The sequence below is a fragment of the Amblyomma mixtum genome, chromosome 2, assembly GCF_055824585.1.
Source record: "Amblyomma mixtum isolate Tamu chromosome 2, ASM5582458v1, whole genome shotgun sequence".
NCBI lineage: Eukaryota > Metazoa > Arthropoda > Arachnida > Ixodida > Ixodidae > Amblyomma > Amblyomma mixtum.
In genome coordinates, this window is record NC_143013.1 from 91,741,076 (window position 1) to 91,813,164 (window position 72,089).

Sequence of the window (72,089 nt, forward strand, 5' to 3'; positions counted from 1 at the left end):
CCCATGAAGTACTGATGATGATCATGATATGAGATTGATGTACGAGGGGGTACCCAAAAGAAACCGGACTTATTTTTGTTTGAACTTATTTGTTCACATTTTCAGCACAGACCTTCAATATCCTTCAAAGTACTCACCACTTACAATGATACGTTTGTCGAATCTTTCATTCCATTTTTCAAAACATTGTTTAAATTCATCTTTTGTAATGCTTGACAGTCTCTCCGTCGTTTTTTTCTTCACCTCAGCAACATCAGCGAAACGCTTTCCATTCACCTGTCTTTTCATTCTACGAAACAAAGAAAGTAGCACGTGGCAAGGTCTCGTGAGTATGACCGTTGAGGAACAGAGGTCATGCCATTTTTGGTCCGAATTTGTCGTAGAGACAGGGCTGTGTGAGCAGGTGCATTGCCATGGTGGAAAAACAAGTCACCCGTCTGCCACAAATCAGGCCGCTTCCACCGAACACTGTTGCCCAATCTTTTCAAAACATCCAAACAGAAAGCCTGGTTAACTGTCTGACCCTGCGGAACAAATTCTGAATGGACGACTCCTCTCACGTCGAAAAAACAAATCATCATTGTTTTGTGGTTCTGTTTTACCTGATGAGCTTTCTTGAGGCGAGGTGAATTTGAAGTTTTCCATTGGCATGACTGTTGCTTTGATTCAGGATTTAATTCAGGAACACTTGAGTTGTCCCCATAGCATCGTCCTTGAACGTCTTTCTGAATATTTCAAGAGTTTCCGTTCCACTTTTTCCGAGAAAAATCAGAATTTCACCGGCGCGCGCTGCTCACGAAAATCAGCCACTGCAAAAACGACACTCACACAAAACAGTCGTCACTCTAAAACTCTGCCTAAACTAGTCTGACCTCCTTCAGCGACGGCACTCGGCTTACTGACTCTGAAATGTTCGTTCTATGCACTCCTAGCGGCAAAACGCGGTACCACAGAAGCTGTGCCGATTCAAAAAATTAGTCCGGTTTCTTTTGGGTACCCCCTCGTATGCGTTCATTTATTTATTGAAGGTCTCAATTTTCACAGACTACTACAGAATTCGGGATTACAGGAAAAGTGGATTCTGAGAAAAAAATGCCAATGGATTGGCTCAGCTAGGCCAGGATATAGGTAGAGAAAGCAGTCGTCTACTGACATCTCGGCAGCGACACGCAGTCGTTGACGTTCAGCAGCTGGGCAGCGTCTCTTCGCGACACGTTCCAATCGGTCTTCGGGCGTCTGGGTCGCGTGCTTAGTCATTCTCGCCTCTTCTTCACGCTGACACAGGCCTTGTACCCTGCGATGACTTCTGGATTATGACTCAGCTCTACGCAGCCTGTACTTCTGCCGTAACGAGCACGGCCGCTCTCCTTCTTCCAAGGTGCGCGTCTCAGGAACGAGCTCATCGCTTCCGGCTTATATCCCAGCTGCGCGGTGCGACTCTGCGCATGCGTAGTGCGGGGGCTGTGGCTACGGCGCCATGGTTACCATCGTACTGGTTGCCATGGCAACGGCCCATGCGCAGTAGTGGCCTTTGGCAGGCACCGCTAAATGGGCTTCGGCTAGCCTATTGTAGCTTTCACTACAAAAGAAACTGGTGATCACTTATAAACACAGAACCACAAAAAGACAGGAGCTAAATGCAAGAACATTTAAGCACTGGTCAGATTCGCTGTAGGTACTAGAGGAACTTACCTTCCAGAGTCCAACTTACCTTTAGCGCACGCCCTTGAAACACATTGGTCGGATTCCTCCTACGTAATCGGGAAATAAATGTGTGAGGTCTGTCCGACGTATGCCTTCTGATGTACCTTTAGCGAAGCGAAATACTGAAAATTAAATTATATTTCGCCCGTCACGAAGAGCACCTTTCTGACAGCGAAGAGCAGCTTATCAAGCAAGCGTTGCGGTGGCCTGATAACTTTTTCGCAATGTTCAGCCTATACTTTTCCTAGCTAATTCGGCTGTTTTGGAAGACGTTTTCATTCGCGAGGCGATAAGAACGGGTCATAATACGGGCATGAAAGCTTTTTCTTCCGGCTCATACAAAGCAATAAGTTGTGAGAGTATACGCATTCGATACTAAACGCTCCAAGCTTTGGACACAACATTTAAGCCCCCTACATAGGCTGCAGGTGGAATTAGGGTGAGCTCCATCGCATCCGTTCTTTCTTCAGTTAACCTCGACGCTAATGGATTGTTCTCGAAAACACGATTATGGCATTCGCCGTAAGAGTGCACACCGCTCTCTGAGTCCGAACGAGCCGACGTTGGCACCTACACTCTGGCGTCTGTGAGCAACGCAAACACGCTGCGCATTAATTACGCCGGTGCCATGAATACAGCAGCATCCTGAGAGCTCATGAGCGGAGACGAGCGGAGCCGTCAACAACTCCCTGGTGTTATCCGTTCTCAAACCTTAGGACAATAGTGATCGCGTAGTGTTAACAGTCATTAAATAACCGTAATTAGTGTTAACGGTAATTAATGTTAACGATGTTCGCGCCTTATTCATAACAACTATTGCTTCGCGAAGTTCTGTGGATGCGTGAGTTTGCCCAACAAGAATTTCTCTTATGCCAAGAAATCAACTGACAGGAAGAACTTCGAAGTTAACTTGACTTCCACTTATTTCCTGGTAGTCTGAATCCTCCCGTTGAGTCGTTTATGAATGGTATTTCAGACGAAGCATGAAAGGGAGTTTAATAACCAATAATCTCAACACGTCGACTGTAAAGAGTACATCTATGTAAGAACTAGTGATCTAGACTTCACTTCAGCCGCACTTGCTGGTTTAGTCCTCATAGAATTATTGAACGGGTGACTAAAATATTATTTATTCAGCAACGTCCATGCACTGGAGTTTCCTGGTGAGTCGATCCTACTATCTCGCAAATGCATTTTTCTCTCGCATTGCCTCGCGAAGCGTCCAGCGCGGTAGCCGCACACCGAGGTCAATGGGCGGCAGATATATTCGACCGAATTTCCTTATCCTCTTAGCTGGTACATTTCGGTAGGTCGTTTTAACGCGAGTGCGTTAGTACCCCCCTTTCGAAAAAGAAATGTCAGACGTCGGTGTTGGCGGTGTCCGCTTGGACCGTTCTGAATTATACGGCGGGTACAAATACATCGGCACATTCCAGAAAGGATCTCTTTAGTGTCGTGTATTCCGCGAACTTAGTTTCAGCTGTGCGGCGTTGCAAGCGACCTTTCAAGAACCAGAACTTGTTTAAAGCTGCCCAGTCATGATGATTTATGGGACAAGTCGTTTAGTGAGGAGGTAATATGAATCACCAGGTAATTCCCTTCATGACAGTTCTGAGTTGAAAATGATTTACTTTGTTAGTACAGACTAGCGGTTTTTTTACTTGTTACGGACTTTTTAGTGCCTTGAGAGATATTTTGCTACATGTGCACAAAGCGCAGGCATTTTTAACATATGTTAAGAAATAAATCTGGATGAGTTTGCCGGCGGGTGCCTGAATCTCCACGTACTCTAAGCAATAGTTGGCAAAAAAACGACAACGAACTGACGAATTAATTTGTAGGTCGTAATATGAAATAAAAATATGAATTGACACAGCACAGATTCTTGAGCAACTCCGGAACGAATTGTAGCTGGATGCGAGTGAAAGTTGGGTATCTGAACCTATTGGCGGCGTTGTGAAGTTTGCGCAACCCAAATGATGATTTGATCATTCTTCAAACGCAGCAAGATTTGATAACAAAATACTGCGCAATAAACAGCTTAAAGCTTTTTAAAAGTGCATAATACTGTGTCAGTGTGTGGACCTTAATGTTCTAAATCCATCAGTTTATTTCACCTTTATTTAGCAGCTGCAAAAGTTTATCTGTTCAACTGTTGCGAGTAAGTTTACTACCCGTGGACCGACCGGGGCGAAGCCTGTTTTGGGAACTTAAAGAAGCTCATTGGCTTCGAGAAACTAAGGCAGGTCATTGAAAGCATGTTTTCTCTACCTCCGCTGTGTGTCCACAAAAAGAGGGCTGGGGGTTTGCCGACGCTTCGGCAAGAGCACTTGTCCAGACGAAGACAAGCCTCTTTATCGAAATATGGGCGAGCACCCTGCGGTTTTTCCTTTCTTGTTGACTCTGTGAATAACAAGAACTAGTGGCCAACCTCTCTCTCCTACTACCTTATGTGTTTTTCAATCTGTGAGAATTTCTGCTTTTCGTAAACTTGTATCAAATATAATATAACGATATTTCGAGCACCACGCTCTATGTTTTCAAAGCAGCATGTTTCACCTGCCATCAGGACAAATCAACCTCATAATATATAACTTTCGCTCAGAGAAAATTACACTTTCCTTACGGAGAGGTAGGTTCGGTATTTCAAATTCTGTTTTAAATATAGTAAGCAGATCGCTACAAGGATGATGTAGGGATAAGAATTAGACGTTAAAAGTAGCAGCTGTACACTAATTATCAGGTTCTGCAAAGTGAATAGTTCTAGTTTCGTTAAAGGACCTTTTTCCGACTTTAACACATCCAAACTTTTTTCCAGGCATCATACGGAAGTTGAAGCCTATAATTACCATTTTCATTGCCTAAGCATGGAAAACGCCTCACTTGGCGCTTCGAATGTAGGATGGTCCCGCGTGATCCACCAGTTTTTCATCGTATGCTTTGTGTATAACTTTTCGGCACACATTTTTCAATACACGTGCAATGCTCTTGAAAAAAAAATCACACTCAGAATATCAGCTGAGGGTTTTTGTGTAAAGGTCTCAAAGTTTTCATTTATAACATCTACAATGCCTGTGCCTAATAACTATTCGAGAGTCCATTTGAACCGATAGCATCTGGACTACAAGGATATTTTTTGTGACCTCATGACAGGAGGAGTTACCGTGTGTAGTAGTGATTACAAAGATGCCACAGAAAGGAGCGCACTTTCCTTTTTCTAGAAGAAGCGGCGCACTCTTCGGAGATGCCAGAAAACACAGAATGGAGCGTGCATCACGCGATGGGAAAGTAACAGCTGCCTGAGGTTCAACCGTGATGGACGACACCCCAACCATGGTGCGCGTTGGAAAAAGACCGCATTTGTGAAATGCCGTGCAGTTCCGCCTGCGTTTTATTTCAGTCGATACTTAGCCTCAGTGCTAAGATCAATTTAAAGTTGTATTATTTCTGAGAGGAAAATATGATTACTCCTTCAGACTGCGTCTCGGGAAACAGTCACCTTAATTAGTTCTTCATCACGGAATAAAATATTCCAAGATAAGGCCGGTTCTTATATTTTCCGCAGTTAGAAGCGTTTGTCAAGGATAACCAAATTTTACTGCCTTCTCCTTCAAGCCCTAAAGTTATATCACGATATCGCACTTGCACTGTTGTTAGGAATATAATTCATACAACTGAATCAGCGCGAAACGTTTCATGCGCAAGCCTTGCACGTCATGCAAGATTAGTATTTTTGAGATGTGAAAGACTCCGTAGCACAGGTGGTCGATAATCCGGAGGTTTCCGTTCCGTCCCAAGCAGTACACCCACTCTAGAAGCATAATGATGGCGAAAATTGGCTGGAACATCAGTCCTGCACTGGCATTTTTGCTAAGTGCTGCATCTTTCAACCTTGGCCGGCCGCTGACGCCATGGTTGGGCCAGTGCTCAGCCACTCTAACTATTGACAATGGTTCGGCGCTCACCATCGATGCACAGAACGTGGGGTAACAGTGGCTTTTCAGTTATTGACATAGCTAACCAAATGGGTCGGCTTTTCAATCAGTGGCAGCCCGCGGAATTTTGCATCGCAAAGAGGGCGGAAAAGCAGCTTTGAAATTGGAGGTCTCGACGGCGGTTTTTACCTTAAGACCTCTGGCTGCATATTTCATGTATATTTTTTCTCTCGTCGTAACTGTCAAGACATCTTCAGCCTTCAAGTAGGACTACAAAAAACTTGGAAACACTATATAGTTTCAGTTGTGAGTGGCGCTCTGTACGTTTTCTTGTCTTGTGTGTGTGTGTGTGGTTTTTGGCGCCTTTGCTTTTACAATTTTATTTTACTATTTAGTTTCAATGTGCTGCCTTGCTAATGATTTAGGCTGGATGACATAGCTTGGCAAGCTGCTGTGGCATCACTAAGGCGTCCATAAAGCGGTTCGTGGAGTCGTTTTCCAGTCATCTGAGGAGTCACATCGGAGCTAATCGTTGCACTCCCCTTGCAGGAGAACTGTTGCACTGCATTAAAGCCAATTCCCAGCTCAGCTCTTGCACGATGATCACGCAACCTCCCTCCCCCCCTAAAAAAAGAAAAAAAAATGGCGGGCGGTTTAGCATAGGTAGGCGCGAAATATTGTTTGAAAGCACAGTTTTGTGCAGGTGGACGCCCCGCCATGGGCCTGAAAGCCCCGTTCAGGTGTCCAAAGACCCAGGGAGCCAGTTATGCACGTGTTCAGCTTTTTCATCGTAAATGCTAATTTACCCAATGTACTCCGCCGGTCTATGCTCCAGTGCCACGTTTTTTGCAGCAATGTCTTCAACGCCAAAGCTCATTCCTTTAGTGCCGTGTTTCTGCCACAACGCTGTCCACATCAACGCATGCCGCGCACATTTTTCTGCGAATACAGACGCATAGTTCGAAGCCTGGATATTAGTTTGATTGCAGCATTAGTTGATGAAGAAGGCGATGAGCAATGCGCAGCGTGAGAATGTGGGGCAGTGTAACACGAGGCGTGATCGGCTGCGGTGATAGCCTAGCGAAGTGCAAAGCCTGCGACGCGCGTCTTTTCTTTCTCTCTTGCGGTGGTGGCTCAGCTGCAGCCAGTCGGCAGGCCCGTGCAGTTTTTCTTTTCATCCTTCTTTGTGTGTCTGTCGGTCGGTCGGTCGGTCGGTCGGTCGGTCGTTGCTGTTGCTGTTGCGGTTGTCGTTGCTGTTGCTAATCGTTCCTGTTGTCAAATTGTGCATGTTACCAGAATTCATAACATATGTAGCCTTTATTAATAGGGAACATGGGCCCTGTCAAGCCGCGCTTTTTCCGGCCTTTTGCCCATGTTCCCGACATTGTGTACACATGATGTCAAATAAATCGGTCTGTCTGTCTGTCTGTCTGTCTGTCTGTCTGTCTGTCTGTCTGTCTGTCTGTCGGTCGGTCGGTCGGTCGGTCGGTCGGTCGGTCGGTCGGTCGGTCGGTCGGTCGGTCGGTCGGTCGGTCGGTCGGTCGGTCGGTCGGTCGGTCGGTCGGTCGGTCGGTCGGTCGGTCGGTCGGTCGGTCGGTCGGTCGGTCGGTCGGTCGGTCGGTCGGTCGGTCGGTCGGTCGGTCGGTCGGTCGGTCGGTCGGTCGGGCAAGCGGTCGGGCGGGCCGGCGGGCAGGCGGGCAGGCGGGCAGGCGGGCAGGCAGTGTATATTAAATTTTTGTTGCCAGTAAGGTGTTGCAGGCCGGAGCACGACCGATAATTGAAAGTCGATGTGGGACAAAACTCTGTGCATAAGGCCTGAAGGCCGGAACCCGCTCCTTCCTGTAATGTGCAGTCGACTTAAGTGCATTGCAGACAGGGTTTTCATCTAATATTGCGAATTTTATTTGGGTATCCAATTTCAAGCTGACACGACGTGATAATCTTTTCGGAGCTGTTTGTACAGAAAGATTGGGCTTAATTCACCTCTATGTAAGGGAGTTAGTTGACCGTTTTTTTTCCGCGATTGACAGAGTTATCATCCAGCGTTTTCATCTAATATTTGCAATTTTATTTGGGTAACCAATTTCAAGCTGACACGATGTGACAATCGTTTCAGGCCTGTTTGTACAGAAGGATTGGGCTTAATTCACATCTATGTAAGGGAGTTAGTTGCCCGTTTCCTTTTTTGTGACTGTTATATTCGATTATCAGAGTTAGGTTTGGTTTATTTGGTTTAACGTCCCAAAGCCACTCAGGCTATCAGAGTATTTGAAGATTAATTTCATGACCCTGTTTGCAAAACCTAGTGGTTTTTGAAAAAATTTCATGAGCGCCCCTCTTTGCAAGGCTTTATGAAGGAAGTTAATGTGTCTGTGGTTTTTGAGGGTTCGATTTTCTAACGTCTGCTTTTTCTGTGTGTCGCGTAATAGCTTCTACAGAGATTTGACAACGATGCTCTTTCCGCCGCCATTGTATCGTTTTGTGTACTTTGGTCTAAAGTTCCATGATGCGTTAACGCGAATATACGAGATGCTGATTCCTCCACACCAAAACGTCTGTCTATAACTTACACAACGAAGTTTTATTTTTTAGTAAGTGACTCTATAGGAAAAGCAGCTTTGTACCTTTTTTTAACTGCCCCTTGTGCAATGCACCTGAAACCACTGAAGACTGGTTTATTAACTGCAAGGATGCGATCTTGTTTTGGGATGTGCTGAACAGGACGCTAAAGAAAGACTTGTTTTAAATTCCTACGGCAGTCGTTACCCTTCGGCCACTCAATCTGATTACGAACCATATGACACGTTTTTCCTGATTGGACTTCATGGCAGGAGAAAAACGCGCATGCTGAACCAACCGCTGAACCTCTTGTTTGAAGCGGAAGCCATTTAAGTCGAATTATGCCGAACTCAGGGACAATTATAAGAAAGAGACTTTCTACCACACTAGCTTCTGCACCTGATGTGGTGTCCATCTTTGCTGCCCTTATAGCTGTGTTGTTTTCTGTCAAGCCAGTGCATGCAGTCACTAGCTGCATGCAGTGCAGTCACTAGTTGCGGTTGATATTCCCTACTATAAATGTGGAAGATGCGCACTCTTCTTTCTATGGCTCCACTGCACTGCTGTAACATACGCAGCCTTCCAATGTTTTGATAATATCCGAGGAGCACCGACCGCCTGATGATGATGATAATTGGTTTTCAGGATGTGAACCCGTGGTAGCTCTCTCACCTCTCGGTGGACACCACAACAGCGCCGTGAGGGAAGCGGGAAGGATGGAGCGAAAGAATAGAGCGATATGCCGTCGAGGAGGGCTCCGGAATAATTTCGACCACCTGCCGGTCTTTAACATGCACAGAACTCCAACCGCCCAGTAACGCCTATTAGCGCTTCAGCTCCATCGAAACACGTATCGCCATCATTGAAAGCTGCCGCGACCGGGCTCGAACCCATGTACTCCGGCTCAGTAGCCGAGGGCCCTAACCACTGAGCCACCGAGGCAGGTCAGCTGAGCTACAATCTAAAACCGCTGCCATGTGCAGACAGAGGGGAGCTGGAAGAAATGTGACAGGAAAGACAAAAATTGGCGGGGCTTAGCTTTGGTTAAGCCAGGTAGGTTGCGAAAGCAGGTGTTTTATATTGCATATGCAGCGTCTCTAGTGGGAAGAGCGCGGCGCGCCGTGGCAAGAGGCCGCCGTTACCCGACGAGCCGAGTTTGTATCTCGTCTCTCGCGGCAGGTATGACGTCACGATATAACGTCACTTGCACCTCTAGCGGCAGAAGCGCAGCGCGCCGTGGCTAGCGGCCGCCGTTAGCCGACGAGCCGAGTTGGCTGCCCGTCACTCGCTCTTGGTATGACGTCCCCCTGTGACGTCACTAGGCATGGTATGACCTCAGGGGTCATTCTAAAGGTCAAACGTGGCAAGTGGCCGCCGCTACGTGAAAAGCCGTTCTTGGGAGTAGTATTGCTTGGGAGTAGTATTGGGAGTAGTATCGCAATAAAACCACGTCCATCGAAGCGATAATAACGCTCGCCTCAGCAGCAATACCCGCCCACTGTGGCAAGGAGCCTTCGCCACAATCGGCGAATGCCCTTAGATCCTAGCCTCCAATGGCCAGGAGACAACTATCACCGCAATGTTGACGGAGGCGAAGTGCTGAAGGAACCCATGTGCTGGTCAATGATCAATGATCCCCAGGTGGCCGAAATATTCCGGAGCCCCCCTACTACGGCACTCGTTTCTGTACACCATCTTACACTCCCTCCATTAATTATCTCGTATTTCAAGGTGTAGTCCAAGGTTCGACGGAACACCGTCTGGTCAGGGCGAAGCATGATTTATTCACAAATGAAAATTGGGTCACTGACCAAGTCGAAAGATGAAAAATGACGTTTCGGGTCCCACACGGGGCCCTTGTTCACAATAAGGCTGTCAGAGAAGAAGGGATGGTTATATACGCTTCAGAATCTTCTGCAATCTTTTCACGTAAATATGATGTAGCGTGCCCTGATTCTTGTTTAGCGTGTTGGCCGTTGTCTGGATGATTAGGGATTCTAGATGCAGTCTTGCAGATAGGATTCTTTCCGTCGCCAAGATTTCCACCTCATCCCAGCCTATCTCGTGGCCAGTGGACAGCACGTGCTCTGCAACTGCATTTTTTGCTGCGCGCTTGTTTCTGACGCCGCCCTGGTGCTCCTTCATGCGCCGCTGGAAGTTCCCGGTTTCCCCAATGTTGACGGAGGGGCAGTCGCTGCAACAACGCCAGGGAACTTGGCACGTGGTAGCGGGTCCTTCAGGTTGACCACATCGGCTCGCAGTTTGCTGGTTGGCACGTGTGCAATGTGCACTCCGTGTTTACGGAAAATCCTAGAAAGGGCCTCGCTGATCTGACGCACGTAGGGAATGGCAGCACGTTTTATCTTTTTTGTCAGCTGTTGTGCTCCTCGTGTATAGGTGACTTTCTTGGTGACTTTGCTAGTAAAATTTCTAGGATAGCCGTTTCGCTCAAGATCGTGCTGTATAAGCTTCATCTCGTTGCCAAGGCTGACCGGGTCGGAACAGATGTTTTTAGCACGGTTGACACGTGACGCAACAACTGAACGCTTGTGAGCCGTAGGATGAGCGGAATCAAAATCCAGGTATCTCCCCGTGTGCGTTGCTTTTCGGAAGACGCTGAAGGCTAAGCGATGCGCATCACGTTTGACGAGCACATCCAAGAAGGGGATCACTCCGTTCACTTCCTCTTCCAAAGTGAAATTTATGGACGGCTCTACGGTATTCAGGTGTTCAAGGAAGCTGTGAATATGCTGCTTCTTTAAAATGCAAAAGCAGTCATTAACATACCTCAGAAGCACCTTTGGACGATGTGTGAACGAGTTCAGGGCTTTCTGTTCAATAGACTCCATTGTTAGGTTGGCAGCCGTGACTGAAATTGACGCTCCCATTGCGGTTCCGAAGGTGTGCTTGTACACTGTGCCGTTGTAAGTAAAATACGTATTGGCTAAGCAGAAATGAAGCAATTCGCTGATCTCGCTGACGTTCAACGGCGTGCGATCGGGAAATGAGGGGTCGCTTTTTAGGAGCTCCTTGCAGGTTTCCACAGCAAGATCGACCGGGACACTTGTGAACAGGGAACATACATCAAGGTGTGTTTAAGGTGCCTACTAATAAATGAAATGTTACTGGCTCAAAAAATCCAGGGGGGCGCTTTGCTGACCTAAAGTGCTGTGAGGCGAAAACCTTGAGCACGGTGTAGCTGCTTGTGTAAGTGATGTGTGGTCAAGATATTAAGCTTTGCCTCTAAGAGTGGAACGCGAGAGCGTCTTGCAACGCTGGCAGGGAGTCCAATGAACGCCATCGCCCGTTCGGTTCTGCGCCTTGCTCGTCGGTAAATTGGTTTTTGAGGGGAGAAAATGAATCTGTCTCGCACATCTCGGTGGACACCTGAACCTCGCCGTAACGAGAAGGGAGGAAGATTGGAGTGAACGAAAAGACCGTATTCACTAGACGCGCCTTCGCTCCATCCAAATTAGCGAGCTGGCATGGCGGAGTGGTAGTGTGCTCGTCTCGCACTCCGGAGACACTGGTTCGATTCTCCAGCTCTACCAATTTCCTACTCGGTTTTATTTGTTTATCTGAACTGACTTGAAAGGTTAATTAGGCTAATTGGTTAAGTAAGCAATTAAATAAACTCAGTCCCACTTACTTGGAGCATCACTATACGATTTCTTTAATTGGTTGCATGGATACCAGCCAAAATGCAATTGGCCCCGTTTGAAATTCGCTCACTGTGATATCACGACCATTTCGACCAATTGAAAAACGTGACATTTCTGTCGACAACTCCTGCTTACAACGATGAGGCATTAAAGGCTTCCGCCTTAAGTCGCGGCGTAACGCCCGGACCTCTTTTTTTTCCTCTGTTCTTTCACTCCCTTCTTTATTCCTTCCCCTACGGCGCGGTTCGCGTGTCCACCGAGATGTGACACAGTTAATGCGCCAATTCCTGTCCTCAAAAACCAATTTTCGTCTTCGTTTTGGTTCCTGCAACCCAGTTTCGATGAGGTGGTCGCTCAAGGGCTTAGGCGCTACTCTGCATAGCCGGAGTACTCGGGTTGGATGGATGGATGGAAACAACTTTATTACACACACACACACACACAAAAAAAAAAATCTTCCAGGGTGGTCCCCTACTGGTCCAGGAGTCCACGGGCTAGTGCTTCACGTAAAGCCCGATCCACTAGCCATTTCTGGCCGGCGGGCTGAGCGGTCCGTAAAGCAGCCTCCCAGGAAGAATGGGTGGGATTGGGGATGGGGGATACTGCCTTTGGGGAAGGACATTCCCAAAGGTAATGTAAAAGTGTAGATTTGGGCACGCCACAGGTGTTACAATCAGGAGGAAAGGTGGGATGAAAGCATGAGAGGCGGTGGGTGAAATGCGCCTCCAAATCACGTGATACATGACGTCACACCACGTGACACGATGACGTCACGACAGTAGAGAAACGAGGGCCCACCTCGCGCCGTCGCTGTGGTTGTGCGCCTCAAATCACGTGATACATGACGTCACACCACGTGACACGATGACGTGACGACAGTGGAGAAACGGGGGCCCACCTCGCGCCGTCGCTGTGGTTGTGCGCAGAGCCGTATATTGTTGTGCGCCTCCAAATCACGTGATACATGACGTCACACCACGTGACACGATGACGTCACGACAGTGGAGAAACGGGGGCCCACCTCGCGCCGTCGCTGTGGTTGTGCGCCTCCAAATTACGCGACACGATGATGCTTCGCATTCTCCAGGCTTAACCAAGTTAAGCCTCAGCCATTTTTTTCATTCCCACCTCCCTCTCTCCCGTTACAGCGCGGTGCAAGTGTCCACCGGGATATGCGCGACAGATATTGCTCCTTTTCCTTTGCTCGAAAAGCAATTTTCGAAAGAAAGGCGCTCGTGTGCTGAGCGATATCATTACACGTTAATCCCCAGCTGGTCGACATCATTCCGCTGAGGTATTTGTTTGGGCTAGTCGGTAAATTGTTAAAACTGAAGGCACAGCGCACGAAGGAGAGGACTAAGGCAGAGACAGCGCTGTGTTTGTCTCTGCCTTAGTCCTGTCCTTCGTGCGGTGTGCCTTCAGTTTTGACATCATTCCGGCACTCTCCACTACCGCCCCTCTTTCTTCTGTCACTCCCTCCTTTATTCCTTTCTTTCAGCGCGGTTCAGGTGTCCACCGAGAAGTGAGAAATACTACACCTTTTCCTCTTCTGAAAAAAGAATACAATTTTCACGATTTTAAGGCAGGGTTCAGGCGGGAGACGAAAACATTTACCGGAAGTCGACCGCGGCGGCCGCGTTTCGATGGAGGCGAAACGCAAGAGGCGCCCGTGTCCTGTGCGATGTCAGTGCACGTTAAAGATCCCCAGGTGGCCGAAATTATTCGGAAGACCTCCACTACGGCACCTCTTTCTCTCTTTCTTTTTTCACTCCTACCTTCCTCCCTTTCCTAACGGCGTGGTTCAAGTGTCCGCCAAGATATGCGAGACAGATAGTGCTCCACACTGTAAACAAAAATATACCCAAAAGGGAGTAAAAAGGGTGGCGGCCACCCCCATTTGTGAAAACATTTACTCCATGAGTGGGGAGTAAAAAGGTGGACTGTCCTCCATTTCACTCCCATGAGGGAATAAGGGAGTCAAAATGAGGATTTACCAGAATTTACTCCAGTCTAGAAAGGGAGTTAATTGTGCCAAATACACCACCAGTGCCGAAATGGTGTAAAAAAACACCAATTTGCGCAATCCGCCCCGCCACCTAGCGTCTCGTCTGCTTCTGTTCAGTCGTCTGATAACGGCGGTGAGTGAAGACCGCTTGGTTACCATTGTCGCCGGATCTCTGCTGACTTCTGCTCCTTCATGGGCGCCTGCCGCGGTACAAGATATCGGCTTGTCACCGTTTTCCGCTACAGTACAGTACATAATTGAATTGCTCCTGTGAAGCCTCCAGTGCTCTAACCATACCTAACTTTCCTTGGTTTGTGTCGCCACCCCGTTACAGCCCCCGTTTAGGCCTAATTCTCACAGGCTTTTTTCAGTGTGGTCCTCGCAATGTGTTGCATGATCATGGAACTGTGATAGAACATAGTGTCAACGCTGAGATCTTGATTGAGCTCATGAGGCCACATTTTTCCTAAGCCATGTTTAAAATCCAAGCCTTAATGACGCGAATATGAAAGCAAGCACTGCCATTCCAAACTACCATCAGGTGTATTTTGATCTTTTCTGCTCTGGTTTTGGGTCAAATATAGCGTGGTGCATGACCGTGAAAACTACCCAGCGTCTCCTTTTCAGTTTTGAACTACTGATTATAAGGTTACATCCCTTTATCTACGAACATGGCCAACGAAACGAGCTCGTACAGCAAAAGGAGACGACAAGCAGACGACTCCTGCCGCGTACGCCGCTGCTGGGCTAGCAGACGGCGGAAAGAATGCGTGACGCGGGGTCTAGGGCAGCGCAGTTTCCCAAGTTGGGTTAGCGGCGGCCCGCAGAGCTACTGCCCGTTTCCGCCGCTGTCACTGCTGTAAGAGTGAGCCTGAATGAGGATAAATAAACATGACGCCATTTTTGGGCTTCATTTCTGTGGGTAGTGAAAAATTTCCTCCTTTTTCACTCCAAAATAACTCTCTTTATACTCCACAATAACTCCCTTATATAAGGGAGTAAATAAAAACACCATACGTATGGAGTAAAGAAAACCTCTTTTTGGGTGTGCGTTAGAGGACAAGCCATTTACTCCCTTTTGGGTGTTTTTTTGCTAACAGTGCACTTCCTTTCCTCAAAAACCAAGTTTACCAATTAATTTTTCTGAAGCCCTTTACGGTTTCATTTAATTTAGTTTTTTTTTCTAAACTTCTTGTACGCGACAGCGTATAAAGCTGGCCCAGTCGAAAAGCCGCCGACGTAGTAGTATTAGTCGGTATCGCAGGACGGAAATAATCGACGGTTGCGCTAAAATTGCCGCAGAGTGTTGCGGATAGTGTCATATGATTCGGCGTTTCGTGAAGCATAAACCCACTAGTTTAGAAGCTAGCTCATGGTAGCGATTCAAACCCTGTGACCTATAATCGGGGAAAATGCCGACCTATAATCGAGGGCTGCATAAAAAAGATGCCCAGGCTTAGCTTGGTTAAGCCAAGAGAGAGAGAGAAACGACTTTATTGCCATAGATTGGCGGGATTTAGGGCAGGTGGGCTTGGTGTGGCCCCCAGGTGGGGGCGACTTCCTGGGCCCACGAAATGAGTGCCAGTTGGATGCTCTTGTCTGGCCTTTTGAGGAGTTCGTTCCATCCGTCTTCGTAGGGAGCTGGCAGTAAGGTTCGAGGGGGCGGATTTCCCGCGCAACCCCAGAGGATGTGAGCCTGGGTGGCGATTTCTCCCTGGTAACAATTTTGGTAGACGGGGTCGTATTCCCCGTCTGTGATGAGTGAAAGTCTAGAATGGCTAAGGATAGACTGTGTCTGCAACCTGCGGAGCAAGGTGGCTTGCGCTCGATTCAAGTCGGGGTGTGGAGGCGGGAACTGGCGTCTCATATCTCTGTAGAGGTTGGTAATTTCGGCAAAGGTCTGGGGAGCCTCGGCAAGAGCGTCTGGGTCCGTGGGGCCGGCCGCCCGGTTGGTTAGTCCTCGGGCTAGTCGGTCGACCCCTTCGTTTCCAGAGTTTCCCGCGTGGGCGGGTACCCAGACCAGGTTGATCTTATGGTCGGGAGTGCAGCCGCGAAGGATGCGTGCAGCGGGGTGGCAGATAAAACCTGCCGAGTAATTTTGTATCGCTCTTTTGGAGTCGCTGAGGACTGTGCGCGTACGTGGGTCAGCGATGGCCAGCGCGATGGCGGTTTCTTCTGCCGCTGTCGGACAGTGAGCTACTACTGTGGCGGCGGCGACGAGAGTAGACTGTGGCGTGGTTGCACAAGCCACGTATGTGTTTGCACTTTGCCCTGCAGCATCTACGTATATTGCGTGTTCGTCGGCAAGGTATGTGGCATCTAGTGCTTGGGCTTTCAGCTGGCGGCGCGTATCATGGCGGCCAGGTAGCATGTTTTTGGGGATTGGTTTTATAACTAGGCGGCTATAGACCCCTATCGAAATGGGCGTCGTGGGGTGGACGTCGCCTATGGGGTTGATGTTGAGACGGTCAAGTATGAGCCGCCCGTGTTTAGTGCGGGAGAGGCGGTGGATTTGGGCGGTCTTGTGTGCCTCTATGAGTTCTGTGAGCGTGTTGTAGATGCCGAGTTGGAGGAGGTGCTGTGTGCTGGCGTACTGAGGTAGCCCCAGTGCCACTTTGTACGCTGAACGTATAATGCTGTTCACAGCTTCCTCGTCCTTCCGGCGGAGATGATAGTAGGGGTAGGAGTAAACTATCCTGCTGATGAGGAAAGCTTGCGTGAGCCGACAGAGGTCATCCTCCTTCAAACCTCTGCGGCGGGTGCTGATGCGGCGGATAAGGCCGTTGATCTGATTGGCTGTGGTGCGGAGGTACTGAATGGCCTCCGAGTTTTGCGTGTTGTTCTGTATTAACATACCCAGAACGCGGATAGTGTGGACCGGAGGTATGGGATGTGTGTCGACTTGAAGCACAATAGGTTCATGCGGGTCGGGGACGGGCAGGCGAGCTCGTCTGTCCCTGATGACTAGTAATTCTGACTTCGTGGAGGAGCATGTGAGCCCGTTCGCCTGTACAAAGGAGTGTACTTTATCGATTGCTGTTTGGAGGGAGTTTTGGATTTCCCCGTCAGAGCCAGAGTTGGTCCACAGGGTAATGTCGTCGGCATATATTGAGTGTTTAATGTGAGGTATCTTTTCCAGGAGCGGAGGGAGGCCTCTCATTGTAGTGTTGAAAAGGAACGGAGATAGGACTGCTCCTTGTGGTGTTCCTCGGGTGCCTAGTGTGATCTTCTCGCTGTGGAGGTCTGCAATGTGAAGTTCTGCTGTACGGTTATGAAGAAAGTCGGCGATGTAGTTGTAAGTGCGAGTGCCTACATTCATTTGTGAGAGGTTTGCCAGGATGGAAGCATGTGACACGTTGTCGAAAGCCTTGCTGACATCTAGGCTTAGGATGGTTCGTGTAGCTCGGATGGGTGTCGGATCGAGGATGTCGGGTTGGATTTGCCACATAATGTCTTGAGTGGAGAGGCTGGTTCTGAAGCCGTTCATAGTGGAGGGATAAAGGTCCTCTTGATCTACGTGAGTGTGGAGTCTATTGAGTATGACGTGCTCCATGACCTTTCCCAGGCAGGACGTGAGCGAGATGGGCCGAAGGTTGCCCAGCTCGAGTCGTTTGCCTGGCTTAGGTATGAAAATCCCTTTGGCATGCTTCCAAGTGTCTGGAAGGCGACCCTCATGCCAGTGTTGGTTGAAGAGGTCCGTGAGTGCCTCGACGGACTGATCTTCGAGGTTACGAAGCATCTTGTTGGTTATGTGGTCGTCGCCAGCGGCCGCGGTGGTTTTAATCTGGTTGAGGGCGGCGCGGACTTCTCCTGCCGTGATGTCGGAGTCCATGTTGGTGTTCTGAGCACCCGTGTATCCTGAAGGGATGGGAATTTCAGTGGAAGTATTGATGTATTTGTCTTTCAGGGTAGCGAGGAGTTCCTCATTTGTTCCCTGAAAAGCGTGTATGACACGGGTGAGGTTCTTGTGAGATGTGGATTTGGTGTGAGTTGGGTCCAGTAGATGTCTGAGCAAGAACCACGAGTTTTTGCATCCTAACTGGCCGTTATGACGGTCGCAGGTTTGATGCCATTGCTCCTGACTCAGTTTGACGGAGTAAGCTTCGATCTCTCGCTCGAGGCGAACGAGACGGAGCTTGAGGGGTCGATTGTGTTTTTGGCGGAGCCAGCGAGCCCTAAGACTGCGCTGGGCCTCCCACCTGTGTATGAGTTTGGCGTCGGGAAAGGGGCCATCCTCGTTCTGGGTAGTCGTGGAGGTGGCATTGGTGGTGTCTTCGAGAAGCGCGTTTGTCCATGCGTCCAGGTCGTCTATGGGGGCCGAAGTGCGTTTGGCGCGCACGTATCGTAAGGCGTCCCTGTTAGTGTGCCTGATTGTTCGGTTGGGGGCTTTGCTGTGTGTAGCCGTGAAGGTTGTGCTGAGAACATAGTGGTCGCTACCTATGTTCATGCCGAGGTTTTCCCAGCGTGTGTCTGGGATGTTGCGGGCGAGAGTGAAATCGGGGCAGCTGTCCTGTGTGACACTGTTTCCAATGCGAGTAGGCCTGTCGGGGTCAAGGAGTAGTGTCAGGCCCAGTGTTTGGGCTGTCTCCCAAACTTTGGCTCCCTTACGACCGCATGCTTTGCGGGGGTAGCCCCACTCGGTATGCGGCGCGTTGAAGTCAACTAAGATGAGTAGCATCCCTGTTTGTGCAGTCGCGCAGGCCTTACGAACGAGGGTTGCCACTCGTGTGCTTTTGTCGCTAGGGGGGCTGTAGACGTTTAGGATGTGGAGCGGGGCTTGTGAGCGACTGTTCGGTAGGACCTGTACGAAAGTGTGCGGAACCTCGGGGTAACTAAGGTCTATATGATTAGCTGCTAAATTTCGGTGGACCAGGATGGCGGTGTTGGGCCGGTGGTCTGGTGTCGTTTGTTCGTTATATGCGGCGTAGCTGGTAAGTTTCGTGTCCATGTATGTTTCCTGAAGTGCGATGATGTGGGGGGTGTGCGGCTGGGCCTGCAGGGTGTGCTCCAAGGCTCGCCGCTTCGCCTTGAAGCCCCTGCAGTTCCATTGCCAAACTGTGAAAGGGGAGCTAGCCATCGCGTTTCCCCTAGGGTTCGGGCCGCTGTGATAGCGCGACGGGTGATTTAAGAATGCCGCCTGCACGTGAGCGCGCGGTTGCACTCTCCGATGTGGCGACAATAATGGGTGCTGGCTAGTTAGGAAGGGTTGTCGACTTCAAGGGAGTTGCTGATGTCGGGGGATTCGTGAGGGTATCGAGCCTGGCATGAAGGGTTTGGATGTTGGCTGCCATTGTGGCGCAGCTTTCTACTAGACGGTCAATGGTGGGGGCGAGTCGAAGGAGGGCGCCCTCGAATTGGGCCATTCGCGCATCAGGCATCTATGTCTGCTTGTGAGGAGGGGTGAGGTGCTTTACGCTTCGTGCGCTTAGGCTGCTCAGTGTCCATGCGTGGATCACCTACAGGGTCGGATATGGGAGCGTGAGCCACTTGCTGCGGTTGCAATTTGGGGTTTGCCTGTGCTGATTCTAGGCTATGAATTTTAGCGTTTGCTTTGGCCAATTGTAGCTGTAGCCGTGAAGGTTGTGCTGAGAACATAGTGGTCGCTACCTATGTTCATGCCGAGGTTTTCCCAGCGTGTGTCTGGGAGAAGCGGTGACTTGTGCAGGAGTCTTCCATCCAACTTGTTTGGCTGCTTTGGTCTCCGGCCGGGCTTGAGAGCTGGCCCGAGAGCTGGGTGAGGCGGATGTGGAACGGCTGCGAGTGCGGCTGGAAGGGCTGTCGCTGCCGTCACTGCCAAGCGGGGGGAAGGAGCCGTCCCGCAGTAGGTTGTGGTCGCCGCGTTTGCGGTCTCGGGACCGGGAGAATGCGTTGCGTATTGCGCGGTCTTTTTGCGCGAGGTATTGCTTGGCGGCAGTCGATTTTCTCAGCAGCTTTTCCTCCGTGACGTATGGATGGATGGATGGATGGATGGATGGATAGGAGCGCCCCCTTTGAAACGGGGCGGTGGTAACCGCCACCATGCTCAGCCGTTCTTGTTTTTCTTTTCTTTTTTTACTTTTTCTGTTTCCTTTTTCTTTTTCCTTTTTTTGTTCTTTTTTATTTTGGGCCCAACTTTTCCTCCGCCTGTCGTGACGTCACGTCACGTGGTTTGGTGGCTGCCCGGCCGCGCCCAAGGGCTGAACTGAGTGATTGCAATATGCTACGCATAAAAAAAATTGGTGGGGGCTTTGCTTTGGTTAAGCCTGGTAGGTTGCGAAAGCAAAAGCGCAGCGCCTCCAACTGAAGGAACACAGTGCGCCGCGTCTACAGGTCACGCGTGGCTACCGGCCGCTGCTGCGCGACGACTGAAAGCGTCTTGGGACTGAGAGAAAGAGAACATAATCTACGGCTGGTATGACGTCACAGCGGCAGTAGTGCCACAGGTGCGCAGCGTGGCAAACAAACATCGTAACTGCAGCCGGGCTCTCTGAAGGAGCGAGTTGGTCGCCCATAATCTACAGCTGATATGACGTTACAGCGGCAGTAGCGCCACAGGTGCGCAGCGTGGCAAACAAACACCGTAACTGCAGCCGGGCTCTCTGAAGGAGCGAGTTGGTCGCCCATAATCTACAGCTGATATGACGTTACAGCGGCAGTAGCGCCATAGCTGGGGAGTTCCGTCGAGGCAGCGGTAGGCAGCGGACGTGTGGTCGATGGGCTCCGTCGACCACGGCCACTTCGTTCGAAAATCTTGCGGTGCGGAAACCGAAATCCTTCCGAATCGACAGAAGACGACGAGCGTTCACTGCGGATATCAAATTTTCCGAGGTGGGAGCCTTTATTGTTTTGTCTGTCATTTCTGGGACTTTTCCGCGGAGAGCGTCCGAGCCGAATGCTAGGCCTAGTGAGGTGCAGCCACCGACGGCGGCCCAGTCCCGCCCAACGGCTGAGGCACGATGATGGAAACCGTCGAAGGGACGGACATTAATCCAAGCGAGCTAAATGTGCCCGGGCAGTGGTACACTAGCAAGAAAAAAGGCAAAGCGGCTCAGAAGGAGGCTAATCCTAACCTTAGCCGCAACCAAGAGACGCGCATCGTGGAGCGGCAGCGTGCTGCCGAGAAGCTCGCGAGAAGGAAAATGGCGGCGAAGTCGATGGAAAGGCAAAACAGCAGGCTCTCCAGCGGCGCCGAAAAGATAATCATGAGACCCAGTTGCGGCGTCACGCGGCTGACGAAACACGGGAACGCGCACTTGGCGAACGCTATAATCCAGGCTGCCGGAGTCGACCAAGACGCAGCGGGAGAGGACATCACCTCCATAATTACACGCCAACAGTCCATTCTCGTGGCGACGAGAGACGCCGGGCGAAAAAGAAAATACGTAGAGCTGAAGCACCTCACTTTCGAAGGGGAGCGAATAGATATGACCACCTACGTCGCCATGCCGGAGGACTGCAGAAAGGGCGTAATCCACGACGTTCCCCTCTACTTCTCGGAGGCGGACATATTGCACTGTCTCGAGACGCACGGCAATCCCCCGGTGCCGGGGGTTCGAAGATTAGGCAAGGAATCGAAGACAGTCCTGATCATGTTTGAAGATAGGAAAGTCCCGAGGAGGGTGCGCATCACGCCATTGGCTCAACGGTGCGCGCTCTACCAGAAAAAATACGAAGTGTGCTACGCATGCGGAAGAATGGGCCACCGAGCCGATGTCTACCCGGACTCTAAAAACGTAAAGTGCCGCGGTTGTGGGGCAGAAAACCCGTCCGAAAACCATCAATGCGAGACCAAGTGTCAGCTGTGCGGCAAAGGACACCTGCTCGACGATAAGAAATGCAAGGAGCTCTTCCGCACGCCCTACGAGGTGAAGAAGAGGCGATGGGAGCACAGCGGCGGCAGTTCGCCAAAATACAGGGCCCAGAAAACATTGGAGGGGAATTCCACCCGCCAAGGTCACCCGAGAGACAAGCGCGGCAACAACTACGAGCGCTTGAATTCGTTTCAAAATAAGCTATGCACCATCTAGCCTAAACAGAAGTTTTGTTAAACTACGAGTGTTTCCATGCCGAAGATTTCCCGAGCCTGGAAGAGACCACGGGCAGGCACCCAGGACAGCACCATCGTCGGGGCAGCTCGCGCTCCAACAGCAGAGGGCGCTCCGGATCCAGAGGGCCCAAGTCACCTCCTAGAGGCCGTTCGAGCTCCCGTGGCAGAGGGCGATCCGGATCCAGGTCCGGAGCCAGGGCCAGTTCCAGCTCCAGGGACGCGAGGAACCCGTGGGCCCCCCGGAAGAGAAGCCCGAGCGGGGACCGTAAAATTGTAAGTTTCAGCAGCGCGGCCCCCCATGCGAAAGATGAGAAAGATAGAGAAATAGAAAATTTGAAAAAGGAAGTCGGTGAACTTAAGAAGATCATTAAAAATGGCTGAGGCTTAGCTAAGGTTAAGCCTAGTCAGATGCGAAGCATATTGATGGCTAGGCTTGGTAATACATGGCTTTCCTTGGTTGAATACTTGGTCATTTTAATACAACCACTAGAAGTGTAGCAAGGATTGCCGTGGCAGCTATATACGGGATCATCGGTGAATTCAATGCAGAGTGTACAACCGCTGCCCCAGCACCGGCTACAACAGCATTCTTGGCACCCATGGAAAGTACATTGGAAACACCCTTAGTTATTCCACCACCGCCACCATTCCCTATAGACTGTATTGATGTACCCCCAGCAGCAGCAGGCAGCGCCTCTGATGTGGAGCCTCCACGCCGCGGCCGACCGCGCGAGCCGGCAGCCCATCTCTCCTCTGCTGTGACGTCATGTTGTCACGTGGTCAGCCGCCGCGCCTCTGATGTGGAGCCTCCACCGCCGCGACCGACCGCGCGAGCCGGCAGCCCATCTCTCCTCTGCTGTGACGTCATGTTGTCACGTGGTGTTACGTGGTCACGTGGTTACGGTGGTAGCTCCACCGCCGCGCTCGACTGGCTGTAGTGTAGCTCTAGTAATATGCTTCGCATAAAAACTGACTCAGGACCTTGACCGACCTCAAACACAAACATGTGCGGGGTCCCTCCCGTCTCAGCAAGCGTTTCCTTCAGGACAGGCGGCTAAATCGGCTCCCCCACCTCCGGCATTAAACGTGGTCACACCAAACGCGCCGCCGGCGACGGAGGAGGAAAAGATGGTCACTGAGCCCATTAGACCTCCCACGCAGAAACGGAGGGGTGGCGAGACAGATCCGCTTGTGGCATTAGAACAAAGGTTAGACGCGAAGTACCAGGCGAGATTCGAGAGGATCGAGACTGACATGATCGAAATTATGGGTCTCCTAAATAAGATTCAGGAACTTACAGTTGCTGCCAGGAATGCAGCCTCTGGCGCTCTCACGGAGACGCAGCCAGTACTTCACCAATCCGAATATGGCCAGAACTCTATCAAAGAATGATTCGACTGTGTGGCAGTGGAACTGCCGAGGGTTCCCGCGTAAGCGAGCGCTCATGCAGCAGTACCTCGAGCAGGAAAATGAGAAACCTTTAGCCATAGCGCTGCAAGAAACGAGCAAGGGCGCGGTGAAGCTTAGCGGATATCAAGCGTTTGCTAGCGACCGCGGGGAAAAATCTCGGGGTACTACATTCGTCAAAAGGAACATAGCGGCAATCGCACACAAAATCAGTTCTCGTGACATTGAGGCGGTTCTCGTTGAAATTCTCACGGGTAGGAAGGTGGAGCCCAGTATTTTCCTCTTAAACATTTACAGCACCCCCAAGAAGCGTAAAGTTAGGTTCAGGGCGCTCTTTCGCAAAGCCATCAAACCCGCTGATAATTGTAGGGGACTTTAACGCGGCCGATCAAGAGTGGGGTACAGTAGGCCCGACCCGAAGGGAAGGCAGCTGTGGGAAGACTTTCACGAATTGGGCCTCACACTGCAAACAGACCCGAGCTGTCCGACCAGGGTGGGAACCAGCGCGAGCGTCGACACTACCCCAGATCTAACCTTCACCAAAAACGTTGCGAAACACCGACATCAACTTTGGGAGCGATCACTACGTCCTCGCAGTAACCCTTAAACGGGAAGCCAAAGTAAGAAGCAGTAGAAAACCCAGTGTAACTCAATGGGATAAATTCAGACCACTCAGAGAAAACTCCGACGTAGAGCAGAACATCCAGGATATCGACGAATGGGTGGAAGCCCTCATGCGCCAAGTTAAGGCCGCTACCACGACCCTACAGGAGGAAGACGCACCGGCAACCGCCGACAGCAAACTCTTGCACATGTGGGAAGCTAAACGAGGCATGGAAAAGCGTCTCCGCTCACAGAGATGGAACTGAAATTTGAGGCGAAGAATAGCCAGGCATAATAAGGAAAATGAGGAGTACGCAATTAAACTTTCTGAGCAAAACTGGTGTAGTAGATGTGATAAAATGGAAGGCAATATGAGCCTTTCCAAGACGTGCGGCCTGCTGCGACATCTCCTGGACCCTGATAGCTCAAAATCACAATCGGGCACTAGATTGGCGAAGGCCAGGCACGCGTTCGAGGGGACGGACGCGGAGCTCGTGGCAAAATTAGTGAAGACCTACATCGGCGACACAGAATCCCTCCCCCTCCCGCAGTACAAGGGCCTTCCTAACGAGACTCTCGATGCGCCCATAACCGAGGCGGAGGTTAGGGCCGAAATTTTGACTTTAAAGACGCGATCGGCCCCCGGCCCAGACGGGGTTACGAACAAATTATTAAGGAATCTGGACGACATGTTCATAACGGCGCTCACGAAATACATGCAGGAGTTATGGAGTGGCGGCCGTCTCCCTCAGCAATGGAAAACTGCAAACGTGGTGCTAATCCCTAAGCCGTGTAAACCGCCCGGATTAGAAAATCTCAGACCAATTTCCCTAACCTCGTGCGTAGGAAAACTTATGGAACGCGTCATCCAGGCTAGACTGACACGCTTCATGGAGCAGAACGACCTGTGGCCGCACGAGATGGTCGGGTTCCGGCCGGGCTTGTATACGCAGGACGTGATGCTTCGCTTGCAACATGACATCATAAATTCTAGATCCAAAGACGCGAAGGTGATTTTAGGTTTAGATCTAACCAAAGCCTTCGACAATGTAACGCATGCAGCCATCCTTGCGGGGCTTCAGGATATAGGTGTCGGCGAAAGGACGTATAATTACACCAAGGATTTCCTGTCACACAGGACGCTAAAACTAAAATTTGAGGACTTAGAATCCCCCACGGTTTACTTGCGAAGTAAGGGAACGCCGCAGGGATCGGTGCTCTACCCCTTCCTTTTTAACGTGGCAATGAGGGGCCTTCCCGCCGCACTCAGGAATATAGATGGCATAAAATTTAGCTTGTAATTTAGCATAAAACAGCTTGTAATATTAAGAGTAGAGCAGCCTGGGAGGCCCTTCTGCGAAGCGACGTCCCCGCCGACCTTAACGAGCTGTCCGCCTGGCGGCGGAAGCCGCGAAGAGACAATGTATCTTCGCCAGTCTTTAGTCGCGGAGGCCCCGTCCCCCGTCCCCTAGGCCTGCGTGCCAGGGACGGGGAGTAGGGGGCCTCCTACATCGGTGGAAATAAAAGTTGTTATCAATCAATCAGCGCCATAGCTGCGCGGTGCGGCGTAACTGCAGCCGAGCTATCTGAAGGAGCGAGTTGGTCGCCCATATCCCCTCCGGTAAAGGTCAAACGTAACTGGTTGGTTGGTTGGTTTATGGGGTTTAACGTCCCAAAGCGACTAAGGCTATGAGAGACGCCGTAGTGGAGGGCTCCGGAAATTTCGACCACCTGGGGTTCTTTAACGTGCACTGACATCGCACAGTACACGGGCCTCTAGAATTTCTCCTCCAAAGAAATTCTAGCCGCCGCGGCCGGGATCGAACCCGCGTCTTTTGGGTCAGCAGCCGAGCACCATAGCCGCTGAGCCACCGCGGCGGCGGTCAAACGTAACTGCGGCCGGGTGACGCGAAGGCTTGAAAGTGCGAGTAGTATTGCTTTCGCAATAAAAATTGGCTGTGGTTTAGCTCTGATTTAACCTGGAGGATTGCGAAAGCAACATCAGCGCGTCGGCATATATTGTTGCGTGAGCTACATTGCCCACAGTCTCGCCGTTTCGCGGGCTCTGGCACGACGATACTGCGCATGCGCGAGAGCAAGTGACGTCACTACGCAATGCTGGCGTGCCTCGCCGCGCGCGCTCGCCTTCCTTTCCTTAAAATAATTGGAGAGAGAAACGCTGACAACGCCAACGCCAGTGAACACAATGAACACGGATGGCCTATGGCTTCAGCACCGCGTTTCTGGCACAACCTTGTAATGCCTGCAGCTCACATCTCTCTCTCATCACTCCACGTACCTATAAGGACGATTCAGTCGTCGCCTTACCCAGCGAGTCATTATGCGCACTTCTTTTCCTTAAAATGATCGGAGTGTAAAACGTGGTCAACGCCAACGCCAATGAACGCAACGAACGCCGACAGCCTATGGCTTCAGCGCCGCGTTTCTGCCACAGCGATGTCAATGCCAACGCATGCAGCGCACACCTGTCAAATTGAGAATTGAAAATTGGTTTTTGAGACAGGAGATTGCGCAGTATCTGCCTCACTTTTGAATCGAAAAGCTTCACTAGGCTAGTCAACACCGGGTCTGGCCTATGCCCCTATGCTCCGTGATCACAATTAGCCACAGCTGCGCGTGCGCAGAACCGAGTGACGTCCCAGAAGAGGCGCAGGTGGTCGGAGCGTCCGCCGCCGTAACCACCGCCGCGACTCCGCCGCCTGACCTTTCGGCGCAGCTGGGCGCTACTGCGCATGTGTGCCGCCTTCTCCCCACCGCTACTACTGCGCGCTGGCCTCTTCGCCATCGTTTGACCTTTCGTTGCAGCCGCGTGTTTACCACAGTTACTACGCATGCGGAAGGAGGGCTATATAACGCGCTTGCCTACACCGTTACCGTGGTGCTCCCAGTGCATTGTGCGCGAACTGCGACAGCCATGACGTCAAACAAAGCATAACTGCAGCTTTTCGCCTGTATATCCAGGCTTAACCAGAGCTAAGCCACTACCAGTTTTTTCGCGGACACTTGAACCATGCCATATGGAAGGAATAAAGGAGGGTGTCAAAGAAGAAAGTAAGAGGTGCAGTAGTGGGGAGTGGAGGGCTGCGGAATAACTTCCAGCACCTGGGATTCACATCATGCGTGGTTTGGGTGTCTGTCAAGGTTACTGAGAATTTCCTCAAAAAACAATTTTCGATTTGTCCAACCGGCAAGGCGTCGCACCGAACGGGCGGTGGGGTTCCGTGAACCCCCTGGCAGCGCTGAAACACGCTGTCGCGTTGCACTCTTAAAAGCGAAGCTTAGCGTCTTCCAAATTTTATTCCAGGCCTTGCCCAGGTGATTCAGTGTGCGAACATAGCTGGTACCCATCTTCAGAGCTAGGAAACGTCTCGAAGGATAAGAATACCTTAAAAAGCTTATGCAGAAAGCGGAACATGGCGATGGACACCAACAGCGTTGAAGTTAAGCTCCGTGGCTTTGCTTAAAGTTATCATCTCTGAACGCAGTGACTCTGCCCTCCTGGTCGGCCCCGCGCCAACGTGCAGCGTGCTGGGCCGGTCGGTGCTCGCCGCCCTCGCAGTCACTCGTCATCTTTTAAGGTGGAATTGTAAGCAGGAGCTGTCGGCCGGAATGTCACGCTTTTCAATTGGTCGAAATGGTCATGACGTCACAGTGGGCGAATTTCAAACTAGGCCAATTGTACTTTGGCTAGTAACCATGCGACCAATTAAAGGAATGGTATGCTGATGCTCCAAGTAAGTTAGACGGAGTTTAGTTAATTGGTTAATTAACCAATTAGCCTAATTAACCATTGTAGTCTAACCAGATAAATAAAAAACTTCGGGGGAACTTTGACGGTCTGAAGTGCGTAGAGGCGAAAGCATTTTACGCACCACTTTGCTTATGTGACACTGGTGACGTCACACATAATTGGTTGGTTTATTGGGGTTTGGCGTCACAAAGCAACTCAGGCTATGAGGGACGCCGTAGTGAAAAGCTCCGGAAATTTCGACCACCTGGGATTCTTTAACGTCCACGGACATCGCACAGCACACGGGCTTCTAGGATTTCGCCTTCACCGAAATTCAGCCGCCGGGGCCGGGATCGACTCCGCGTCTTTCGGGTCGGCAGCCGAGCGCCGTAAACACTGAGCCACCGCGGCGGGGCGGATGACGAAGTAATGACAAATTACTAATTAGTGACTAATTACTGATTAATGCCTAAATACTAATTAACAGCTAATTAAGGACGCTTAACCTTCGCCTTTAGGAGTGGAACGCGACAGCGTGTTGTAGCGCTCCCAGGCAGTCCACGGAACGCCACCACCCGTTCGGCGCGCGATGCCTTGCCCTTTGAACGCGACGCTTTTTGAGGAAAGGAAATGGGGCAGTAATTCTCTGTCATCTCGGTGGACACCCGAACCGCACCGTACAGGAACAGAGAAAAGCCAGCACCCCTTCGGCCCGATGCCTTGCCCTTTGAATGCAACGCTTTTTGAGGAAAGAAAATTGCGCAGTAATTATCTGTCATCTCGGTGGACACCCGAACCGCACCCTAATGGAAGGGAGAATCGCCACCACCCCTTCGGCGCGATGACTTACAGTTTGAAAGCAAAGCTTTTTGAGGGAAGGAAATTGCGCAGTATTTCTCTGTCATCTCGGTGGACACCCGAACCGCACCGTACAAGAGGGGAGGAACGCCACCAACCGTTCGGCGCGATGCCTTGCTTTGAATGCAACGCTTTGTGCGGAAAGGAAATGGCGCAGTAATTATCGGTCATCTCGGTGGACAACCGAACCGCACCCTAATGGAAGGAAGAAACGCCACCACCCATTCGGCGCGATGCCTTACAGTTTAAACGCAACGCTTTTTGAGAAAACGAAATTGCGCAGTAATTCTCTGTCATCTCGGTGGACACCCACACCGCACCGTACAAGAAGGGAGGAACGCCACCAACCGTTCGGCGCGATGCCGTGCCCTTTGAACGCAACGCTTTGTGAGGAAAAGAAATGGCGCAGTAATTCTCGGTCATCTCGGCGGACACCAGAACCGCACCGTAAAGGAAGGGAGGAACGCCACCACCCGTTCGGCGCGATGCCTTGCCCTTTGAACGCAACGCTTTTGACAGGAAATTATCTGTCATCTCGGTGGACACCCGAACCGCACCTTACAGGAAGGAAGTGAGAGTTAGAGAAGAAAGAGGGGCCGTAATGAAGAAACTGAAAATTGTATTTGAGGAAAGGAAATTATGCAGTTACTGTCTCGCATATCTCGGTGGACACCCGTCAAAACGCGTACACATCTGCCGACCCGGACGGAGATACGCCTGCCGACACGGACTGAGACACGGCTGCCGACACAGATTGCTAACGACAGCATGAGGCATTAAAGGCTTTCGCCTTAATAAAACCGAGTAGGAAATTGGTCGAGTTGGGGAATCGAACCATGGTCTCCGGAGTGCGAGACGAGCACGGTAACCACTTCGCCATGCCAGGGCGATGGTTTCGAATGAACAAAGGCGCGTCTAGTGAATACGGTGTCTTCGTTCACTCCCATCTTCCTCCCTTCCTTTACGATTACAAACAGGCTCTTTCCCAAACCTACATATACTAAACAAAATGCACCCTACGATATACACGAACAAATGTCCCTGGTGCGACGAAAAACTTACACTATACCACATCACATGGGCCTGCCAAAACATAGACGTGGTCCCCAAAATACAAAACCCGAGTGCGGAGCAGTGGGAGACTCTGCTGTCCAGCGACCGCTGCGAAGACCAACAAGGTCTGGTACAGCGAGCTCAACGGGCGGCAGTGGCCAGCGGAGCCCTGGACTGAGGGCAACCGACCACTGATTAGAGGCGGACGACTTCGACAGAGAAGGCTCCTGGGGGTAGAACCAAGATGTCTCTGAAGATGCCCCCAAACCGCAGGAAAAACCATTAGTGTAAATAAAGTTTTCCCTTCCCTTCCCTTTACGATTGATTTCAGGTGTCCAGTGAGGTATGCGAGACAGGTACATTTCCTTTCCTCAAAAAAAAACAATTTACCGATGAGCAAGGCGTAGGGCCGAACGGGCGATGGCGTTCTGTGGACTCCCTGGCAGCGTTGCAAGATGCTGTCGCGTTCCACTCTTAGAGGCGAAGCTGAACACATAGTGACACAAGCAGCAACACCGCGCTTTAGGCTTTCGCCTGACCGCACTTCAGGCCAAAAAAGTGCCCCCCTGAATTTTCTTTTTTCACGTTCCGTTCGATGTCTTTACGCAACCATTTCTAAATAGTACCAGCTTCGGTAGCTGGTGGTCGCTTCGGTGTGTGTTCCAAGTCGGTGGTTGGTTGGTAAACATTTATTAAAACAGTCAAGGGGCCGAAGGCCCAGATCTAGGGGTCGGCCAAGACTCCTTGGAATCTGGCAGCCTCTAGAGCGAGACCGATGAGCGTTCATTGGTCGCCTACGGTAGAGCTGCGTAGACGAGCCTCCCAGGTATGTTGTGTGGGTGTTGGCATGTGTTGTCGTGGACACGTCCAGACCATATGGAGGAGGTCTGCTGGGATATTGCAGTGTTTACACATCGGCATATACCGTTCAGGAAATATATTATGGAACCTTTTGGGATTGGGGAAAGTGTCCGTCTGGAGTTGGCGCCATGTGACGGCCTCTGTCTTTGTAAGTTCTTGGTGCGGACCTGGATAGAGTTGGCGAGAAAGAGGATAGTGCTGGAGCAGATCGCGTGAAGTGATTATTGTCTCCTTCCTGACCAAGGCGAGCATGTTGGGGGCGGGGTGATAAGCTGCTCGGAAAGTGAGCCCTCGAGCTAGCTCATGTGCTCCCTCATTACCCTTCCAAGTCGGTGGCCGGTGTTCGTCCTTTGGACTTGCTCTTTTATTCGGGTTTCCTTCGGCTGGCGGGCACCTCAGTATGTTCAAACAGCCACCTACAAAGTCTCCTGCCTTTCATGTCGTCGTCTCTGATGGAGCTAGTCTGGAGGGTGTCGTCGTTGCGATAGCATTGTGTTTGACTGTGTACCCAGTGATGCCCTTGCCAAGGCTCTCTCTCATTACGGCAAGGCGCTGCGCATAAGTCGCGGCATCATGGGGTCGCGTCCCACTGTCACCGCCGGGACCGGCTACGTTCGAATTGAACTGAAGCCGGAGTCGTACCCAACTGCATCAAGGTAGCGGGACACCGCGTGACGTGTGGTTACTAAGGCAAGCAGCGCGTTTGCCGGTGTTGTGGGTCCACTGCGCACTTCAGGGCACAGTGCACGGCTCCTTTCTGCGCCCGCTGTGGGGTTTTTGGGCACCAAGGCCAAGGTTGCGTGCTGCCATGTCAACGTTTTGGTCATCCACACGCTACTGTGGCGTGCGCTATCAAGCCCTTGTACTCGGAGGCTGCGGCCCGCCTTGCGCCCCCGCATGCCGCACAGGGAGCCGTTGAAGCCATCAAGGAGCCCGGCGCATCCAACACCGACGCCGTTACGGGTGCTTCCGGTGCGTTTGAGCGTCAGTGTGTGGAAGAACCGGTGTCTGCTGTTGATGCACTGCAGAAAGCGAGCGCACAGTAAAGGTGCCTGCTGCGTCAGCTTCACTCTCTCCGAGAGTCCCTGACGCTACGAAGGCCGAGCCTACTGTGACCCTGGAAATCTCTGATGCTGAGAACGTACAGCTTTCGGAGCCCGCGCTGCAGCCTGTGGCAAGCGTTGCGGTTTTGAGCAGGGACGCCGACATAGGTGAGGTCGACGGTGACGACCGCAGCTTGCCGTCCTCAGCCTCTTCAGTCAACCTCGTCATTGACGAGACTGTCATCACGCCTGAGCAGCACCCGACGCCGACGTCGCCGTCTTCGTCATCGCTGGGACAGAAGCCGATATCATTTCCTGACGCTGACCCTATGCAGTCGCCGTCCTCTTCTAGATCGACGATTAGCGCCAGTACTTCTAGCGCTCAATCGTCGAATGTTGAGATGGTCGCTTTGAGTTCGAACTTAAAGCGACCACATGCGTCGAATACGGACTGGGACAATTGCGCTGGTCGGCCAAGGAGGCTTCGTGCCTCCTCAGGTCCGACCTTCCGCAAAAAGTGAGGTGGTTTGGGGCCGTTCGCGGCGCGCCTTCATTGCGAAAGCAATACTACACCAAATCTAACCACTCGTCGCGTGGTCCGTGGATACCTCTGCTCCTCGAGGAGCCGCCGCCGCGCAACAGATGGTGTGACGTCAGCATCTCCGTTGCTATGGTGACGCGTGACGTCAGCTTGCTCTGCGCCGCCGCGCGCTCTCCATCGCCTCGCCGACAATGTCCCTCTTCCTCTCTCCGTCCGCATGTACTCTTATATCCGCTCATTCCTCTCTAAACGTGTGGCTCACTTTCGAGTAGACACCCATCTGTCCGACTCCACCATCTCACTCGTGGCACTCTTCAAGGTGCTGTTCTCTCTCCTACCCTTTTCAATCTTGCTATGGCCCCTCCCGCCTCCCAGCTAGCTGAAATTCCCGACCTGCATCATATAATTTACGCCGATGACATTACTCTTTGGTGTTCATCGGGCTCTCCCGGTCACGTACAGGACACCCTGCAACGTGGCCTAGATCTCATGGACTCCTTTCTCACCACCGCTGGCCTCTCTCTTGCTCCCGAAAAATCCGAGCTTCTCCTTCTCAACCATTCATCATACGAGCGCTCACACAACCACTTCGTCTCTCTCCAACTTTCTGGCTCTCTCATTCCTGTCGTAACGCAGTGCAAAGTTCTTGGCTTCCCTTTGCATGCGGCCAAGAACGTGCAAGCCCTCCACCATGCTGTCACCCCCTGCCACTCGGTAACCCACCTCCTCCGGTGCGTGGTCACTCGGTGCTCAGGTCTCCACGAGGCTCATGCGTGCCGAGTTATCCACGCGCTGGCCCTCAACAAGGTCTTGTACTTTGCACCCTATGTTTCCTTCAATGAGACACAACGCTCTCGAGACTGCCCTTGTGGACAAGGCAGCACTCAACCTCCCTATTATTACCTCTACCGCTAAGCTCTTTGCCACAGGCCTCTTCCATACTCTCCGTTTTCTTCTCACTCTGCATCGTGACTCGCAGCTTGTCCGGCTTTCCCTTACCCGTCAGGGTCAGTGGTTACTGACTCAAGCGAGTATTTCGCCCATTCCAATCTCCCCGTTTACCTCTCCTGTTCCCATCCCGCCTCCCAATCTTCGTATCTTCCTCCTCCCGACCAACATGTCCCCCGTCCTGCACGCCGGCCGTCGTCATGCGGCCGCGCAGCACCATTCGCCTCTCTTTGGTAGCCAGGGTGTAGCCTACACGGATGCCTCCTTCGTGGCTCCTCGGGGTTCCTGCGGCTACGGCCTGTACCATCCCCACCTCCCCGCTCTTGAAAGCCACACCAGCGGGCCGTATCGACGCCCTCCGGTTGCATTGTCCCTCGAGGTCTTCGCCACTGTGCATGCCCTACAGTCATTCGCCCTTCTTCCCTCTCTTCAAGAGTACACCGTCTATTCAGACTCACAAGCCGCTATACACCACATACAGAAACGCACCCTAACCCCTTCTCTCGAACAGGAGGTCGAACGAGCAGTCTCCGCATTGCAGCCTTCCATCGTTTTCGTCCTCTGGGTCCCTGGACATTCAGGGATTGATGGCAATGAGCTGGCCGATCACCTCGCCCGCGACACACTTTTCCGGGCACCGTTGATCCCCTTGCCCAACCCCTAGGAGCACGGTGGGAGACTCACCGTTCGCCGCACTATAAAAGAGGTCTACCTCGAGCTCCACCTCTACAAACGCCTTTACCTCCCCCTCATCCATCACTCACTTGCCGGAGGCTCGCCGTCTTCTGCACATCTAAATGAACGCAGTCATCACCCCGTCTCGACTCTATCGCTATCGATCGGACCCTTCCTGTCCCAACTGCCCCTGTATCTATGCTGACCTGGCCCATTTCCTCTTCTATTGCCCGGCTGCTCAGCAGTCGGGACCCTACCCCCCTATTCTCTATCGGGACCCTGCCCCCACATTCTCTATCCGTCACCACCTGGCTCGACTGGCTTGGGGCTGAAGGAGAGAATGAACAGCGACTTCTGGTCGCCCAGGCGGTCGACATGCTCGGCCTGTAAATTGTGGCCGAGTAAAGGCCTTCTGCTACTACTATGCAAATAAAGTTTTTTCTAAACACCTCGAGGACAGCGATACCAGGCAGGCTTTCGATCGCGTCGAGCACGGATACCTTCTGGCGGTCCTGGAGGCCTTAGGATTTCCCTGGCACTTTGCAGCAGAAATCATCAGTCTGCTCAACTGGGGCCTCTCGGCCCTTTGACAGTGAATGGAGCGATTAGCGCTCCTTTCAGTATTTCCGGTGACATTAGGCAGGGGTACAACTTGTTGCCTATGCTTTTCGTATTGTACATAGACCCGCTGCTGCGTCGCATCGTCGAGAGCCCATCCGTGCACGGTTTCCCCCTGCCATGCTAAAGCCAGGTTAAGGTCTTCGCGTACGCCGACGATGTGTCGCTGTTTTTGCGGGACGAGAACAGATGCGTGGCGTTTTTACAGCTGCTTGAAGCATACAGCGTGCTGTCCGGCGCCCTGCTTAACAGGGACAACAGTCAAGCGTTGAGCTTCAGCGCCTTTTCGTCGGACTTGTTCAGCGACGGACAGTGCGTCTCGGCCGTAAAGGTATTCGGATGTGGACGCAGCTTGAGGCGACCGCGGAGCGGCGCTTGACAGTGGCAGCGCGATGCCGACTGTCCCTCGCGGAGCGTGCATTCATCACACGCTTGTGTATACGCCCCGCACGTTCACGCGTCGCCTGGCATTCTTCTAGGCGGGCAAGACGGAGACAGTAGCGCGAGCTCTACTCCGGCTTCCCAGAAAAATGGGGGGATTTAGCATTCCCCACCTGCCGACAATGTGTAGCGTGCTCGCCTCACGACCTTGTCAACCACACCGACTACCCGGGAAGGGGGTTCCTGCTTACCTTCTCGGAACCTTGCGTCATCTTTTCTGCGGAGAGCGCAGTGTCGGCCCGACAGCCCTGCAGCAGCCCCGCTTCGATCGAAAAGTTTGCCGCACGCTCGGATCCCTCACTGCAGCCCTGCCAGAGTTGGAGGTGTTCTCTACATCCGCGTCACGTATATGCGAGCTCATCGCCATGAGAGAAGCATCTCCTGAGCAATTGGCTTTAAGAAGGCAGAGGCGGTGGTGGGACATGACGTCTTCGTCCCTTCGCGCAGACGTGGACGACTTTGGCTGGCCGCGGGGCTGGCGGGTTGTGCCTGCGGCAGATCGCAAGGCGGCTTGGAGCGTGTCATCCCTCCGCCCGATGTCCGCAGTGCGGACTCGTAGAAACCATGCAACATGCTATCTTTGTGTCGTTGCCAGAGAATTTTAGGCACTCATGTCGCGCATGCTCAAGGCAACCCTTGCCTCTAGCTCGAAATCCCGCGACCCGTTTGTGCGAATGTTGTTGTGTATCGCCGCCTTTGTGTTGTGGCGCCAGAGAGGAGTGGCGGCCCTGCACGGCCGGCCGCAGAGGGTGCACCCCATGCTACAGCGCGTGCGAGTGCGCATGTTGGAGCAATTGTGTGTGGACCTCGTGTCCTAGGAGGAACACCGATTCCTTCGCCGCTGGTCCGCCCGTTTTACCGACGCGCGTCGTGGTCGTGTGGTCGTGCTGCCTCCCCCGTACTAGACAGCAGTGAAAGTGTGTGTGTGCGTTATGCGCGCGGGAAAGCCGTGGAACGTGGAAATGTAGTGACATGAGTGCGCTGTAAACTCTGCGCTACGAAATCCAAGACGGTGTGTGAGAACATTGGCGGGCTTCCCGCATGTGCTTTTTTGTTGTGTCTTATTGAGACTGCGGTCACTTTTTGATTGAAGTGTTTTTTCGAGGGACCGCAGTCCTTTAGACAACACTGTCCAATAAACTTCTCTCTTTTGAGTCTTTACCGGCAGTGGTAGCCCTACAAGAGCCAGGGATAGGCGCCAGATGAACACACTAAACGACGTTCCAGCAGGACCCCTCTTCTTGTTTTTCGTCCACAAAATTTATACGGCTAACCTTCGCAATCTAGACCTCCAAATTTTCTATTTCTACGTGATGGCGACTCTCCTCCTCCGCCGAGCGCTGACAGTCGCGGGTCATGACACCCGTCCTTAACTTCGACGCTGTAGTCAGCTTGGGGTTACCACTGTGAAGAAAAGCGAAGGCGCATGTTGGCGGTGCTTCCGTCCACGCTGGGCCTTACTTTCACACTGTTCGCCTCCATTCAACCCGACTTGGTAACTACGTGACAAGGGACACCTGTCTGGACCTCACCTTTACTAGTGGGCAAGGCAGCACCCGTGGGATGCAGTCGCAGCTAAACCCGTTTGTCATTTTAATGCAGGTCCTTGCTTCGTGCGTCGACCCTGTTTCTGCTCAGCTCGTCGGCGGAGAATGTGCTGCTTCTTGGAACGAACGATATCAGCATGTGCCAGTGACAGTATTCTTGCCCACCAACACCGGAATTTGAAACGACACCGACGACCATTGTTCTGAACTTTTGGACTTGCGCAATGGCTATTCCAATGAACATCGGCATCATCAGATCTTTCGGGAACCGCCCCAGAGGTTTTCTTAGCCAGTGGGCAAGGTAGCACCCGTGGGACACAGTCGCAGATGAATCCGTTTGCCTTTTTATTCTTGTAGATGAATTTCTACAAAAAAGGCAGCAGAATCAGGCTTAATCTGTTTAAGAATGGTCAAAGATATTCTATTTTTGATATACATTGGAATCACCACTCGACGCTTCTTGAAGAGTGGAACAGAGGGGCACAGATAATATGCGTTCACAACAAGGCGCGCAACTTTCTTTTGTCGGATGCATTTCATTTCTTATTTTTCCCCGCACAAGAACGAAAAAATAGATTGGACAATAGAACACTGTACAGTAGAGCTGCTTTTTTAACCAGGGCAGCGAAAGTTTCTGTATTTTATAAATGAGTCCTTTAGCCCACGAGATCTCCGACAGGAGGTTATCGACGTGGAGAGACAAATTTAGTTTCTCATGGAAGGAAACTGTAAGGAATTTATGAGATGTTAATCTTAATAGTGGGACATCCACTAATTAGGTTACAATTCTCTTTCGATGTATTTTTGGAGGGCGAGAAACTATATAGTTAGTTTTCTTCGTAATCAGTTGAAGTTCGTTAATCCGAAGCCACCGGGTAAAATGTGTTATCCATACGTGTGATTTCATTGCCAAAAATATAAATTTTTTATATAACAAATAGAATCGTTTCGTCAGCCTATAGAGCTAAACCTGGTGTGCGGGGTAAAAAGATGATGTCGTTTACGCAAATGAGAAACAACATCGGATCAAATATGGATCCCTGGGGCATGCCATATCTTATATGGCCTATGCTTGACTTAGCCTAGTTGGCACATGTATACTGAGCACTATTTGTTAAATTACTGTTTACTGATTCAACTATCATTCTGTAACTAAAAATCAGGTAAATTAGGCAGCAGAAAATTGCACGTAATAAAATCAAACCGCTTCTAAACTTCGAGAAATACTCGAACTGTTTATGACTGCTATTGAAAAGATTCAATTAATTGGTCTTTTACATTTAAAAGTGCTATTTTCACAGTTTTCGTTTTTGGAAACCATGCTGCTGGGCCTTAATAACGTGATTTTGTCGCAGAAATTTAACAGTCATGCACTGAGAACTTTTTTATGACCTTAATGAAAATCGCTAAAAGAGATACGGACCTACAATTATCTGCCAATTTAATGGGCTACTTTTTGAGAATTATTGACACGTTTGTCATTTTTAGTTTGTCTGAAAATATTCCGCCACTTAGATTTAAGTTGCACATACGAATGAGTGGCTGACTGATTAAATGGGAAACTGACTTTATGGGCACCGATTTTATTCCGCCCTCGACACTCGCACTGGTGTTATTCAGATCGAGTAGTTGGCTTCTGATTCAAGATTTCGTGGTAGGGAACCAAAAGAGCGAATTTGTGATGTTCGACACTGTGTACGTGCTCAGCCAATCGATATTATCATTTCTTAATTAAGTTTACAGTTGATCAATAAAACAGGAGGAATCGATAGCACCAATTTTAGGTGAAGCGTATACAATTTTTATATCATCACCATTTACTGCGCATTGGTACATGTATTTGCGATGACATTTATGGATGCGTTTAATCTCGGTTTCGTTTCTCGACGTAGGCTCCAACCGTAGCTGCGTGAATTAGGGGACGAGTTTCCAAGTTTCTCATTGAGTCAGCAAAGTAAACCTCAGCAAGGACTCAGAAACACGCTGTAATGCGACTGTGCCGTCATCATCCAATGAAATATTTCTAAGGAAAAACTTATATTGTACAAAAGATAGCAGCCCTCGTAAATTACATTGGGGTAATTATGCCCAGTATCACTACCTTTGTAGTTCACTGTTAAACAGGCTTCTTGTTCTTGAATACTGTTGACACATTAATGCAGGGAACTAGAAATTACGTATGGAATACAGAAAATTGAAATCCATGAAATGGGATATGACAGGCACATGAAAATCAAGCGCTTGTAGGAGCCTTAGACTGCTCATTTAGATCTAAAACCGCATGAGGAAAGACCAAAATTTTGCCTACACACTTGCATGTAAACCTTTACATGAGCTTTTCACTCTCTTCGAGATGTATTCCATTATCTTCTTTTTACTTGAATGTTTCAATAGTATTCGGGTGAAATATTATTCCCAGAGCCAGCCGTACGCGGAGGATGCTTTCATTCTGCGGTAATGACACCTCAGGAGGTTTAAAAAGTAATCATGTGAACCGTACTGCAGCTGCTTTTATTTTCATGAGTTTCTTAGACTGGCACTAAAGTTCAAAGGGGCTGCACCTGTACCTGAAGTACACCGAGCCTGGCGCTCTGAATTAAAAAAAAAGTGTTCTAAATTAGACACTTTTTGGTTTGGTTTGGTTTGGCTTATTGGGGTTTAACGTCCCAAAGCAACTGGGGCTATGAGGGACGCCGCAGTGAAGGACTCCGGAAATTTCGACCACCTGGGGTTCTTTAACGTGGGCTGACATCGCACAGTACACGGGCCTCTAGATTTTCGCCTCCATCGAAATTCAGCCGCCGCGGCCGGGATCGAACCCGCGTCTTTCGGGCCGAGCGCCGTAACCACTGATCCACCGCGGCGGGCTGCCCTCTTTTTAATTATTATCCACTTTTTAATTCTAAGCAGAAAGGAATAAAAGGCTTCAATGGTAAGTTGTTTGGATGAACTGAGTTCTGAAAACATTGTTGCCTAAAAGAGAGAAGTGTGATGGAACCTCTGAATTTGGAATCTAGCGGCAAAGGAATACCAGCCGCGCTTAGTGGCCCGACAAACTAACCCTTCCCCACGAGGACTAGGCGATGCAGTTAGACCCGATTTTCCTGTTTTTGAAAGAGATTTCAGCTTACTCGCAGAATTTTATGGTATCTTTGCTTATCAAAGTATCCGAAACCGGCGGCCACTCCTTACACACGCGTTGTTACGGTGGCCGACAGGCGGCAACACTGGCACGGAACGTGCGGAAGGGTGAAGCCGTTCCTCGAAAGAATGAGCCTCTACTGGCACGCCGGGCTGAGCTTGGCTTGACACAGCGCCACGATTCGTTGTTTCTGAGACACCAGCCAACAGAGGGAAAGCAGGGCGGTGAAATGGGACAAGAAGCGCCGAATAGGCCCCGCTCGTTGTGCTTTTCTTTTGTCTCGCGGTGCTTGGAGATGCGCAGCTGTAGCTGCAGCACGCAGACAATCGCCAGGGAGTCTAGGGCATCCCGAAGGAGGGCCGGCCAATCTGTGCTCGAAACCAAGGCACAAAAGGGAAACTGTATGCGTGGGTCGAAAAAACAAACAGGCTTTGTTTGTAATCCCCGCAGAAACGGAAGCCCCGCAGACGGACAAGCGGGCTCGGATCTGGGGTCCGCCGGGTTGCAGAGGGCCCCAGGGTAAACGCAAACTCCCGAGACGCGCGAATATTGGCTTTAGGTGCGCAATTTCACGCCACTTCTGGATCGTCTGCATGTTTTTTGTTGTTTCATCCCCTTAGTTTTATTCATAGGTTTTTTTAATCCTCTTAGTTTTATTCATACGCCAAAGAAATGGGCACGGGCAAGAAATGCCGGCTCGGTGCAGTATGTGTAAGAAGAGAATAACCGCACATGCCATAAACGCCCTAGCGCATACCTCTTAAGGCAATATCGCGCTCCAATCTGAAGAAAACCGCATTTGAAGCGCGGCTTTGCTAAAAGGAAAAAGTGACGATCTTTTAAGGCCTGTCAACCGGAATATTTCTTCATGATGGGAATTTGACAGGAAATTTACAAATCGTACCAAGCCTGCTCGACGCAGTACGCGTTACCCGCCGTGGTGGATCCGAGGCTTTTGCATTAGGCTGCTGGTTACAAGTTCGCGGTATAGAATGACAGCCGCAGCAGCCACATTTCAGTGCAGGCTCAATGCAAAAAGACCGTGTACTGTGGAATGTCAGCGCATGTAAAGTACTCCTGGTGGTCTAAATTATCCCAGCCCTCCGCTACGGCCTACGTCATTGAACGTGTATTGCTTCAGGACGTTGAACTCCGCATACGAAAACAGCAGTACGCATGAAATTCTTAGACAGCGTTCATTATGAAAACTTAGAAAAAGAATAGGAACTTTAAGCGAATCGCGATGTTTGCATTTTCCACCAGTATAGACCAACAGCAGACCTTCTTTCAAGAAATTCGGGCTCAACTGCAGCTCAGGCAATGCATAGCGCTGTTGTTAACGTGGGTTAAACGAATTGAATCCTCGCTTAATGGAAAGTGTACCAAAGAACAATCAACGGATTCCAAAGCACTCGTAAAATCATGCTCGTTCAACGTCGCCTTAGTGGTATTTCATATTCCTTCCCGATCTGCATCAGGTGCAATGGTGCCTTGATTCTAACTTCTCAATACTTCCTCATGATACCCTCCGAGGCTTTTTATTCGGATGATTACAACTCTGAGATCATATCAGCATCCATCCTTACTATTCACTGCTTGCTCAGTGCAGTTGTCGCTGAAACCACATCCGTCTTCCCAATGAACTCCGAATGTACTCATCGTCTTTAAGCACACCCTAAAGCAGTGCCACATATGCTTTAATGATTTCGAAAGAGTGCGCTCCTGAAGTTCAAACTATAAATTTCCCAAGAGCGTCTCTGAATTCTAATTATTGACCTTGCGGGGCTAGAAGCGTAACTGAATTTCGTTCTCGGTACCTACGCTGAAGGAAACGGTCTTCCGCTACGAACATTCACTTCCCAGCGAGGGGCACATCACACTAGGAAAAATTTCATACGGTATTCATCCTGCGTTCGTTTCTTTCCATCCACATATTTGTTTCTTCCGATCCGGCCGAAAAAAGGCGCTTTGATATGTGAGACGTCTAAAGCTAGCATATCGTTTCTGGGCGCTCTGATTCAAACTTGAACTTTGAAAATGGCGTCGAGAGTCGTCAGTTTAGATCGCTTGATTTTTTAGATTAGTACTTCCTCTTCCGTGCTCGAGAATTGTGCAGTATCCATGGCAGTAAATATATAGCGTCTATAAAGTTCGAGCTGTCCGCATGTCGCACATGCATACCAATGGTAAAATTGCACTCACAATAAATCCAGAAATTGCTTGATATAAACTTCAGCCCTTTTCGTCGATTGGATCTGTAAAAAAATAGGGATTTACATATTTTTACCAACGACCGCTTAAACACACCAAATACGTGCTACTTACCTGCACTTCACTATTTCCGACGCATAAACGTAAACAACTTGCATTACAGCTGAAAATGGACACAATAAGTATTATAAGGCAGATGACGGAAGGAAATGGCACAAAAACTCAACAAAGGTTGAGAATGAATTTCCTCCAACAGACTGGGTCGCGTCGAACAACCAAACTGCGCTTCTAAAAACAGAACTCCAAGAAGCCTAATAGCTAGAAAAAAAAGGCACCGAATGGTTTGTTTGATAGTTCCGTACTATTCAACATGAAAAAACATAGCACTTGCATGCACAGCTGTCCGTTTACCGCCACTTGAGCCAAGTAAGACATGTGGCCCGCTGTCTTAAAAATGGTTGCCCCTTTTTAGAACATCGGGGCACATGCGACGTCTGGCAATCAGGGGTGTAATCCTCCGCCTTCTGGACTCTGCAACAAATTTTCAATCTTCACGTCAGCGCAATCTGCTTATCGAAATGGTAAGTGCTTCTTATCAGTCTTTCATTTCTCGCTCTTGTTTTTTGCAACAAGGGCTGCGTTTCCAGCCGAGATAGCCTCTTTGCGATTGGCAAGTCTTAATCAATTGTTCAAAGGCGGAAATAGCGAAACGTACGCCGGACAAGAACAAGAAGGCACACACACAACACCGCTGGACTTACAACTTATTTATTCCGAGGAAATGAGCCACATTTACACATACTTCCTGCGGAAGCGCAAGCACAAGCGATGTGTGTTTTTTAATATTGTATTGTCACGTTGTAGTGACGGCAATCCAGCAGTCAAGAAGACAGCAACAAAACTTGCGAACGAAGCTCTTTATTTGGGCTGACTTGCGCCCGCAAAAGAACTGAATCACTCGGCGGCGGCGTAAGGAACAAACTTGCTCGTCGGTCGTCGAACTAAGAATGCCCGCTGGTCGCGGCATCGCTCAATTTAAAGCCGCCAAGGAAACTTCCAGATAGCAGGACAAGATCATCTACAGTAATCTGGAAAAACCTAGACGCAGCCTTTCATTGCTGCGATCAATCGAGATTAGACTGGTCGCTTCTCGCGTCACGAACAAAAATGATAACAGCCCTTTCCTGCAGCCTTGAGCGTGAACTAACAAACACTACAATGATGCGTGGCAGTATTATGAGAATGTGCGCGGCAGTGGTTAGGTGTATGTTTGATTGTTGCTATAAACCTGTGTTTTCTGATTCAAAAATGTTGTCAGCTCTCGTCTGTGCTGTTTTCTTAAGTCTATATTTCGTCTGGCTACGCTGTTCCATCCAATATACGTTGATAGCCGCTAGTGTACGCAGACCCGTTACTTTTTGAATCTCCTCCTCCAGCTCCTGCGCCTCTAAGGCAGGGCCGCAGACCCAGCAACGGTGCGAATAAAATGCATTGAAAAGACTGGAGAGCATGCGGTTTCATTAGCTCGTCCAACTTTCTAACGAACACCACTCGGCCCGTTTCCTGCCGTCCTTATTTAGTTTCACTTTGGGAAGCTGTAGTTCTGTCTGAGACCTCATAACAATGCAAGGAAAGAATCTGAGTGAGTACCCTGTATCTTTTTTTTTCTTTTGCCTGCTGGTTTGTGTGGTAGAAAGGGTAGAAATTTCGCTACAGTGAGGAACCGTTCTCTGACTTAGCCTTAAAGAAACAAAACCCATGACTAACGCGACCTGATTATCGACATAAAGGAATGCTTTTTTCCTGCTTACGCGAGTTATTTTTAAAACGAAATAACAGCGGCCTATCAACCACGCATCTCAGTTTAACAAGACAGAGTTTCAGTTTCTTCCCCCCCCCCCCCCCTCAAATTTATATTTTGCTCTAATCCAAACAGAAACCATGGGTGTTCTTTTCTTCCTGCCTATTCTTTTTGTCTTCTCTGAGCGCTATTATCTTCGATACTTTACTTGTGACGCAACGCTCTATCAGTTTTTACCGGAAAAGTCGACGGAATCGCTATTATCTATAAAGCTTGCGATTTCCGATCTTTGATTTTTCATCCATGTTGCTATTGGCATCCCCATCTTTCTTGTTAGTTTGTTAATTTTACTAGGCTGACGAGAAGTCCAGCCAAAGAAAACTGCTCCTTGGGAACAAAAGTGTGCGTCCTTTTGTTGCATGTTCTTCAAAATGCTGTTTCGAGCAGTTCATGAGATAAAATATATTTCCGGAGAAGTTTGTCTTGTCTAGTACTGAATAAACGAAAAATCACTGAAGCGGAGCGGAAATAAACGAACGCAAATCTCAACATCGCAGCGCTGATGTTGAAGCAGCTGCCTTCTCGTGTATTCTTTTAAAATTCGGAACACCGAATGCCTCAAGCAGGGACAAGCTAATTAATATAAACAGCTACGATCTGCACACAGAAGAAGTCTCCTCTAATGACCTAGGTAAAGTTGGCAAAGCCTTCCGAAACGGCTTTATCCAATTGCTCAATGCTTTGGAAGTACAACGGCATATACAAAACGAAACTTTGTCATGCTATTTTTGTTTTTGTATATTACGCAAGGTTGTCCCGGCCCTCGCCAGGTGTTCGATCGCCTTTAGCATCGCTTTTCCCATTATTCTAAGTAAATAATAAAAAAAGGAAGAGGAAAGGAAGTCACTTCTCTAAACGTTATGGTTACTTAGTGTGCAATAAAATTCGCGTCTTGCTCAATCTCCTCCTCGTGTCCCGTACACAAGTATGCTAGAAGGCGACTATGCCAGTGCTCTGCCGCAGTGTCAACTGATTAGGTAGCACACACACATGCATATATGGATATGTGTCTGTACCTTCCATGTCAAAATTTTAGAGCCCAAGCGGGTTTATGTCTGGGCCATGCTGTGTAACTTGTTTGTCACGCATCGCCAGAGCTCCAAATGTTTTAAAGGCAGAGGAACTCTTGCTTTCACAGCTGAAAATCTTAGGATTTTCGCATATGCTATAAAGACCCACAGCGCTGCTTCGAAGCAAACTCCTTGCGGTTTTTGCTTTTGAAACAGCTTGAGGAATTATACATAAAGAAGGGGTGGTCTTTTTAGCTCTGCAGATGTTTTTTTCAAAAAAACCCGGAAAGAGGCGTTCCTGCTGTCAGTGGAGGTAGACTATGGTGACAAGACGAAAATAACGTACGTGTTACAGCGGAGTGAAAACGCCAGTTACTCAGTAAAGTTAAGGACTAAAACTTTTTTTGTTTTTATTGCGCGAGGTTAAAGTTGCGAGAGTAAAGGGCGCGAACATTGAACGCGAGAACAGAGTTTAAAATTTTCGAGTTGACATCGAATGTAAAGCCGAAGCTTTTGACAATTCGTTATTTTCTCGCTGCGCACTGATCAAATGGCGTTGAATTCCAATTTCAGCCTTGTTTCTAGCAATCATTTAGAAGATTTTAGGATGTCCGCTGTGCAGCCGTTGGCTTTAGGACCTCCTGCTTTAATTATAAAATATGTGTACGCACTGAGTGATGTTTTAAAATAAACTGATTCTGATACATTCTCTTTCTTAGCAGTACTCTCGAGAGGAAGTCCTTAAGACGCCAGAAAGCGGTTTAGTTAAATGGCAGCCATATTTGACAGCGATTAGATCATTTCATAGCGGCAGATTACAAAACGGCAGTTTGACTTTCACCTCCACTGGTGTAATCTCGACCCGGTGGCTAAATATAGAGTGATCAGCTTTCTTTGCGGCTGAGACGTCCCAGAGACATTTTTTTTCCAGATGGTGCATGCGATATGAAGATTGAAGCTGCGCTAGCATATATGATCTGCGTCACCCTTGTCTCGAGCGATGGGGCGGCGCACCTGCCTGCACAAACACTCACACCTCATCCCATCTTCCAGATTTTAGAGGCAGCGGTCGCGCAGAAGTGGAGCTACAGAGATCTGTAAACAAAGGGGGCACGAGTAGAGCACTGCACGGGCCTCAATCTGAGGCCCAAGCCCGGCCCGGGCCCCAGACCTGGAGCCCGAGCCCGGCCCAGGCCCGCGGCTTCAAGCCCGGGCCCGGCCCAGGCCCGCTAAATTCTCGCTCTAGCGAGCCCGGCCCGGCCCGTGAATCCCGGAGTGAAGCCCAGCCCGGGCCCCGCCCGGCCCGTTTCACAGTAACGCTTGAGGTATACTGCTCGTTCTGCGCACGTAGACCGCTACTAGACCGATAAGAAACCGGCCGACAAAGATACTGAAACCACAGTTTGGCCTGCAGAAAGTTTGTTCTTTTTAACCCAGAAGGAAGTGATTAAGAGTAGTGCTCGCCAGGCCTGTCTTTTGGACAGTGATCTCGTGTAGGTGCACAAAGATAAACTCCGAAGTTCCGAGAGCCAACCAAAAAGGGCTGCATGCGCGCGTAATAGACTACTTTGCATTCCCCCATGATTTTAATCAGTTATATTTTGGCACCGGGAAGTATAAACATTAAAGCTGCCTAACAAGCAGTGGGATGACCTTTGTTTAGTGAACGCGATCTTACAGGTGGAACTCATAGCCGAACTGGCCGCCTTTCAGCAGAAACGAAAAGCTAAAAGGCTTGACTATTTCACGGTGTGTGTTTTGGAGACTGTAAGCGTCCTAAACTAATATGTTCTTCGCGAATGCATTTCTACAGTGTATGGGTGTATTTTGGTATGACGAACGATCAATGGCCAATTAAGACCGGTTGAACCTTACTCTTACTGGTGGAGCTGAGGATAACGCACGAAGCACGTGATAACTTACAGGGCAAAACACTTATCATGACAACCAGGCTGAAGAAGCGAAGAGGGATAGATGTGGTTATGAGATGAGATTTACAAACTCTCCGCAGCTTTTGTGGTTATTTAATTTACGAGACGTTCCGGTCAGCTGATCAAAAAGAAAACCAAATGCGTTTTAGTTTGTGAATTTTATCACATGAGAAAAATATAGCTATAAAATAAAAGGTATGTTTATGGGGCTTAAGGTCCCAAGTGGAGTCAGGCTGTGAGAGACACCGATGCAGAGGGCTCCGGATCATTTGGACCACATGGTTTTCTTCAACGACCAATGATACTACAAAGTACATGGCTTTCATGCTTGCCGCCTAAATAGAAATACAGCCGCCGAGGTTAGGAGTAAACCCTGGTTCCCCGGCTCAGTAATCAAGCGCCTTGACCACTAAGCCACCGCGGCGTGGAAATAAGGAAATAAATAAGTCAATAAATAAAGCACAGTTTTTTTCTCAGCGCGTACTATAACCCATAGATCATCCGTGTCGCTGCTCCAATGCCGCAGTTGTGTACTTCACTCTGCAATAGTGAATGAATAGTTGGACACCAGCCGTTTCTGTACGGACCCAAGCCCGACTCGGGCCCGCAACTTCAGGCCCGGGCCCGGCCCGGCCTTTCATGGCCCGGCCGGGCCCGGGCTTTCGGGCCGGCCCGAGCCCGAGCCCGTGCAGTGCACTAGGCACGAGCACTTCGCCCGGAAACCCTGAGTTGCTCTCTATTTTCAGTTTTCAATGCGTGGTGCACACTACTGACGCGCTATGCACAACGGTAACGCACACTACACTGCGTTTCGAGGACGGAGATCTCGTACGGGAAGATGAAAAAATTACTTGGGGCGAGAACCACAACCGGAAGCTGACTACTTTTACGGCCTTCCGAAACACCCGTTCATGGCAGAACCAAAGATGGATACTACATCCAGTAGATGCTATTTTCTTTAATTCTTTTATGCCGTACCCCTACCACGTCAGTTTGCAGCTCCTAAAGGCGTTAAGAAAGCATTTTCAACATCGCCGCAACGCTCTAGGTAGGAAACCTGCGAAGCATTTCTGTGCTCTGCCAGCGATGGTCGTTGCTTCAAGCTTTTGTGCAGGAAGGGGGATGCCATGAAAGCCTTATTAGCGCCTGACAAACGACTCTGGATATCCCTCGTTAGTGAGAAAAAATACATACAAGGAACATTTATCCAGAGACAGCAAACCCGGTGGATGCAGTTAGAGCTCGGGCTCTTTTTCGGTTCCAGCCCTGCTTTATTTTCTTTTTCGCCTACCCACGAACAAGAGCTGTTACCCCTCAACCCTTTCGAAATAAGAGATGAAAGATGACGATGTCAGGGAGGCGAAATTATGCCACTCCATACATTCGCAACATTCTGCGGCCTTCATTCCATGAATCCTTTATATCGTCTTTCGCTCTGTTATCTTCAACTCAAAGCAACCGTTGTGTGCGGTGGTGAAACAAGTAGAAAGCAAAAAAGTGACCGATTAGGAAAAGCACGCATAGAAGGAGATGATCACCTGGAGTCGTACTCGACGCCGAGTATCTTCTTTGGCAGGCACTCGAAAATGCATGAATGTTAGGCCCGTTAATGACCCCTGTAGTAATGCGGTCCTTGCATATGCTGTTTCCTTCACTTTTGGAAGATTGGTAGTGTGTGTAAAGGGTGTGTGTACAGCACTGACATCCTCGCGTGGCACCATCTGCGACACTTAACGCTGAATCAAGTGGTTAGACAGAGCGATGCCGTGTTCACAACGCTCCTGACCAAAATAGGAGACTGCAACGCGTTCACCGAAAAAGAAGTTAAAATCTTTAACTCTAGATTTCTGACCGCTATGGAGGCACAGATGATGTGTGCATCTGCAATAAGGCCGTTCTAAAGCGACAAGGAAGTGGACACGTACAATGCGTACGTTTCGGAAAACAGCGAATTAGTGGTTGAGCCCCCGGCTCTAGATATAGTTGTCGGTCATCATTCCAGAGACGAAGAAATTACAGCCAGAAGAAAGACCACGGAAGTGGCTTTGGCCTAGAGTGGCAACCAACCCAACACGGTGTCTCTGTACTTGGAGAAGCCGTATAAATTACTTGAGGACATTGACATTGCGGACGGCCTGGTTAACGAAACAGTCGGGATGCTCAAGGAAATCGAGTACTGAGTGGACAAGAAGCCAGTTGAGATAGGGATCCAGTGCCCACCTAACATCGGCAGGTTGGCATCTGCGAAGGCCCAGCCAAGCACGACAGTGTTGCCAGACGATTGAAGTGGGTGCTGTTGGAGCTAGAAAGCATTTCCTTCTCACTTAAATCCGCTGGGCTCAAGCATGTGTCTTTGAAACGCACCCAGTTCCCTGTCGTGCCTCTCAGTGCAATCACTATCCACAAATCCCAGGGGGTACCTATGACAAAGTTGTCTACGAGTAAGCATCTCCAAAAGCTTGTCTATGTAGCATTGAGTAGTGTTCCTTCCTTGGACGGATTGTATTTGACAAACTCGGAGGGAGATCATCGTTTCTATATGCATACAGAAATCCGGATGAGAGTTTGGAGACCGAATTTGAACGGCTGAAGAAATACCCCCTCAACACAGCCTACTCTACATGTTTGAGTTTGCTTGAAGACTCAGGCAAATTTAAGACAGTGGCTTTTTTGAACACGCCATCTTTAGGGGCTCATTTCAGAGACCTCTCCAGTGATCGCCAAGGCGAACCTTCTCGTGCTTACGAAAACTGGCATTCAGCAAGACGGCGGGGACCACCCCCAAGACTTTCGCAGGGTGGACAGTGCTAGGCGATCGATGGACGGCTCCTCGAGGAATGCCGGTGTTTCAATATATGTAAACACGAAAACTTCGGCGGCCGAAGAACTCAGCACTGGTAGTTTCACAAAACACGGAGAGGGCTGTTCGATCGTTGTCAACCAGCAGATTGTGGTTGGTGGCATATAAGCGGCACCCAAAGTAGAATACAAAGCATACAAATTACCATCGCCGTCGTATTCAAGTATGTTTCCACGAATGGGAGGAATGGGAGTCTGCCTGCGTGACTCGTGGGTGATTTCAATCGCAAAGAAACCAGCTTTCACGCGAGAATGGAAGACTCATTCGGGCTGAAACTAGAATCAGACGTTAACGAACCGACCACTTAGTGTTGAACTGTGTTGGGCTTGGTTTTCTCTACTTCGTTGGAAGGGGGGCGGAATTCGTCGTGGACCGAATAAGTGCCATAGCTAACTACTTCACTGACCACAGGATGGTGCCTTTGCTAATTAAGAAGAGCCGAGAAGAAGAATGTGAATTCATGGATGACGACGAAAGTGTTATGCAAGAAGACAGTTTGTCTAACCAATCAAGTGAAGAATTTGGTGAAGGTGCTAGTGAAGATGTTAAGCAGTGATGTGGTTGAGTTGGTTGCAAGTGAGTTGGTTGCAATATGTACAAGTGAAATGTTTCTGAGTGGGTTTATCATATGGAAAAATACACGTACAAATTCGTATTTCCATTTGTGTACCTGCCTTTAATCTCATTTTGTATCAATTCTAGTAAGACAAACAGCTAACGCTCGTTACTTCAACGACTTCCAGACGGCGGCGGCCTTTTCCGTCGAAGCACAGTGCCGTGGGCAATCGCGTTTTCGAAATTCTAAAAAGTAATATGGCTATTACTGAAGACCGGCTACAAATCTTTAGTTGCAACTAGGCGTCTAACTCTACTAGGTAAAAAGTTAAATAATAAACATTAACCACCTTAGTACTTAAGACGATTCACCGGTTTTCTGGGGTCCGCAAACACTTGCAATATTTTGCCGCAAAAGCCATATTTTAACACCAAAAAGCCTATTTTTAAAAATTTTTGAAAGTGTTCGCTGAAGAATCCTGTTATATCCCCCAGATAGTCCTAATTCACAGACAACTGTTTTAGCAATACCTCAAAATTGATCTGATGGCCAGTGACCAGCAATCCTCATCACCATGATTCCTGACCAGACGGTATGCCGTCAAACCCTCGACTATACCTCAAAATATGTTTTTGCTCTACTTCGTACACGCGTCTTTGTGGCCTTTGGGAAGAACTATGATGAGGCAAACTTTTAGAAGGATGGAACAAACAAATTCTATAACTTGGTTAAGTTGCGGGTAGTTTTTCTTTCTTGTGCGGCAATTTATACACGCTGGGTACGTCGACTGCTGTGTGCATATTTGGCCACTCCTATTTTCATGTAATTATGCAGTAAAATAGAATTGAGAATAAACTATAACTTTAGAAGTGGCTTGTTTTGGGTTCTTTTTATTATCATCATCATAAGGTCGACTAAGCCCACTCAAGGGCAAAGGCCTCTCCGATATCTCTCCAATTAATCGTGATCATTCCGTTGCGGCCTCCATATACCTGAAAACTTCTTAATCTCATCCACCCACCTAACTCTCTGCCGCCCCCTCCTACGCTTGCCATCTCTTGGCATGCACTCCGTTACCCTTAAGGATCAGCGGTTATCTTGCCTTCGCATTACATGCCCTGGCCAAGCCCGTTTCTTCTTCTTGATTTCGTCTAGGATGTCATTAACTCGCGTTTGTTTCCTCACCCACTCCGTCCGCTTCCGATCGCTTAACGTTAAACCTATCATTTTTCTTTCCATAGCTCGCTGCGTTGTCCTTAACTGAAGCTGAACCCTCGTCCTTTGCCTCCACGTTTCTGCCCCATAGGTGAGTACCGGTAAGATGCAGCTTCGTATACTTTTCTCTTGAGGGATATTGGCAAACTGCCATTCATGGTCTGAGATAGCCGGCCATATGCGCTCCACCCAATTCTTATCTTTCCGGTTATTTCCCTCTCATGATCCGGATCAGCAGTCACCTTCTGCATTAAGTAGACATATTCCCTTACTACTTCCAGTCCACGCTATCAATTGCGAACTGCTGTTTTCTTGGTAGGCTGTTGAACATTACTTTGGTTTTCTGCATGCTAATAGTTTGGCCCACCGTTCTGCTCTGCCTGTCTCAGTCATTGATCAAGCTTTGAGGTTCATGCTCTGAGTGACTTAGCAAGGCAATGACATCAGCGAATTGCAGATTACTTGGGGTATTCTCCATTACCTCTTATGACCAACTTCTGCCAATTCAGGCCTCGGAATGCCTTCGGTAAACAGGCGGTGAATAGCATTGGTGAGATCAGTGTCTCCCTGTCTGACACCTTTCATTATTGCAATTTTATTGCTCACTTTATGGAGGACTATGGTAGCTGTGCAGTCGTTACAGCTATCTTCCGATATTGGTAGGTAGCACTCTTCAACACCTTGATTCTGCGATGCCTCCATGGCAGCTCAGGTTTCCACTAAGTGAAATGCTTTCTCGTAATAAATGGAGGCTATACACAGGGGTCCGTTATATTCTGCGCATTTCTCTGCCACCTGATTTTTTATGGGTGGCACTAAACCTCTCCATAGAATAACAAGACGCAGGAGTTGTCCGCAGTATACATGAAATATTCCATAGCGTCAAACGAAGTTTAGGTTTCTTGCACGCATTATGCATCTAAGATCTACCATTGCAAAAGTCATTTTGAGATCAAAGCTCTTTACTGTCAACAGCAGCAATCTTCGATCACTAGAATTGAGTTGAGAGCGACTATTATGTAACAGGTTATGCTCTCAAGGCAGTGTGAACTACGGAAACTTAGATGCTTTTGCCCATTTCAAACGCGTTAAAAAAAAGGAGTTCTTAATCATGCCTGATCTACGTGCGACAAGAAATTGTAAAACTCTTCGTCAAAATTACTGTAAGGTCAATCATTTTAATATAAAAAAGCATTTTAAGTTTAAACGTGCGAAATCTTTTAATGTAAGCCGGGTATTGAAGTTGAAGCATCGGGAATAGGGGCAGTTGAGGCCAATTAAATTGAATTCAATTGCCCAATACACATTCGTGAAAACAAATTTCCTCCGCCATTCGGGAGTAACTTGAGTGTTTGCGATTTGATCGATCACCATTTGTAGATAAGGTTGGGCACAATACTGCGTGCCTATAGGAGCACTATGGTGGTACTTCTGTTTAACCCATACTGATCGAAGGCAATTTCAGGGTATCATCGACCACCACAAAATTTGCGACCGGATCTTACAGCATCATGCACGTAAATAAAAAATTTGCCATCGGCTGTTATGAAATTAAATCAATCAAAAAAAAAATATAGCTACATCAGTCTGTGCATGATTTTTTATGACTTCTGTACGTAGTTATTTGTTCTGTCGTTGTTAAGCCTTACGCTGAACTTTATATTATATATTTATTTAGCTACTGTATTTTCTGTTCATGCCCTATTATTATTAGTGACACTTGTACCAGCTGATAAAATCACAATGCGCTGATTGCACTATTGATACACAACAATTAATCATACGGCGTTGAATATGAAAACAAGCAGGGTGTTAGGCGTGAGTCCTAAGTTGCTTCAATTCCAAATACGAAAGGAAGTAATTTGAAGTGCATTTGTTTTTTTTTTTTGGTTTGGGTGTACCGCTTTCCTCTGTAGTGCGCGAATATTGGGGCATAACAATAAAATTCCCGGAAAACCAGAATTGGCGAGATTACAACGGGGCACATTCAGGCAACAGTGCGGTACTTATACAGTTGAAAAGCACCACAGTTACGCACTATTTTTATATTTGCCTTTGCTCCGAAACTGTTTTTCTGCCGTCGAAAGTCCTTTTTGTGCTTCTTTCATTTTTTTCTGGCTTAAGTATCTTTGTATCTTTGCAACTCCTGTTAGGAGCTCAATATTTATTTTATTCAACGGCACGTGTAGGCCTGTACGGATACATGTGCGAATATTTATGAAAGACGTCCTGTCTCGACACGTGCGCATATCTTCCACGGAACATTCAGCTTACTGTAAGCGAGCTTTGGAGCTGAGAGAGTACTGCATCTCTGGATAACCGTTTCATTGATTCACTGACTGGGTAGAAACGGATAACAGATATTCTTTCGCTTAGTGAGCAAGCTGCTTTAAGTTCCGAACATGCTAAGCAATCCTGAAAGCGATGCTGAGTGATTTACTAGGCGACCCATTTGCTCGGGCATGTAGGCCTTTTCCTGCTTCTTCCCCTGCTTTTTTACAAATATCACAGGAAAGGCACCATCATGCATGGTTGAGGTTTTTTGCATACCGAATGGCACATATCTCGCCAGCCTAAGCGCAACCTGTCAGAGGGCATTACGACAGTTTATGCAGGAGCGAATGCAAGAGAATGCGAACGGCGCGACTTCAACGCTATTAAAGTTCCTCGCTATTCCTTTTTCGGCTTCACCGTCAGCTGTGTTTTACGAATATATAATAATTGTACATTTGTTTTTAGGAGAACTGAAGCCTGCGAAATGAGTTTTGAATGACATCTTGTGCAGATTATAGCAAATGTGGCACTGCTCGAGAATCATTTATTCAGGCCAAAGGTACAAACGAAGCAGTCCTTTAAGAATTATGCAATAAGTGTCTATGCATTTGTAGATGTGCACGTTCACCTCTGGCCTATCCCGCTTAGTGTCACTCCCTATGCCTTGTGGGCTGCTCTGTTTAAACAGCAGAAAATGAAAGGGAATCGAGACTATCCCTGATGTATCCCCCCCCCCCCCCCAAAAAAAAAAAAGCTCTGTGAAAGCCTTAATACGCAAAATATAACAAGGCATAAAGATGTCTTAGCTGTACTAATCTAATAATTTAGTAGACTCAAGAGAAACAATGAACACGAAAGTGTAGTTCGCCAAAATGTAAGTAGCATCAGTATGAGCGTAGAATGAAGAGAGGCAGAGAAAGTGTGCGTTCCAAGATCATTCGTTCGTTTCATGATACGAACAATGCGTGGTCAACAAATAAGTAGGTATTTTGTTAACCGATCTTTTGCTTCCGCATCTCTAAAGATGACGATGCTCGCTATGAGTTTTTTGTTGTCACAAAGCTGGAAGCTCTGACAACGCCGCCCAGGTGAGAATTCATCCAACGACCTTTGAAATCATTGCAGGACAGCGACTACTATAGCAACTAAACAAAATTCGAGAACTGTATAAAAACTCCTTAGTTTTTATTTTGTCTACCGAAAGAAAATTTGATCGTGATTCTCGATATACAAGCAAAGGATCCTACCCTCTGAATCCAAAAGGAACTGGGCAAACACCATGAACATCTTGCAACGATGCACCAACTTGAACAAGTGTTTGCCTACAGCTCACTTACAGGAATGCCTGCATAGCGGGCTCTATGGTCTTCCCAAGATCACCAATTCTTACGGCACGCTGTGCACAATGAGGGTCGTGAAGACCTGCCCTCTCTGAGAGTGCTAGCAAACTGCCGAAACCGCAGCTTACAGCCGCTGAACGCCGGTCACTTGGTGGAACGCAGGTCTTACGTCACAAGCGGTATTAATAAGTGCCTGCCTTCTTTTGATGTCATGTACCGCTAGTCTTCAAAGCTATTCACGACGTGAGAATTCACCTCACAAGTGTTCCACCCTCGTTCGCGGTATGTCCTGCTTGCGTTGCTTCGAACGAGAACAGTTCCTTGAACCATTGAACGGCTTTGAGCGCTAATATAATGTGCCAAGTTAAAAAATTGACCAAACGATGCGATCGATCCTGTAAAACAATCGGCTAGAGCTGTGACAGGTCCCAGTTGACAATTCTGCAGAATTATGTCATCAAATTATGTGGAGGTGGTTGCAGGAGATGTTATTTCTTATTACTAAACTAAATTTCTGTGTTTCGGTTCTTCCAGGCTCAAAAACTAATAAACAGCATGCCCTCCAAGTTTATTGTGACCTGCGCATTAAAAATCAGCGAAATGAAGTGTTCTGTCGTGAAGGTCGCGCGTGACGTATTACCAGCAGTGCCCAAAAACTCTCTAGTGCGCAGCGCAGTAGGAAACAGGCATGTCGCAGTTTGTTCTTGCACTTTCTGCCCCGTTAAGGCGCGTTTAAAAGCGTTTAAAATTATTACAATGTTGGTCCTCCAAGCCGTAAGTAATGCGCCAAACGAAACTAAGTCTGTGATTAGCGCACACACATCAAGTTACCATTGAAGACATTTCCTTTACTCTTCGTAAGTAGTGGTTTTATTGCTGCGTACGCTCCCTGGCATGACGGTTCAGGCTATTTCGGCGAGTTCAAAAGGACGAATAATTTTGCCCCACACTTCAAAAACAGAAAAAAAAACAGAGATCAGAACTGCAAGCACTTGGCCCTGGGCAACACTGTAGCAAAGAAGAAGGCTTTACGTAGCAGGATGGGCTTTTTTGTTCCAAAGAAATCTCGCCAGTCAAAATTACACGTGACCAGAACTTTGAAGCCGTTTTTTTTAGTTCGTATTTTTTGGCCACATCGTTCATTTAGGTAACCTATGGATTTTATACTCCACAATCAAAATCTAATTTGAAGGTATTTTCTGTACCGACATTGTGCAGGGAACAAGATAAGGTAGTTATCTCTGTCAGTTTGTTACTTTGTGTAGCAAAAAGAGAGAAAATTGCCAATAACGGTGACAGCGATAAACCCAAATTGGCGCTTAAGTTTTGTGTTGTTGAAAAAAAATGTTCAATAAAGCAGCAAGTTGTTCTTTTCACGCTGCAGGAAGGGTTTTGTTGAGAGTATTTGTGTACAAAAAATGAGGAAATCGCACGTATCTGCATAATTACAATTTCCCCAAACTGCCTTACTGTTTCACTAATTGTGATTTAAATCACTTTTTTTTGTCACTCTAGGTAATATAATGATTATATAAATCATGGTTTTATGGAGGTTAAATGTGCCAAAGCGACTCAGCCTATGAGGGAAGCCGGATTGTAGGACTCCGTAAATTTCCACTACATGGAGTTCATTAACAAGCATTGACATCGCGCAGTACATGGGCCTTTAGAAATCCATCGAAATTCGATCGCCGCGACCGGGATCGAAACCGCATCTTCTGTGCCAGCGGCCGAGTGCCATAACCACGCAACGGCGATCATAAAACATGAAATATCGGCCATAATGCATTCACACTCCGATACTGCATACCTGATAATTACATACATAATTACATAAAAAATAAATTACATCCAGCGTTTCAGAAGTTCACCCTTCAGCGCCGCCTCCCCCGCAACTTAGATTTTCTCTCAAAAAAGAACTCGTTTAGCGACTCATTTGCACTTCTCGCTCTGGATACAAAAGGGGCTTGCGTGAGAATAGATGTGCCAATCCCCTCCATTGTATTATGTCTCAAAACAAGGGCTTGCCCTTCTTAAAATAAAATTTTTTCGTTACAGAAATTTTAAATGTAAAAATTTGTCAAACTTTCGTTTCTTAAACTTGGAATAGAATACAAAATATAAACTGGTTTAGTTTGGTTTATTGGTTGATTTATTGGGGTTTAATGTCCTAAAGCGACTGAGGCTATGAGAGACGCCGCAGTGAAGGGCTCCGGAAATTTCCACCACCTGGGGTTCTTTAACGTGCACTGACATCGCGCAGCTCACGGGCCTCTAGAATTTCACCTTCAAGAAATTCAGCCGCCGCGGCAGGGATCGAACCCGCGTCTTTCGGGTCAGCAGCCGTGCGCCGTAACCACTGAACCACCGTTCCATTCAATTCAAATGGAAATCAACTGAAATATTGAAACTGTAAGTTGGAATAAGATATTACAGTTCATAATATACAATAAAATATAAACTAACTAAAATTTTCAAATTCCAATTCGAAGTTTAACTTGAATTTGAATCTTAATTTGAAATTGAAAAGAAGTTTGGACTCAATACAAAATTTCTATATGTATTTGATTTTCAAAGTGGATTTTCAAGAACTCTCAAGCTTCAGTTTGAAAAAATTTAAATTGCCGAAACTCAAAGAGCTATCTACTTTTACAGGTTGGGCTTCGTCGACTGCTCAAGGAGGCTCCTAAAAACGGCATTCGGCGCAAAAATTCTTATCAAGTAGCCCGAAAACTTCTCTACCGATATAACGATTCGTTTAGGCAAGCTAGTGCAACCGCCATCACCGCGGGCATCACGTTGACGGCGCCAAATATCACGCTGTAAGCCAGTAATGAAAGGCCCTGCAGTTTTAGTGAGACGTCGAAGGCGCTCGAGCGCTATTTTGACGACTGCTTCGGTATTATAACGTGAGCTGTGGATAGCTTATGTGTCTTCCCAGCTTCATCCAACCAGCTTTGAAATTCACCCTTGAAATCAAAATGTACAGCGCTCAAATATTTCTGGACATCCTGCGAGAAGGAACAGGGGGTGCAGAGAAGTTTCCGCGTGACCCAATGCGAAGCACACGAGATGGTCTATAGTTCCCTTGAAACCTGCCTATACCTCATAAAGCCAACAGCCACAGAAACCAAGGGGCACAGGGGATTTTTTTTTAAATTAATTTATTTCTTTTGTGGTGTTGATCAATTTAGAATATGTCATCGCTTAAAGCTAATTGATTAGAAAAGCAGAAGAAAAAACAACCACATGCCGCCGGTGGGATCCGAACCCACGACCTCCTAATTACGCGTCCGGTGCTCTACCTCTGAGCTACGGCGACGGCTGTCAAATCTTCTGCTTTCGGGGGTATTTATGTTTACAAGTAACCTTACCTTGAGAGTGTTCATCAGCGCCACCCACGTTCATAAGCCACAACGAGCCCCTCATTTCCCTTCCCTGTTTGCTTAATACCTCATAAAGGTTCGGTGACTTCTGCGCTTCCTATTCTCACGCAATGAACATCTGCGCAACACGACAGGAAAGAAACAAAAATGAACGGTCATTGCTGGCCCAAATAAAACTACGGCTACACCACTAATTTTATCCACTATCGAAGCTAGAAAATCATTCTTTCTATCCCAGTTTTCCTTTCTGCTTCTACAGGACCATTAATCTGTTCTTTCACGATGCTCATAGCTGTTCATTTTGTTAAAAGGAGAGTACAGCAGCTCTCAGTAAAGCAGACTCTTGGTGAGCTTCAAAGAAATAGGCTCCAGAATAAGATTACCATGCGTCACATGTTGAATGCGCCAGGAAATTTATCGTCGAAGCCAAGGATTCCGCCAGCGTCTTCTATAACTTAAGAATGATGTCCACGAACGCGAAGCTGAACGTATAATGTTCTATCGGAATGCTACGTAGAATATTATCACTGGATGTACTCTGACACCGCCACGGCAAAATTCACCAAAACCTATCCGCTGAAATATCCCCTTTTATAAAATGGTGGCTTATCCTAAATACATTACAAACCACTACGAGATCTTCGGCGCACGGCCAGTCCTATGTGTGCGCGGCAATACGCTACGTTACGGAGGGTTACAATGCCCGGTAATTTTGATAATTCCTGAGTGCTAGTTGCATTTAGTCCGGCGTTCTGGACGCGGAGGGTGGCGCTTCGTTCCAAGTGTGGTGTTCGAGGCACTTTTAAAGATAGTTTACGCAGTTGACACTTCTTTTTCCTTGCTTTTTGATTCGAATTTAGCAGATCCACATTTATTTTCGTTCTGTCCTGCAGTGTGCCAGGGCGCTACGCGCCTGTCTGTCAGCTTCCTATGTATCCGTTAGCCAACAAATATGGCGGGGAAATTTCAGATCGCACCAAGCGTGTTTTTCATTGAAGTCAGTTGCCGGAAACGATCTTGTGAATGCATGAACAGAACTCTCGTTTCCTCTGCTACTGCGTGGGACTTAAGATTGTGCGCAATGGAAGGTAGGGATCACGGAATAAAATCCAGCGTTCCAAAGTGTAGCCTCGCTGAAGCGTGAAAAATCAAGCTCGGGGCTCGTCGTGCAGTTAGATTCCTCTTCCGCCTTTAATTTCAATCTGAAAGAGTGCGCACGTTTTCCGGCATTGAATGGGCGTGTTTTTGTGGTTGATCTCTACTTGCAGTTTATTTTTTTGGGTTAGTGACGCGAGTTGCGGAAAAGCTCAGACGCTAATGGAGTTGGCAGCATCCGGAGAGTGACTCTGGCTTTCCCTTTCTCTCCCGAGAGGGAAGAGGTTGTCTGCAGCAGCCGGTTATCATCAAGCGATGCAGGGTGGAAGTTTACCTTTTTGAATTTAGTGTTAGAAACGGCTTGAGAAGAGAATTTATTCCTGCAAGTAAGCCTTCTAGAGTATCTGAATGCAATTCAAATACAAGTCCACTGCGGCATATTAACGCGGTGCATTGCAGTAGTTTACTGTCTGTGTACACAGCACTGCAGCAGCTGGGCAGCAGAGCGGAAATGACTTGCTCAAACTCTCCGCTAGCATTCAACTAGCGGAGGTTTCGCCCGCTCTGATATTCATCCTGTTTTAATGTCGTAGGCAGAATACATACCTTTGCATGAAATTTCAACAGGCATGATTACAGCCTGCAGACAAAACGGGAGGCTGTTATTATCACTGAGCCACCTCTGGTTTTGTGCACCCTTTTTGTTATTTTCAATGCCTAATGCAAGCACGGACGCTGCACTGATCCTTTCAGGTTCACACTGGTACTTCATTCTGCAAACAAATAATTTGGGGTCAGACGCTTTATACCTTTCGGCCTCCGTGCGATAACGGACAATTATGTTCATTCCCATCGCCCAGGCGCAGTTGCTGTTCACGTATCACGCCGTCGAGTGAAGCAAGACCGGCGCTTGCACAAAAGACAGCCACCACCAATCATGTATTGATTTCCTTTGAGACACGTATTAAGGTCTCGCCCCTCCATTAAAAAACTGGTGAAAGCCTGGCCTTCGAATTCGCACCGATATCGGTAACAAACTGCTCTCCATGAAAAAAAAAGTGGAGCACAGCGCAATAGGATGTGAAAGAGGCAACAAATAACTTGTTCGGAATGGCTTGGGAACCGAAAGGGAAGGTTTAGTCGCGTACTTTTCTTCACTTCTTTGGAGATTGCTAAAATAAAACCTCGAAAGCGGTATAAGCGTAGCTTTATTTATTTATTTATTTATTTATTTATTTATTTATTTATTTATTTATTTATTTATTTATTTATTTATTTATTTATTTATTTATTTATTTATTTATTTATTTATTTACAATACTGCCAGTCCCATCAGGGACCATAGCAGGTGGGCGAACAAAAATGAGAAACATGATAAAAATTTGAGCAGTGCACTCTGGAATTAAAAAAAAGTGAATACAAATCAAACACAGGTGAACAGAAAGGAACAAGCAAAATAAAAGCAAAGGTAAACTTTCGCAAGGAAAAAGAAAAATACATGTCTAGGAGTCGGGTGGAGCATTGCCATAAGGAATTCAATTAGAGCACATGGGAACACAGCAGCGGAAAAAATAAGAGAGACTTTCTTCACGATTAATTAACAATCTAATGAAGTGATGAAAGGCGGTTGAGTATGTCAGTGAAACTGCTTTATTCGTTAATTGATAAGGATTCTATCCGTGACGTGAACTGAGATAATGTAGTTGAAGTTATGATTGAGGGATCAAGGCGATTCCATTCTCTGATCACGAGCGGAAAGCACGAATACATGAACGTGTCGTTATGGCATGAGTATTCTGTTATCGCGCGTGCGTGTTTATGCCTCGACGGGCGTGATTGCGAGAAAAATATGTATTTTGATACGTCTATCTTGTAGTAGTTGTGCATCAGGTGAAATAAAAATTTTAGTCGTGCTTGTTGCGCTCTTGATGATAGCGTCGCTAAACCCGAAATAGCCGCGAGGTTAGTTGGTGAATCTGTGCGCTTATATTTGTTGTGTATAAACAGCAATGCTTTACGCTGTACTTTTTCTAGTTTTGTTACATTAGTCACTGAATGAGGGAACCAAACCGTGTTAGCGTATTCTAAAACTGGTCGAACGAAAGTAGTATATGCGAGAAGCTTTGTCGATGTGGGTGCAAGGCGCAGACATCTTCGAAGAAAAAATAGTTTGCGTAATGCTTTCGAAGTTATGCTAGCAATGTGCGCGTCCCATCTGAGGTCAGAAGTTAGTGTGATACCTAAGTACTTGTGCTGGTGAACTTTCGTCAGTATTCTGCCATCAACAAAGTACGGAAAATCATAAGGCTGCCTTTTTCTTGTTACCGTCATGCAAACAGATTTAGTTGTGTTTACGGTCATTTGCCATGTTTTGCACCATTCGGTTATTTTGTTCAATGAATCGCTGAGTGAAATGTGGTCTTCGTAGCTGTTAATTGTTTTATAGATAATGCAGTCATCGGCGAAGAGTTTGATGTTAGAATCGATATTGTTGGTTATGTCATTGATGAAAATTAAAAATAACAGTGGCCCCAACACGGATCCTTGAGGTACACCTGATATGACGGGTACTGTCGCAGATTCCATGTTCTGGAACAGTACGAATTGTGTCCGGTTTGATAAGTAATCTGAAATCCAATCTAAAATTTCCCCATCCCCGATGGCACCCCCTAACTTTGCTATTAATTTGTTATGACAGACGCGATCGAATACTTTAGAAAAGTCCCATAATATAATGTTAGTCTGGCTACAGTTATTGATGGCGAATGCAAGGTCATGCACAACCTCTGTAAGCTGTGTGACGGTTGATAGCCCATGCCGGAATCCATGTTGGTTTGATGATAACAGATTGTGAGTATCAAGGAAGTTTGTTAGGTGTTTAAGGATGATATGCTCGAGCATCTTGCAAGCCGTGCTGGTGAGAGATATTGGTCTATAATTCGATGGTAATGTGGTGTCTCCTGTTTTGTGTATTGGTATAATCTTTGCCTTCTTCCAGTCGTCGGGTAAAGTTGATGACGAGAGAGATTTACGAAATATCAGACCCAAGTATCTGCTGCACCATTCTGCGTATCGTTTCAAGAAATCGTTTGGGATATTGTCTGGTCCTGGTGATTTTTTAGGGTCAAGCGTGAGTAATAGATTAAAAATGCCCGCATCTGATATGATTAAAGGGTCAATGCGTGATGTTTGATTGCCGTAAAAGTCCGGGAGATTACCGTCATCTTTTGTGAAACTTGAGTGAAAAAACGTGTTGTACGCATTAGCATTGTTAGCTCTATCCTCAGGAGACAAGTCGGATAACGGGTTTTTAGTTGGGCGGAAATGGTTCCAAAATCTATGCGGGTTGTTTGTCAGAAAGTTAGGCAGCGTTACATTAAAATAGTGTTTCTTGGCCTGTTTGCCTATCTCTCTGAACTTTGCGATTGCGCACGCTAGTTTTGTAGTGTTGGAAGGACACGAACCATGATTTTTGATAGAAATACGCAACCTTTTCACATGACGTTTGGCGTGGATGACATCCCTTGTTACCCATGGACTGTTTCTTTGTGGACGCTTGGTTTTTAGTGGAACATGATTAGTTATGCAGTGTGAAACCATAGTCTTAACCATATCTTTAACCAAAAAACGTTCATGTCAGGTTCGAAGGGTGTTGCCGTCGGAATGATGATTTCTAGAACATTAGGCGACGTGTGAATCAGCGCCTCTCGTGAAAATACCTAGCCCTACTTTTCATAATCGAACATTGCGGCCGTGACCACGTGCTGGTTGAGGCTTAATTGAAGCTCCAGTGTCTGGAACATTTGAATCAACAAATGCTTATCGAATACCTCTCTTGACTAAATTTTGACAACGGTACAATAATTGCTTGTTCTTGCACTTGTTTGGTTATGCCGCTGTGCTGAGAGATACCAGCAGTTTTGAAAGAGCATATTTTGAAAGAGCATGTTAGTGATGCAAACGTAAACGAAAGCTTTTCAAGTCATTAAATGATGAAAAATTCCTAGTTATTGCCCTTTTTGCCTTTGTTAGTTTTCCAATTACATACACTTATCAAGGAGTAATTATTTGCTGCAAATTAAGAGGCTAGTAGAGAGGATGGCACGCTAAAAAAAGAAGAAAGAACGCATTTTGAGCCTAAAGCCATGAAGGCCTCCTTGCCTGTCTCAGATATTGAGGAAAATTGATTTGTTTGAGGAGAGGATACTGCTGCCTTATTAAATATATTGTTTTTCAAGAACCCTCGAAAGGCACAATTTTGTTATTACGGAATCTATAGATGTTATTCGCGCAGATAAACACTATTTATTGCTAACAGTTAAAGCGACGAAAGGAAGCGGTGCGTAATGTATGATTACTCATAAGCTACGCTGAAAGATATAAGGCAACCGTGCTCTAAAAGCAATCGTTCTAAACAATTCCATTCCACCATTGGTTCGTCATTTTCGAGGGCGCATAACATAGTATAACATAGCACATAACGAACAGTTCGACGTTTCTTCTGTCCTGAAGAGACAGTAAAAAGACCAATGTGGCAATTCTAGAACGTAAGCATCTATTCCTAACAACAGTACAGTACACTGTAGGAACCGCAGCTTTGTGCCTGTTAACATCGGCCTTTAATACCTTCACCTTCAACAAGATACGTGGTGCTTTCCACTCAAGCCACTAAAGCTGCCAATGGTAAATTGCTAACTGCAAACACAGAAAGGTACGACTTACACTATGCGACCTTCGCCAGTGGGAAATACGTGGCATTTATAAAGTAAGTAAAGTTTGACGCGACTGCGTAAAGGCACCGGTTCGCCAGAAAATCCGGCGTAGTCGTCCTGCGTTCAGAGCAAAAAGCCCCCGGAGGAACAACCTAAATGGACCACCTAAGTCTCGTGACCTTTTAGAGTCATCACAAGGTGCCGATCCAACTGTGAGCAAAGTGATCACCGTTTTAGGTGCCAGTTAACTTAATGATTGGTCGCGGGAGGTTGCTCGAGGAGAGCAACGTGGGTCTCCCAAGCCCCACAGGTGGCAGCACATGCATCGAGGGGCTGTGGTGCATCGCTTAACCGCTGCACCACGGCGCCAGGAGTGGTAAGAGGACTCCCAGTTATCCATGAATGTGAAGTCTACAATGAAGAATTCCACATTTATGGGCCCTAACCAATTGATGCTATCCCGTCATACCCTTAAGGCGGAGTTTATGTGTCCCCTCGAATTTTTGTTTTTGCTTTTAAAACATATAGTTTTTAAAACGTTAGTGATCTAATTATGCGTAAAAAAATTTCCTCACTCTCACCATCGATACCAGCGAAAGTTGCCCAAGGCAAGTATGCGAATGGTAAAGATATACCAGCGGGTGCCCTGCCTCGTTCTGGGTAGTGTCTGCATGTGCGAGTTACTAGCAGATACGAATTTAGGAGGTACAACTGTACCTGGCCCACCAAATGAGTTTTTCTTTAGCCTCTTCGTGCGAGACAGCGGTGAACATTTCATGCAGCAAACAACAGCGTGATCTCTCCCGCACGGCAGGCATGTGTGAAAATGTCTCGGTACTTTGAACATGGACTATGCTTCCAATGAAATCGGTCCCAATTAACCATAAAGAGTCGTGCCACACGATGGTATTTGATTGAATTGGTCTTCTGAACCCTACCCGGCAGGAATGCGAATGTAAAACAGATTATATGTGCAACGAAAAAATTTCTACCCGCTCTTATAAGTGACGCTATTAGCAGCGAAAAACATTGGGCTCTGGACCAATTGCGTCCCTTGTGTCTCTGCCGCTGTGCGGCTCTTTAATGCGTACCAAAGGGGATTGACGAGGAACGCATAATCCCAAAGCTAATTCACGAGCTGCTCGCTGGCTTTTTTTGTGCCACGAGGCAGAGACGCAGTCATAAAAATTGCCGAGCCCGTGAATAACGGTCGTAACGAAACTGTGCGCTAGTTAACGCCGGGTCTGCTCGATTTACCTGCGCCTCTTGAAACGCACACCCGGCTCCCGAGGTGGATTGCTTTTATTTTTTATTCTTGTGTAGGTAGATGTGTCAGCCGGATGCGTTCATACTACGTTCTTAACAATTCTACAAGGCAATTCGGCGCAAGTGTTTTGGCCGATATGTAGCGTGTTGCCAAGATGGAAAAAAGTGCTCTTAAAGGGGCTGTAACAAAGTTGTGGTATGGTTAGGATGTTAAAGCCCGCCGCTTCACGAATATTGTCCAGCAACAATTTTTCGTAATGCTCTTTGTAGAAGCTAAGTTATCTGCAGTGAAAATTTGAGTTTCATCGTCTTCGCGCCTTTCCCTTTTCGCTTGTCACTTTTCGCACACTGGAAGGTCGGCGCTTCTCCGCCGACTTCTCCGCCGGCTTCTCCGCCGGCTTTCTGGCCCGCTGGAGCTGAGCGACTTACTAGCCGCGGCCATGGTAGCTGCCTGACGCCTGAAAGAATCGAACCAAGAGCCGTCTCTCAACTTGTATACGCAGATGCGAGCGACGGAAGAGGGCGCGAGCACGAAAAAATCGGCGGGAAGGCTTCGCCAACTTTCGCGCGTGATTTTTGGTTCTCTGCGGCGTGTAGAAGTGTATATTTGGCCCAAGTGTTCGGGACAACACACTGCATTGATTGAAAGTTGATGTGCTCTCTTCGGAAGGTGCTTCAAAGCCCATTTAACATGATTCTCTGTCATTAATCTTTTGAAGCGTTTAACTTGGATTAGTCACTAACAATGACAAAATGCGCAACGTTTCACGGACCGTTTTTTTTACTATGAAAATTTGACACAGTTGAAAGTGGCAATGCTCTAAGCCTCGAATTATTTCAAACAAATATTTTTTTTCTCACTGTCTGTAACTGCGCGTTGTTCCGCCAAATGGGAAGGCGTGCGTAGCTAATATCGTGAGAATAACAGACATCCCACCGTTTTGTGCTGTTTACATTCTTTTAGCAGCGCTCTTGGTACCAAGACTGTAGCCATGTAGTTTTAATGTAGTTTCAGCCTAGCCATCTAAGGCATTACACATTGCAAAAGAAAAGGCTGACACGAGTCACTCTCGGAGGAAACATTATGCATCCACTCACCACCCAGCCTTTCACTTTCTGCAAAAAAAAACAGCGCGAACAAACGGGGACGAGACGAAGAATACACAGGAACAAGCGCTGACTCTCAACTAAAGTTTAATCACAGGAAACACGCTTATAAAAGGAAACAGAAAACAAAAAAAACACCAAAAACAGAACGCATGTGTTACTATGTGATGTCCAGATATGCAACCTCACAGTCACGCAGGAGCAGGGATGGTTTGCTAACACACAATCTCGGTTTCTTTGCCATGTTGTAGGCCTCGATAATTTCCCTGGTCAACTGGTCGGGGTGTTTGTACAAAATGTCAGTAAAATGTAAGGACGGAAAACATGATTGACACTCTCGGCAATGATCAACTAGATTAGTGGAGCGATTAGATTCTAATGAATTGAGATGTTCTCCGAGTCGTGTGTTGATACAACGTCCCGTTTGCCCAATGTATATCTGACCACAGGATAGGGGGATTTTATAAACTACCCCTTTGGAGCACGGCACAAAACTTTTAGCGTGCTTAACACCACAGGACACTACAGATTTATTGGGGTTGCGGGACTTATTTTCTACTGCTGAACAAATTTTACTGCTTATTCGGGGCCGAAAAAAACACATCAACTTTATACCTATGGGCCACATTTTTAAGACCATGAGAAAGGCGATGCACATAGGGAAGGACTGCGAACTTTTTCCGTTTCTGTTCTTGCTGTGAAGACGGCAGCAATGTCGGCGCTTTAAGCTTTTTAATTATTTTATTGCAACCCAAAGTGATAAGCTCAGCTGGATATCCTGCTTCCTTAAGTCTCTTAGCCTGATTATCAAAGCTTTCTTGCATAGCATGGTGACAAGATTTTGACAACGCAGATGACAAGGATGAAACAACAATCCCACATTTCACTACCTTAGAATGATGTGACTTATAGTTCAGCAGCGGTTTGTTGGCCCGTGGCGCGTAATTCCAACACATGTGTCCCTTCCCTTCAGTCAAACATAAATCTAAAAATTGTATCTGGTTATCGACTGGTACCTCAGTGGTGAACTGTAAACCCCATGCATTAGCTTTGAATACTTCTAACACTGTAGACATGTGCTTAGTATAGTCCGTTTTTTCAATGAGAATCAAAAAATCATCGACGTATCTGAAAATTCGGTACGGCATCCCACACAAATCTTTCTGGATAGCTCTATCCACGAATGACAGAAAATGTCACTAAGCGCAGGCGCTACTCTAGACCCAAGGCGCTACTCTAGACTCTAGGCGCTACTCTAGATTGATGTGGTAGATTTATACTACTCTCTGCCGCACAAGGAAATGATGACTGCTGTTTTTGATTGCATCACTTCGGACAATGATGAAGAACAATTCATAAGTGTTTGTGGTATTTCTGTGTCTGGGTTCCTTGAGCTGTTGTCTTTTTATGTTAAATCTACCTTTGTTGAATGGGAAGGCACACTCTATACCCAGAAAGCGGGTGTTTGTATTGGTTCTAGAGTAGCGCCTGCGCTTAGTGACATTTTCTGTCATTCGTGGATAGAGCTATCCAGAAAGATTTGTGTGGGATGCCGTACCGAATTTTCAGATACGTCGATGATTTTTTGATTCTCATTGAAAAAACGGACTATACTAAGCACATGTCTACAGTGTTAGAAGTATTCAAAGCTAATGCATGGGGTTTACAGTTCACCACTGAGGTACCAGTCGATAACCAGATACAATTTTTAGATTTATGTTTGACTGAAGGGAAGGGACACATGTGTTGGAATTACGCGCCACGGGCCAACAAACCGCTGCTGAACTATAAGTCACATCATTCTAAGGTAGTGAAATGTGGGATTGTTGTTTCATCCTTGTCATCTGCGTTGTCAAAATCTTGTCACCATGCTATGCAAGAAAGCTTTGATAATCAGGCTAAGAGACTTAAGGAAGCAGGATATCCAGCTGAGCTTATCACTTTGGGTTGCAATAAAATAATTAAAAAGCTTAAAGCGCCGACATTGCTGCCGTCTTAACAGCAAGAACAGAAACGGAAAAAGTTCGCAGTCCTTCCCTATGTGCATCGCCTTTCTCATGGTCTTAAAAATGTGGCCCATAGGTATAAAGTTGATGTGTTTTTTTCGGCCCCGAATAAGCTCAGTAAAATTTGTTCAGCAGTAGAAAATAAGTCCCGCAACCCCAATAAATCTGTAGTGTCCTGTGGTGTTAAGCACGCTAAAAGTTTTGTGCCGTGCTCCAAAGGGGTAGTTTATAAAATCCCCCTATCCTGTGGTCAGATATACATTGGGCAAACGGGACGTTGTATCAACACACGACTCGGAGAACATCTCAATTCATTAGAATCTAATCGCTCCACTAATCTAGTTGATCATTGCCGAGAGTGTCAATCATGTTTTCCGTCCTTACATTTTACTGACATTTTGTACAAACACCCCGACCAGTTGACCAGGGAAATTATCGAGGCCTACAACATGGCAAAGAAACCGAGATTGTGTGTTAGCAAACCATCCCTGCTCCTGCGTGACTGTGAGGTTGCATATCTGGACATCACATAGTAACACATGCGTTCTGTTTTTGGTGTTTTTTTTGTTTTCTGTTTCCTTTTATAAGCGTGTTTCCTGTGATTAAACTTTAGTTGAGAGTCAGCGCTTGTTCCTGTGTATTCTTCGTCTCGTCCCCGTTTGTTCGCGCTGTTTTTTTGCATAATGTATCACCAACTCGCCCGCTTAACTATCCTGTTGAATTTCACTTTCTCTGGCTTTCATTCGTTTCTGGCTCTAATGTCTTGAATTTCTTGTGTTCAAGCCATTGAAAACCCCGAGCCAAACTGGGAAAAGAAGGGGAAGAGACTACAATAACATGACTACCTTCAATGACAATTACACTAAGCCTTGCATAAGAAGTTGTGCAATACCAGCTTTTCATACCGTGAAAATAAGAAAGGAACCAAATAGCAGTTATATAAAGTGATGCAGGGCTTTGCCGTTTCGGCAACTAAATTACTCCCCAACTCATGCTTCGGAACAGGATCCCGCCACACGGAAACGGAACTAATCAGGTTCGGTTAAACTGAAAGCGCTCTATGACATTGACGCACACACGCATTGGGGATTATAATTTTCAAAATTCGTAAATCACGTGCAAATGCCAAAATAACAAAACTAATTAGACGGATCGCAATCAAAAGTTAAGCCGGCGTCTTAGCAGTGAGCACACACACACACAGGTAGCTAACTCACGACAGCCCAGAAACCCCATTTATGATGTATATTGGTATGATACGTTGTACAAGTAAATACTATCTTTGACTCATTTGTGCTTAACGGCAGTTATTGCATCGTAACATACATCTTTGCACCAAGAAATAATCTAAAGTAGTTTTGTTTTGGCGCATGCGGTATGTGCACGTGGTTCGTCTTGTGTCGGTTGCCTGGAGAACCTGTTGGCCTAACACGCAAGTCGAGCCACACATTTGTTGTATGTGTAGAGAGAGCGAAATTTGAACCTAATCGAAAATAGCGCAGTTTTTTACATGAACTAGATCCAGAGAGTGGTATGATAGTGAGAAATTTTCAGGATGACACAAACAGATGTGCCGTGCAGGTGCCAATGGGTTGCACCGTTTTCAGATACCTATCCCGTGTTCTAGTGTTATGTTTGCGCCGTGTCGACGCTTTACCCAGAAGCAGCCCGCGCACTGTTTTCATCTCTGTACTCAACATTTGCGACGAACCAACATACAGAGTCCGACGAAAGCCGGACTCTGTATAAGAGTCGATCAGAGAGGCGAACTTCTTCCGCCTAATAAACTCTAACGACACGACGGTTTTGTTCCGTCTGCGTCTTTTGGTTCTTTCTCCGTGGACCCATTTTCGTCGTCTCAATGCTCTCATTGTGTGCTGTGGCAAGAAAAGAAAGTATACATGCTCATTCGACTGCAAGTACCATCTTCCGCGACACATATAGTCTTACGCTGCCGCCAAAGCCGAGACGCTTCCGATTCCTGCGTCTCCGTTGTATTTTTATGGTGAGGAAACAACGCATGCCTTGCTTTGTGGGGTGTTGATCGAAGTGTTTTTGATTCTTTTTGTTCCTTGCGACATCGCCTTTTTGGTGAGAAAAGACTTAAGAAAGCGCGTTTTCGTCTTACGTGAGGAACGGAAACCTTTCTGCTGGTAGAACCTGTACGAACGAGTTCTCCAAATGGCGCTTCGCAAAATTGTATCAATACCTATTTTGTTTCCTTTCTTTAATTCTTATCGACACAGCGGATATAGTGACATTTGTTACGAACTCATTTCTTGCCCTTTCATCTTCGGTTTGAAGTGTGCTTGATCGCATTTCTCTGCAGTAAGTGACGACCTGCCTCTCAGTACTGTTTTCTTTTCCCCCTCCTCAGTCGCACCGCCGCTACTCCACTTTATCGATCGCGGTGCAGGTTGCGGAAGAGCTGACCAGCCTCTCGCAATCATCCGACTCATACGAGGAATGAATCGCCATTATTATCTCCATGGATCTCCTGTTGCGCGTGTTTTTCAAAAGCCGCCATCAGTTTGATCTAGGGCACCCTAGTTTGATCATAAGACTCCTCACTTTCCTATGGTTCCCTTCACATGTACTCTAATGAAAGTTTCTAAGGTCTAGACAGAAGAGTGTCAAGAACCTAAAACGTGCGCCAATGTGTCAGCCACCAAATAAACGAACTCCCCAAAATCGCACCGCAGACAGAAGCCGATCGCTCCACAGAATCATGACCCGTGCCTCGCCACGGTCGGAGCGGCACCGAAGGCGCAGACTGTTGCAATATGGCGCGTACAGAAAACGCGGTTGCACGGAATTTATGTTGCTGGACGCGGGTACAATGCATCCGACAGCGCACCCGGATCTGAGAGAGAAAGGGCAAAGAGTTTCGCTTGCTGGAAGAGAAGGAAGAGAAGAAAAAACTTCACAAGCGGAATGGATAGAAGAAGATGAAATGGAAAAACAAATCTGGGAGAGGAGCAGCGCACATGCGCGGATTTAGCATGCGAGTCAACAATAGATTCCCTTCGGGGCAATGCCTTTTGTACCGGGAAGATCTGTTGCCCCAGTCGGGCGCAACCTTTATAAACGGTGGTCGGGCGTGGCAGATGTGCTCGCTCTCTTTCTTTCTTTTCGGCTTGACGATCATTCCAGTCGCTGGCGAAAAAGTCTTTGTATTTGTTTTGCATCCTGTATACCATACACCGCGCTCGTGCAACTTCGACCTTCTATAGAGATAGTTCTTTCTCCCCAGGTTCACGAGTCAGTGCGTCCGTTGTCATCCATTGTCATCCTCATTCGTATTTTCGTCGCATCTCGCAGCGAATTCCTTCTTCCCTTTCGTCTTTCGCGATGAAGTCTGCGTCGAATGAGATCCGGGGTCTCGACATCTAGCCTCGGTTTCCATGTTAAAATTTCCTTTTGAGCGTACACATTTCGAGTGAGTTTCGCCTTTATAGCGTCTATAAATAGATTATACAAGCGCCCTTTCGCCCCATTTCCCATTATGGCAGCCAATCATATCGCACATGACCTGAATCAGCTGGATATTATGTTTGGTTTCCTTTGCTTCTGAAGACAGAAAAGAAAATTTCAGGTAGTGTGCATCTCTCTTCTGAGTCGTGTCAGTTTTTTCGCCAAAGCAAGTTACTCGTTATTACCAAAAGGATTAATAAGATAGTGACACTAGGATATGCCACATCCACATAAAGAGATTAGGCAACAAAAATTAGGTAAAAAAATCAGCGGCCCAGATAACCAATCGACTTAACCCGGTGGCTCAATGGCGGCGGCGACTGCTCCGCAATTACTCCCCGTGCGTTCTCGCGCCAGCGCGCCCCTCAAAGCACGAACCTCGTCCGAGACGGCCGTTCCGCATGTT